We start from the raw sequence: 65,589 nt of genomic DNA, 5'->3' as shown, positions 1-65,589 counted from the left end.
AAGAAGTGAAACGTGAAGATAAGTAAAAACTTTTATTTCTCTTATTATTAATTTCTCTAAAAGACAACAGTTTGTTCAGAATAACAGTAGCAAGTGCTCACTTTGGCTGCACATATACAAAATAACAACAGCAATAATGTGTTCTATCACATATATTATGCATATATATATATACACACACACACATACTTATGTATACTTGTATACATATATGTATTATGGATATATATGTATATATTTATCCTTACATATAAATGAAATTAATAACAGGTACAAGGGATGAGAGGAAGGGATTAGAATTATTTTGTTAGTATAAGGTACTCCAATTACCCATGATGTGGCATAGTGTTATTTGAAAGTGGATATGGATTAATATTGTAAATGTATATTGCAAAATCTAGGATAATGATTTAAAAAAGTAAAAAAAAAAAAGAAATATAATGGATCTACTAAGAAAGGAGAAAAAAGTGGAATCACATGAAAAGCTCAATTAAGAATATAAAAGCCAGGCTCAGAGCCTGGAGCCTGCTTCAGGTTCTATGTCTCCTTCTCTCTCTGCCTCTCCCCTGCTGGCACTCTGTCTCTCAAAAATAAATAAATGTAAAAAAAAATTTTTTTTTAAAAAGAGCATAAAAGCCAGAAAAAGAATGGGAAACAAAAATAGGAACAAAGACCTAGGACAACAAATAGAAAACAGTAATGAATATGGTACATATTAATTCAACTATATCAATAGTCACTTTGAATGTCAGTGGTCTAAGTGCAACAAATAAAAGAGATTGTCATAGTGGATCAAAGTGGGGTGGCTCAGTCGGTTAAGCTTCTGACTTCAGCTCAGGTCATGATCTCATGCTTAGTGAGTTTGATCCTTGCATCTGGTTCTGCACTGGCAGCATGGAGCCCTCTTTGGATCCTCTGTCCCTTTCTCTCTGCCCCTCCCACCCTCAAAAATAAATAAAACATTAAAAAAACCCCACAAGAATCAATTATATGTTGTCTACAAGAAACCAACTTCAAATATAAAGACACACATAGATAGAAAGTAAATGGATAGAGAAAAAAATACCATGCTAGCACTAATCAAAAGAAAGCAGGCATCACTATGTTAATTTCAGACAGACTAGACTTCAAGTAAGGAAAGTTATCAGGGGAAAAAAAAGAGCATTACATAACGATAAAGGAGTCAACTCTCCAAGGAGATATAACAATTCTTTGTATTTGTTAAAATGTTTATTTATTTTGAGAGAGAGAGAGAGAGAGAGAGAGAGAAAGAGCATGCACGAGTGGGGGAGGGGCAGAGAGAGAGGGAGAGAGAGAGAATCCTGGGCAGTGGGGCTCAAACCCACAAACCATGAGATCATGACCTGAACTGAAATCAAGAGTCAAGGCACTTAACCTACTGAGCCACCTAGGCACCTGGAAGATGTAACAATTCTTAATGTGTATGCATATAACAACAGAGCATGAAATTCCAAGAGGCAAAATCTGATAAAAGAGAAGAAACAGATGAGTCCAGTATCATAGTTGGAGATGTGAATATCTTGTTCTCAGAAGCAGACAGATCTGGTAGGCAGAAAATCACTAAGAACAGTTAAACTGTCCATCAATCAACATTGAATATCATTGACATCCATAAACTATTTCATCCAATATTCATATTCATATGGGTCATTCACCAAGATAGACCACATTCTGGCCCACAAAATACTCTTTAACAAATTCAGAAGAATAGAATCCTACAATGTCTGCTCTCAAAAGATAACAAAAGATAACTGGAAAACCCTAAAATACATGGACATTAAATAACACACTTCTAAATAACACGAGTCAAGAAAAAAAAATCTCAAGACAAAATTTAAAATATTTTGAACTAAATGAAAATGACAATACAACTTACCAGAATTTGTGAGATGCAGTGCTTAGAGGAAAAATTATAGCATTTAATGCATATATTAGAAAAGGAGAGAGATCTAAAATAAATCATCTAAGTTTCCACCTTAGGAAACTAGAAAAAGAAGAGAAAATTAAGTAAAACATAAGTAGAAGAAAATAAATAATAAGAATTAGAGCAGAAATCAATTAAATTGAAAATAGGAAACCAATAGAGAAAATCAATGAAACTAAAAGTTCTTTGAAAAGATCAAAAAAGTTGATACGCCTCTAGCTGGGCTAACCAAGAAAAAAGGAAAGGACACAAATTATTAATATCAAAATGAAAGAAGAACAACACCACAGATTCTATGGAAATTAAAAGGATAATAAAGGAATACTATGAACAACTCTATGCTCATAAATTCGATAACCTAGATGAAATGAATGACTTCCTTGAAAGACATAAGAAATAATAGATGATGTGAATAGGCCTATATCTATTAAAGAAGTAATAATATTAATAACCTTCCACAAGAGAAAGGACCAGGTCCAGATGGGTTTCCTGGTGAATTTTTTTAAATAGGTAAGGAAGAAATTTAACCAATTTTCTACAATCTCTTTCAGAGGAAAGAAAAAGAGGGAATGCTTCCTAAGTAATTCTATGAGGTCAGCATTATGCTGATACTAAAACCAGACAAAGACATTACAAGAAAAGAAAACTACAGACCAATATATCTCATGAACATAGATGTAAAAATCCTCAAAAAAAAATTAGTAAATAGAATCCAAAAAAAAAGTATAAAAAGAATTATATAAATCTTGTGATTTATACTTGTGGCCAAGTAGAATTTATTCCAGGTATCCAAGGCTGGTTCAACATTCAAAAATCAATTAATATAATCTAGCACATCGACAGACTAAAAAAGAGAAATCACATGATCATATTAATAGGTGCAAAAAAAGCATTTGACAAAATCCAATGCCCACTCATAATAAAAGCTCACAGTAAACTAGGAAAAAGAGGAAACTTTCTCAACTTGATTTAAAAAATATACAAAAAACTTACAGCTAACATCACACTTAATACTGAGAAACTTGAAAGTTTCCCACTAAAATCAGGTACAAGGCAAAAATGTCCCCTCTCACTACCCTTTTTTCAACACAATACTCTTTTTAATGCAATATGGCAAGAAAAGGAAGTAAAAGGTATGCTTATTGGGAAAAGAAGACATAAAACTATCTTTATTCACAGATGACATGATCATCTATGTAGAAAGTCTGAAAGACTCAACAAAAAACCTCTTGGAATTAATAAGTGCTTATAGCAAGGTTAAAGGATACAAGGTTAATATATAAAAGTAAGTTGGTTTCCTATATACCAGCAATGAATAAGTAGAATTTGAAATGAAAAACAAAATACCATTTACATTAGCACCCCCCAAAATGAAATAAGTATAAACCTGACAAAATATAAGATCTTTATGAAGAAACTTAAAACATTTTGATGAATAAGATGTAAAAATAAGTAAAGGGATAGATATTCCATGTTCAGATAGGAAGATTCAATATTGTCAAGATGTCAATTCTTCCCAACTTGATCTATAGATTCAATGGAATCCCAATCAAAATCCCAGCAAATTATTTTATAGGTATTGACAAATCAATTCTAAACTTTATATGGAGGGGCAAAAGACACAGAAGAGCCAACACAATATTGGAAGCGAAGAACAAAGTTGAAGGACTATGCTACCCGACTTCAAGCCTTACTATACAGCTACAGTAATCAAGACAGTGTGGTGTTTGGTGAAAGAAAAGACAAGTAGTTCGATGGAACAGAATAGGGAGCCCAGAAATAGCCTCGCATAAATATTGCCAATGGTTTTTACAAAGGAGCCAAGGTAATAGAATGGAGTTAAGATATTTTCAACAAGATTCTGGAACAACCAGACATCTACATGTAAAAAACATCAGTCTAAACAAAGGTCTCATACCCTTCACCAAAGTTAACTCTAAATGGATCATAGATCTAAATGTAAAACACAAAACCATAAAACTCCTAGAAGATAACATACGAGAAAACCTAGATGGCTTTGGGTATGGTGATGCCTTTTTAGATACAATACCAAAGACATGATTCATGAAAGACAAGTTGATAAGCTATACTTCATTAAAATTAAAAACGTCTGCTCTGTGAAAAACAGTAGCAAGAGCATTGGTGGAGAAGTTACAGACTAGGAAAAAATATTTGCAAGATACACATCTGATAATAGACTGTTATCTAAAATATACAAAGAGGGGCGCCTGGGTGGCTCAGTCGGTTAAGCGGCCAACTTCGGCTCAGGTCACGATCTCGCGGTCCGTGAGTTCGAGCCCTGCGTCGGGCTCTATGCTGACAGCTCGGAACCTGGAGCCTGTTTCAGATTCTGTGTCTCCCTCTCTCTGACCCTCCCCCATTCGTGCTCTGTCTCTCTCTGTCTCAAAAATAAATAAACGTTAAAAAAAAAAAACAACTAAAAAAAAAATATACAAAGAACTCTTAAAACTCAACAATAAGAAAACAACTCAATTAAAAAATGGGACCATAACAAACACCGCCCCAAAGAAGATATACAGATGGCAAATAAGCATATGAAAAGATGCTCCACATCAAATGTCATCAGGGAAACGCAGATTAAAACAACATGACACCACTATAGACCTATTCGATGGCCAAAATCTGGAACACTGACAACACCAAACGCTGGTACTGATGTGAAGCAACAGGAACTCTCACTCATTACTGGTGGGAACACAAAATGGACAGTTACATTGGAAGACAGTCTGGCAATTTCTCGCAAAACGAAACATACTCTTACCATATGATCCAGCAATTATTCTTCTTGGTATCTACCCAAAGGATCTGAAAACTTATGTCCACACAATAACATGCATGTGAATGTTTATAGCAGCTGCATTCATAATTACCAAAACTTGGAAGCAAACAGGATGCTCTTCAGTAGGTGAATGGATAAACTGTGGTCCATCCAGGCAATAGAATATTATTCAGCGCTAGAAAGAAATGAGTTATCAAGCCATGAAAAAACATGGAGGAACCTAAAATTCATTATACTGAGTGAAAACAAGCCAATATGAGCAGGCTACATCTGTATGATTCCAAGTATATGACATTCTGGAAAAAGGAAAACTATGGAGACAATAAAAAAGATCAGTCGTTCCCAGAGTTGCAGGTAGTGGGGAGGGATGAATAGACATATAACAGAGGATTTTTAGGACAGTGAAAATATTCCGTATGATACAATGATGGATGTATTGTTGTTATAAATTTTTCCAAACCCACTGTGCAGTACTAAGAGTGAACCTTTAGTTAAACTAAAGTTAGACTCTGGGTCTTAGTTAAACTAAGTTAAGACTCTGGGTGCCTGTGATGTGTCAATGTTAAGTTCATCTTTGGTAAAAAATTGCACTATTCTGATGACTGATATTGATAATGAGAGAGGCTAGGTATGTGTGGGCAGGAGGTATATGGGAAATTTCGGTACCTTCCTCTCAGCTTATTGGAACCCTAAAGCTTCTATTAAAAAAAATAAAGTCTAAAAACAAAGATTGGAAGGAGCATTGCACATAGATTATGGGGTCCGGTAAATGGAGACTGGTGATCCCTAGCTCTTGTAACCAGCCCCCTTGACCACATCCACAAGGAACGCTTTTGGATGTAGCTTCTGTGGTTGTGGGAGTTGACCAAAGTGAGGGAGGAGGGGGAGATAAAGAGAGATAAAAAGAGAGTTCTTACCTGTAAACAGATGATGTAAGTCACAGATGCTAGGAAAATGCCAGGTATGAAGGAATACCTCAGGCAAGTTAAAATTCAGATGGATGAAACAGGGCCTCATCTTGTCCTTCCTCAGGGGAGCTAACAGTCAAATGAACAAGACAGTGAGTCAGTAGAACACGGTGGTCATAGGTGCTGGCTCTGAAGTCAGAATGGCCAGGTACCTCACCAAACCCTGTCATTTGCTGGCTGTCTAGGCAAATTTCTTAATTATTCAGATCAGTTTCCTCACTGGTATGATGGGGATAATATTACCATCACGTTGTGAGGTAAAAAGTATAATACGCTTATTACTTACGATAATGCTTACCTGTCTCGCTTATTACACAGATTTCATTTTTCATGAAGAGAGGTAGCTCATGTTCCCTGTGATTAACCTTAACGTTCATCTACTGGTGCCTAGTACTCATCCTCCTTACAGACCTCTTCAGAGGTATTCCAGGCAGTCAAGTGGGAGACAGAGTCAGAAATGTAGGAGTGATCACATCCCAGGGTCTGGATCTTAGCTTTGCTAAGGAGGGAGGGGCAGGAATTAATATTTAAGATCTCAAGCTGTCCCAGACTGTGCTAGGTTGGGTTTTTACATACATTTTGCTCAGTCTATTAGTTATTTCTATCTTTACCATTTTAATTTTACCTGGGCAACTAAGGCTTAGGTTAAGCCACATTCTCAGTAGGTAGCAGAACAGGGTTACAAAATTTAACCCTTTTCCTCTGGCTAGAGTGAGCTTGGATTTCTAGCAGTATTGACTCATTTATGTGTTTGTCATTCTTTCAAAGAATACTTACGAAGGCCTATGATAGAGATTACTAATTTCCCTTCAATATCTGTTCTCCTCTTGTTTTTCCTGAATTTTTAGATGAGCAACATGACTTCCAAGAGTAAAAACTTCTCTTGCAGCCAGGAGTGGCCATGTGTCTAAGTCCTGGCCAGTAGCATGGAAAAAGGAGTGTTCTTAAAGGCCACTATTCCCACTCTGCCCCTTCCTGCTGTCTGGATTGCAGATACGACGGCTGGAGCTTAAGCATCCATCTTGAGCCACCAGGGAAGCCATATGCTGAAGATGATGGAGCCATAAGGTCGAAGGTGCCTGGGTCTGACACTGAAATTATCACACCTATGGAGAAATAGGTTCTACTTACATAAATGGGTTAGGAAAAAGCTTAGGGCAAAAGCACGCGAGGCTAGGTAGCGAGATACTGTAATGGGATCATGAGTAAAATTCCTTTCCATCTGACACCAATGTACCTGATCACAAACTCCACTTGCCCCCAGGCCCTTTGCTTCTTACATGAGTTAATGATTGCTATCTGATAGTTTTCTTCACATTCACCATGTATGTAAGATCTTGAGAGCTCAATAAATATGGAGATGAAACCTCTGTGGGGGGCTCTTGTCTCCTCCCAGACATTAGCCTCTTTCATAGTCAATTCTGCATCCACTCTCTTGCTGGACAAGAGAGAACTCCAGACTCAAAGTCTGTGACAAATACCAACCCTGGATTGCTCATATTCAGTCTTATTTTATTTGAGAGAGAAATATTCTCTCATGTTTAAGCTACTCTTATACTGGGTTTTATCTCACATGCAGTTAAACCCCATACATAAATTGTTTTATTTATTTTTAAGAGAGAGAGAGAGCACACAAGGGACAGAGCAAGGGAGAGAATCTCAAGCAGGCTCCACACTGTCAGCGCAGAGCCCGATGTGGGGTTCTACTTCATGAACTGTGAGATCATGACCTGAGCTGAAATCAAGAGTTGGACGCTTAACCAACTGAGCTACCCAGGAGCCTCTAGTATTCCTTTTCTTAAGATTCGTATTAACTTTCAGAGTGTTTCCTTATTTAGCTATTTTGAAGATGTCAATAATTTTTTCAGACATTAACACCATTGACAAAATTAACACCATTCACAATCATTAATTGCAGCATTTTACTCTTGCAATAATAAACATTTATATATACTTCCACTATTAGAAATTCAACATATAGAACACATAGAGACACCTTTTTGAAAGTGACTATTCAGATATTAACAATAAGTGCAACTGAGATGACTGGGGTTTGTTTTCCCTAAAAAGAAATTAATTAATGGGGCATAAAAGCATAATTTACCAACCTTGTTGAAAACTATTTGAAGACATGTCAACAGAAGTGGGGAAGTCTGCACTCTAGAAAAGAACTTACAATGGCCAATGTTTGGGCTCACAAGAGAGAAGGCGGTCATTACAGGCATAGCTGTTTTTGGTAGAACAATGTGAGCCTCAGAATTAGGTAGCAAAAGCCCTCAAGACCATTTGATTTAACTCCTTTCACTTTGCTTCTGTACTCACTAAGAAATTGTCTATTATGTGACTTGAGAGGAAGAAAAATAGGAGGCAGGATTCACCCAAAGGTCTATGAGGTTTTACTAAAGGAGCCAGCAGCCCCCATCCCTCTCATCTCAGTTGACTCTGGTAGAATTCATTTAAAAAAATAGATTGCTTTTGTTAAGAACATCCATAAATCAATATCTGTTTTAAAATGATTTATTATAATTAAAAACACAAAACCAAAAGGATCATTTCATTAGTAAATATGTTGATGATACACTCGATGATTTGACTATTATGATGTGAAAATACAAAGATACTATATAAATATACAGTTGGAAAGATGAGCTAATGATCTGCCCTTGTAAGAGAGGACCCCAGGGTGGGTTTTCATTGATGATTATCTGGATTAGTGGCTCCCAGTCTTAAATGAACAATTGTATCCTGTGCTTTAAAAAATCAGGATTCTCTGGCTGCACTAATTAAATCGGAATCTCTGGGGACAAAATCTAGAAATAAGATTTTTTTTTTAAACGCTCCATAGATGATTTCAAAGTTCAGTCAAGCCTGAGAGCCACTGAACTGGATTTTGAGGCTAATGTCTGAGATCACTGAGTTGTTTCGAACTGACAGGTTTCTTTGCTTCCGTTTGTTTTCATGGACTTTTGAAATTATTTTTGTCTTACAATTTTAGAGTTGTCCTGAAAATGAAAGAAAGCTCACTCATACAGGAAGCAGACGCAAGAAATGTTAAAAGGTTCACATTCTTTCTTCTTTGTAAGCCAGGGCACTCCAAAGAGAAACCTTAGTACCGACACACGACCAAGAAAGACTCAGAGTCAGATACACTTAGAAAAGCAGAGTTTACTCGCAAAGGTGAAGAGAGGCAGACTGAAGAATTGGTTTGTCAAATACAAGTACTTACAGGAAGCAAAACAAAACAACCTTGCACATTTGTCAGAGTTACAAGATTTCACAGTCTGTTCAGATAGAGAAACAGTAACTTTCTCAGATGATTATCGTACTTACAAAGGTCGTGACCTATAGACACCCGCAGGGCAAATATTCAGGATGAAATCATCTTGAGGGGAGTCCAAGGAAATAGTCAAGGAGTTATTATTTTGGCAATCGGAACAAGTCAGGGTGACTCTGCAGTTTGGGGGTTATCTCCCGTGAAGTTTAGTTATATTGGAAGCAGGCAAGGCGTCTGATTCGGCTTTAACGCACCTGTCAATTCTCTAATTGTACCCTGAGAAGAACCGGGCACTGTATCTGACCTTCTGCGCATGCTCCGCCCGGACGCCAGGGGGCGGGGCGACGGCACGCGAGGTCTTGTGGGAAAGCTCAGGAAGGCGGGGCTCGGCGTGAGTTGCTGCGAGCCTGGGATGCCGGCCTTGCGGGCAGTAACGGCCTGGTGAGGTGAGCTGGCCTTGTCGTTATCGCCGGCTTTGGCAGCCGACGGGGCTTTTGGGGTCGCGTGGCTCGAAGGAGGCGCGCGGCCGTGGTCCCGGGTGAGGCGGAGGGCGTGAGGGCGTGAGGGTGGGCGGCGAGGGCGCGGCGGTGTCCAGGGTAGCGGCGTCCCGGGTGAGCGTTCCGGAAGGGGCTTGCTCGGCGCGCCCGGGTCTGGACGACCTGCCCTGCTGACCGTCCCTCCACCCCGGCTGCCCGGGGTACTGGGTGGGTTTGCGGTGGTCGGACCGCAGACCCACTCTCCCGAGAGAACTGCGGTGGGGCACGCCCCCTGTCGGCGTCGGTGTGCAGTGTTCGCTCGGATATTGAGTGTAAAAGCGATACGCCCCGCGCTGGAAGTTTCTGGGTGCTTGCTCCGACTCGAGCCTCGTCGCAGGTACCGTTGGGAGCCATTGCGCCTGAGGGAGCAGCAGAGGTGATGAATGAAATGGAAAAGGGTTTCGACGCTTTGCAGCATCACAGTGGCTTGCTGCGGCTTTATTCCTATTTTTGAGCCCCCAGCAAAGCACTATACTGGTTTCGCTTTATTTTTTTAAATGAGATCTACATATGTGATCAAACATGGGCACTGCCTGAAAAGAATCTTAAACTTAGTTTAGGTTCTAGGGCCAGGCTAGGGGTCAGAAGACCTATCTGCATTTGCAACCGTTAGAAAACTAATTTTTCTAATTTCTCTCTCTCCCTTTCTACTCCCCCACTCCTCTTAAGCTTTGAGTCCCCTCCCACCTTTTTGGGAACTTTGTCCCATCACTCACCCTTTTTCCTAGATCTTATCTTGTTTCTCTTCGCCAGACTATACTCCTGAGCAATTTTAGATTATTACAGAATCAGGATAATCCCAATATAATCTCATTTACTCAGCATCTCATTTTATTTCCACTTTTTCTTTAAATCTCAATAAAATTCTTAATAAATCTTTACATGACCAAATATAATGCACTTTCATTACTCTTAGATGATCTTTGTGTCATTTGGCACTGCTAACCTCTCTCACCTGGAACTCTTAAGAATTCTATTCGGTGAAATTACTCGCCCAAGTTTTCCTACCAACTCTCTAGTTGTTGCTGCCTAGTTTTTCCTGTGTGTGTTGGCATCTCTTCCTCTGCTTGTTCCCCAAATGATAGTGTTTTCCAGGTTCCAGTCCCTCCCCACCCAAACCTGTAGTCACAGTGATTAAGCATGTCCAAATCCATGATTGCAATTTCCACCTTTATGCTAGCGACACTCAAATTTGTATCTCTAGCCCTGTGTGACTACCTATAACTACCTACTGGTTATATCCTGATCTTCCATAAGCACCCAGTTCAGCATATCTCAAACTGAGATATTTGCCTTTCCTCTTGTCCTCCAATCCTGAAACTTTTTCCTTTTCTTTCTTTCTTTTTTTTTTTTTAAAGGTCTAAAGAAAAATTTTTTAAGTAATCTCTACACCCAATGTGGGGCTTGAACTCATAACCCCAAAATCAAGAGTCACATGCTCCACCAACTGAGCCAGCCAGGTGCCCCCTTTTTTTCCTTTTAAAATTGTGATCCAGACTCAAAATGGCACTACTAATTTAACCAGGCTCCCAAGCCAGAAATCTAAGACACTGGTTAAGTCCTCTGCCTCCCCACTCCTTATGTGAATCAGTCATCATGTATCTTTTATTTTCCCACTATAATACTTTTCACATAGCTTTCAGACCTCATGGCATGGCATTTCAAGATCTGTCCCATAGCCACCTCGGCCTTCTCTCTCATCATTCTCTTTCTTAGTCCTTCAGTCTGCCTGCCCACTTCCCCATGGTTAATCACTTGGCTGGCCTGTTTGAAGCTTGGCTAGTTACAGCAACTTTGGGGACTCTTTCCTTGAACCCACCACCCTACCCACCATCTGATTTATGCCTGTCCTTTGTTGTCAGTCCCACAGCATCTCTGTGTACCTCTATTTAGCACAGTTGCTCTCAACCAGGAGTTAATTATGCCTCCCAGGTGACATTTAACAATGTCTGGAGCACTTTGTCACAGTCTGGAGGGGAGGGGGAATACCGCTACCTAGTTGGAAGAGGCCAGAGATGTTGCCAACCATCTTACAATGCGTAGGACAGATCTCCTACCACAAAGAATAATCTGTCCCAAAATATTGATAGCCCTAAGGTTAAGAAACCCTGCCTAGCCTAATATTTTGTTGCTCAGCACTTGATTATTTTGCTTCCTTCTCCACTAGATGTAAGACCTTGTCTTGTTTTTACAGGGCCTGTCACATAGCAGAAGTTCAATAAATTTTGAAAAGGAGTAAAGGAGATAATTAGGATTAATTTATTTTTTTATTTTTTTAACGTTTTATTTATTTTTGAGACAGGGAGAGACAGAGCATGAACAGGAGAGGGTCAGAGAGAGGGAGACACAGAATCTGAAACAGGCTCCAGGCTCTGAGCTGTCAGCACAGAGCCCGACGCGGGGCTCGAACTCACGGACCGCGAGATCGTGACCTGAGCCGAAGTCGGCCGCTTAACCGACTGAGCCACCCAGGCGCCCTTAGGATTACTTTATAAGCTAGAGATGGGCAGACAGTCTGCTACCATGGGCTACTTGCTAATTTCAGCGATTTCCTCATTGCCTTTCATTTACATTGATTGCAGCGACTCCCGGACTTGTCTGTTTTTCATTTGTTCATTCAGCAAACATTGATTCATCTAAAAAATGATACACTGATGTTTTCTTTCTTCAGCATCACTTTAGGCTCTCCTCTATCTATGTTTTTTGACCATTTATGAAGTGGTAAAAAGTAATTAGCTAAGCTTCAAAAAAATAAACCAAATATTTTTGTTTAATTCTTGTCAGAGATTGGTTGGTCAAAACTCTGCAGGCCATAATGACTTCGACAAATAAAGCAATTGAATTACAACTACAAGTGAAACAAAATGCAGAAGAATTACAAGACTTTATGAGAGATTTAGAAAACTGGGAAAAGGATATTAAGCAGAAGGATATGGAACTAAGAAGACAGAATGGTGTTCCTGAAGAGGTAAATTTCTTAATTAAATCCTACTTTAGCATCCAGCATAACTAATTTAAAGTGAAGCAGAACCATTAAAAATTTTTTTTTAATGTTTGTTTATTCTTGAGAGAGAGAGAGAGAGAGAGAGCACAAGCAGAGGAGGGACAGATAGAGCGGGAGACACAGAATCCAAAGCAGGCTCCAGGCTCTGAGCTGTCAGCACAGAGCCTGACACGAGGCTTGAACCCATGAAGCATGAGATCATGACCTGAGACGAAGTCTGACGCTGAACTGACTGAGCCACCTAGGTGCCCCAAAGCACAACCTTTTAAAATGTTTTGTGAAAAGACTGAATTTGAAGTGATTTGCTGCCTGTTGGCATTCTGAAAAATTCTGCTTTTTAAAGTCTTTGTAATTATTTATATTAACTACATGAAGACATTTTAAGACTTAGCGAATAGTTCCTGAAAGGAAGGCCATGTGAAAATTCTTAAGGTAAATGAGTAACATCATATAATATTTAGTGTGTATATATATTATACAGATCATATATAATTATATATTTCATGATATATTAACATACAGTATTAGCATATAATGTAGATGGTACAACCAAACCTTTTTCTTAAGAGTGTGCATTTAAATATGGATAGCTTTTTCATACTAATGATGTGGAGGCAGTTCAGTTTGCTGTTGTACTACTGCTAATTCATTATAGTAAGGCCGAAGAGCAGGCAGGTTTGGAAGTGTGCATTTAGGATTGCAAATTAAATGTATAATGAAACTTTCTAGATACTAACTTTTCTTGTGACTAAACAATGTTCAACATTTGTCAGAGAATGAATTTAACATTTCAGGCATGAATTGTCATAAGTGAAGATGGTAAATTGATATTTTTACATACTTAAAAAATAAAAAGTACTTCCTACTTGAAGGTATAATTTAGTGAGAATTTTAAACGTTGCTAGTTACACAAAAATGTAATTAATAGAGCAGGGCTTAAAACATTATGTGTTTTTTTTTCCCCTGTCCCTAGAATTTACCTCCTATTCGAAATGGGAATTTTAGGAAAAAGAAGAAAGGCAAACCTAAAGAGTCCTCTAAAAAAACCAAAGATGAAAACACAAAAAACAGGATAAAATCTTATGATTATGAAGCATGGGCAAAACTTGATGTGGTAAGTTAATCTACTCCTGTGCTTCTTAGTATTTGAATAAAATTATCTTAGAGTTAGCTAAGAGTCATGGGTTAAATGAAAAATAAAGTTCTTATGCCTGTTTTTGCCATTTGGATTGTTTTATGTGGATACAAATTCATTCATAGTGCTCTTCAATTTGCTACATTATTTTTTCTCCTGCAGCCCTCTTTCAGTGTATAGTGGCTAAAACAGCCAGTGTTCTTTTCTTTTTTTCCTATTTTTTTCTTCCTTTTTTCTCTTTTTGCAAAAATAATATGTAGAGGTCCAGTGTACTCTTCTTCCAGTTTACCCCAGTGGTTATATCATCCTTAACTACAGTGCAGTATCAAAACCAGGAAATCGATATGGTACAATGTATGTATAGTTCTGTGCCATTTTATCCCATGAACACTTGGGTAACCACCATGGCATTTAGAACTCAAAAATATTGCATTGCCACAAAGATCTCTCGTGCTGTCCGTTAATACTTGCCCACATCCCTCCTCCCCACCGTCTCTAATCCCTAGACAGCCAGAATTCTAAGATAGTAATAACTCCCAGAAAAGAAGGACTCTGCTATATGTTTTTATAGACTGAAGGACCTAATACTGGCTGAAAGGGAATGCCTTAGTGTCTAGTCTTGGGGCTGTGGCTATGGGACAATAAAAGTAGGCCTCTCTTGATCCCCAGAGAATGGGCTTCACCCTTCTAGATGAGGGTAAATCTGTTTGCCTCCCATCTCCCACACGTAACACATGGTATAACTGGAAAATTACCACCAGTACTCTGCCTCCGAACCCTCTATGTAGTGCTTCAAGCAGCCATCATTAGGTCAGCCTGTGAAAGGCAATCTGTTGGTCAGCCTTATTCTAGACTCTCACCCACCTTAAGGGTTGATTTGGTTTGATTGATCTGAAATATATATTCCTTTTTAGTCTTTCTGCAAGTGTTAATGTAATAGTCAATTTATACAAAAGAGTAAGCGAAGATATATGGTCTAAAGCATAATAATAAAATGAATATGTGAGCCCACCATGTAACTTACAGAGAATTTTTCAGTCCTGTTGAAGCTACCAGTGTGCTCCTTTCCTACCCCATCTTCTTTTCTCCCCCTCTACTTCCATAGATAACCACTCTTGTGATTTTTGTGTTTGTTATTTTATTTGCACTTTACTGTTTAACATTTTTATTTGAGGTTATACATACAGTAAAGTGCAAAAATCTGAATTTTTGCTCATATGTATACTTGAGAAACCACCATCCACATCAAGATATAAGACATTTCCAGCATCTCAGAAACCTCCCTTTTCAGTTGATTGCCCCCCAAAGGTAGCTGCTGTTGTGATCTCTAATATTTTAGATGAGTTTTGCCAGTTAATGGAATTTCATATAAATGTATCATATAGTATACACTCTTTTTTTTTAGCTTCGGTTACTAGCATTATCTGACATTGATCCGTATTGTCAATAGCAGTAATTTGTTTTTTTCATTGCTGATCAGAATTCCATTGTGAGAGTATATCACAATTTGTGTATCCACTCTTCTGTTGACATACATTTGGGTTGCTATTATAAACAAACCTGTTATGAACATTCTTGTATGTGTCTTTTGATGGATATAAGCACCCGGGGGGAATTTGCCAGGTCATACTTTATATACACATTTAGTTTTAGAAGATACCGCTTAGTGGTTTTCCAAATTAGTTGTATTTTTCTTAATGAAACCAAGGCTAATTGACTCAAGATGGAGCTGGCACTATTAATTAAATAGTTTGCTATCTGTTTCAGTATTGTCCTGATGTAAGAGAAGTATGGTTTTAGGTCTTGAATTTATTACTGTGGGAAATGATACTTTCTGAACATGAGTTTTACTCTGCTGAGTATTATATAGTCCACTTTGCATTTTTCGTGACCTTACCCCTCATTATGTAGCCTTTTCCTTTTCATAAGGTGGTATCTTACAGTGCTTTTTCTTGAAAGGCATCATCTCAGATCATTACCTAGAGAGGTGCTTTCTACACAAACGTTTGTTCATTCAGCAGATACTGATTGAACTGCTTTGTGTGGTCAATGCTGTCATGATGTACTGCATTGCTTGATGTCATTTTAGTGTATCTATGCAAGATAATAGGTGTTTACTTACCATCCGCTCTAGTTCAGATCTGAGCATCCTGCTTTAGTGTCCTGCTGCTGGTGGTATTATACACATATAAACATAGCAGGAATGGATAATCTTGTCTCGTTAATGTTGGTAGGGTGGTGGTATTTCTGGAATCTTCATGCTAACACACAGCTAAGCTTCAGTCTATCTCTTAATGTTCATTCAGTGTAACTAAGCATAGATTTTATTTTTTAATTTGTCAATACTTTTTTTTTTTTTTTTTACATAAAATAGTATGCTGTTTGTTAAATGCAAAAACGATTTTGTTTACATAATTGAAGTTTTTGTTTAAATGAGCTTTAGTGGGGGTTCTTGGGTGGCTAAGTTGGTTAAGCATCTGACTTCGGCTCAGGTCATGATCTCACCATTCATGAGTTGGAGCCCTGCGTCGGGCTCTGCGCTGACAGCTCAGAGGCTGGAGCCTGCTTTGGATTCTCCCTCTCTCTCTCTCTGCCCTCCCCCACTCACACTCTGCCTCTCTCCCCCCAAAATAAATAAAAACATTAAAAAATATTTAAATGAGCTTTAGTGAACTCTTTAATGCTTACTAGTTTAAAATGTCTTTGTAAAAACCATTCTTTTATCATATATATTTAAAATATACTGATGGGGTTCATGAGATGATTTATTACCATGAAAGGAAAGTGTGATCCCAAAGAGATTGGGAATTGCGGGACTAGCATAATACATATTTTCTTTGATAGTCTGCTATATTTTTGGAATTTGCTGAGAAACAATACAACAGCCGCGGACAGAGGAGTCAGATTTGCCTGGGTTCAAATCCTGACTTGACCACTTATTAGCTGAGTGATGTTGAGTTAACAAACTTCTGTGTTTCGGTTCCTTGCAGTGAAAAATGGGTAACTACACTTACCTCATAGGTTTTTTGAAGATTAGGAGTTATTGTGTTCTACAAGCAGTTTTTAATGTTTTAAGATTAAGGAAGGAAAAAGCGTTTTAGTAAAAAACACTCTCTTGGCTATTGGTTGTTTATTATATTAATTTGGGGTTATTTGCAAACTTTGGTTATGTCAAGCTAATACCTCACTACTAATAGTTTGTGACTTAGGGGTGTTTTGTGGACCCTATTGACTTAGCTTACTTTATGTGTTCAAAGGTAGATTCTTTAAGTGGTTTGGATCTTGGTTTTCTAAGGGTACATTTTTCTCTGGATATAATCCTAACCATGAGGGGTTATTTGGGTTGAAAGCAACCTTAGACCTTTACGTCTTTAGGTGATAACAACCTAAGTTCTATTGAGTGTCCTTTTTTTTTTTTTTTTTTTTCTTTTTTATGTCTTCTTTATTTTAATGGTCATGTAGTTATGAACACTAAGTTTTCCTACTTACAATTTCAGGACAGCATCCTTGATGAGCTTGATAAAGAAGAGAGTACCCATGATTCTGTGTCTCAAGAATCAGAGTCAGAAGAAGATGGGATTCATGTAGATTCACAAAAGGCTCTTACTCTAAAAGAAAAGGTATTCTTTAGGTTAGCATTAGTTTCCTTCATGTAAGCAGGATATGTAGAAAATCACATGGCTCCCATTATTTCTTCAACATAGTGTGGGGGGTATTCAAATTTTAAGTTTTTATTGGCTGTACCCATATCAAGAGAGAGTAGAGCTTGTTGATTAGGAACGTATGCTCTGAGACCAGATTACATGGGTTCAGATCCTGTGACAAGTTCTTTAAATTGCTTGTACCTCAGTTTTCTTAACTGTAAATATCAGATTAATATTATTAGTAAATTTCAATGGGTTATTATGAATATTAAGGGAATTACTATATGTAAAGTGCATGGACTGTACAGAGAGTCGTTTTAAGATTTTTTGTAGTAGACAAAAGTAACTTAAAATCAGCATGACATGAGTATTAAATTCCACTCCTCCATATCACAGGCCATCTTTGGTTACTTTTTGGAATGTTAAACATCCCTCTTTGGAAAAGCCTTGTTATAAAACTAGGCTTTTCAAAAAGCCTTTTGCTTTTCAAAAAGATGGAACTCTTTTCAGATTAAACTTCATCTTGATGCCTTTCTTTTGTTACATTTCTGTGGGTTATTGTCAGTAAAAGGTATATAATGCTAGGTGTGTTACTCATTTTTCTACCAGGGCTTTTGGATTGTGCCCATACAATGACTATATAGTGAATTATCAGCATTTGTTGAAAGACCGTTTTGCTTAATTCTGTTTTCTTTACTGTTAACCTTGATTACAGAGCTAATGAGTTAGAAAGCTATGCATAATATTGAAAGCAAATGTCTCTGGAATTCTGTGCCAGTATGTATCTGACTCATATGCTTTTTCAGGGCAATAAATACTTCAAACAAGGAAAATATGATGAAGCAATTGAATGCTACACCAAAGGCATGGATGCTGATCCGTATAATCCTGTGTTGCCAACAAACAGAGCGTCAGCGTACTTTAGGTTGAAAAAGTAAGGGATTTCCATAATGTGTGTGAATATTTTATGTGTGTATCAACACTGATTGAAGAAAAGAATCTTTCATACACCCAGGCAATAACATAATATTCAGAAATAAAAAGGCATGGGTTACTAAGCCTTGAAAAGTCGTAGAGAAACTCCAGACACATATTTCTTCTTTTTTTTTTTAATAGTGTTACTGACTTTTTATTCTCATTACTAAGCATAGTAAAACAAACCTACAATCATTTGCTTTCATTATAATTTCTTGGACAAAAGAGCATTTGGCAGTATTAAGGACATAATCTTAGAGCAGTCTTTTAAATGAAATCAATTTGGCTTTATAAAAATTTCCCACATGGCCTTTCTTTTCCAGATTTTCAACATAAAGTGGTAAAAACTTGTCCCAAATTTTGGCATTTACATGCAGAGTAGCATTTGGGAACCATACATCATAAAAAGATAACTGTCATCTTCCCTTGAAAATGGGGGTGGGGTCTTCATTTTTTTTTTTCTTCCAAGTTTTTATTGAAATTCCAGTTAACATACAGTGTAATGTTAGTTTCAGGTATAGAATGTAGTGATTCGTCTCTTAATACAACACCTGATGCTCATTACAAGTGCACTCCTTAATATCCATCATCTGCTTAACCTATCCCCCACCCCAGCGTAACCCACCTCCCGTCCAGCAGCCCTCAGTTTGTTCACGAAAGTTAAGAGTCTGTTTCTTGCTTTGTCTCTCTCCCTCCCACCCCAGTTCATTTGATTTGTTTTCTAAATTCCACATATGAGTGAAATTATATGGTATTTGTCTTTCTCTGACTGACTTCATTTAGCATAATACTCTCTGGCTGCATCTGTGTTGACACAAATGGCAAGCTTTCATTCTTTTTGATGGCTAAGTAATATTCTGTTGTGTATAGATACCGTATCTTCTTTATCCATTTATCAGTTGATGGACATTTGGGCTCTTTCCATAATTTGGCTATTGATAATGTTGATATAAACATCAGGGTGCATGTATTTAGTATTTTTTAATGCTTTGGGTAAATTTCTAGTAGTGTAATTGCTGGAATTTAGGGTAGTCCTCTTTTTAACTTTTTGAAGACCCTCCATACTGTTTTCCACAGTGGCTGTACCAGTGTGCCTTCCCATCAACAGGGTAAAAGGGTTCCCTGTTCTCCACATCCTTACCAACATCTGTTGTTTCCTGCGTTGTTAATTGTAGCCATTCTGACAGGTGCGAGGTGATACCTCATTGCAGTTTTGATTTGTATTTACCTGATGATGAGTGATGTTGAGCATCTTTTCATGCATCTGTTAGCCGTCTGTACGTCTTTGGAGAAATCACTATGCATGTCTTGTGCCCACTTCTTCGCTGGATTATTTGTTGTTTTGGGTGTTTTTGATCAGTTCTGTATAGATTTTGGTAACTAAACCTTTATCAGATATGCCATTTACAGATATCTTCTCCCATTCTGAAGATTGCCTTTTAGTTTTATTGATTTCCTTTGCTGTGAAGAAGCTATTTTTTTAAATGTTTATATATTTATTTTGAGAGAGAGCACAAGTGGAGGAGGGGCAGAGAGAGAAGGAGAGAGAGAATCCCAAGCAGACTCTGCCCTATCAGTGCAGAGCTCATCACAGGGCTCAATCCCATGACCACCAGATCACGACCTGAGCCAAAATCAATAGCCAGATGCTTAACTAACTGAGCTACCTAGGGGCCCCCAGAAACTTTTTATCTTGATGAAGTCCCAGTAGTTCATTTTTGCTTTTGCTTCTCTTGCCTCAGGAGACATGCGTAGTAAGAAGTTGCTATGGTTTAGGTCAGAGAGGTTGCTACCTGTGTTCTCTTCTAGAATTTTAATGGTTTCCTGTCTCACATTTAGGTCTTTCATCCATTTTGAATTTGTTTATTTTTGTGTATAGTGTAAGAAAGTAGTCCAGTTTCATTCCGCATGTTGCTATCCAGTTTTCCCAACACCATTTGTTAAAGAGGCTTAAAAAAAAATTTTTTTTTTTTTAATGTTTATTTTTGAGACATGGGAGAGAGACAGAGGATGAGCTTGGGAGGATGAGCATGGGAGAGAGAGGGGACACAGAATCCAAAGCAGACTCCAGGCTCTGAGCTGTCAGCATGGAGCACAGTTGGGGCTCGAACCCACGATACATGAGATCATGACTTGAGCTGAAGTCAGATGCTTAACCAACTGAGCCACCCAGGTGCCCAGAAGAGGCTGTCTTTTTTCCATTGGATATTCTTTCCTACTGTTACTGTATTATTATCAATGAGTTTCTTTAGGTTTGATATTAATTGTTTTACATATCTGGTGCTCTCATATGGGGGCATAAATATTTATAATTGTTAAGATCATCTTGTTGGATAGTCCCCTTATTATGATATGGTGCCCTTCTTCCTCTCTTGTCTTTGGTTTAAAATCTAGTTTGTCTGGGGGCGCCTGTGTGGCTCAGTCAGTTAAGTGTCCCAATTCTTGATTTGGGTTCAGGTTATGATCTCATGGTTTGTGAGTTCTGGCTACACAAAGCCTGCTTGGGATCCTGGGAATCCTCTCTGTCTCTGTCCCTTGCCCGGTTGCACACACGCGTGCACTTTCTCTTTCGAATAAATAAACTTAAAAAAAATAAGCAAAATCTAGTTTGTCTGATATTGCTACTCTGGCTTTCTTTTGGCTTCCATTTGCATGATAGATGGTTTTCCATCCCCTCATTTTCAGTCTGCAGCTGAGTCTCTTATAGATAGCATATACATGGGTCTTATTTTTTTTATCCATTCTGACACGTCTTTTGATTGGAGCATTTGGTCCATTTACATTTAGAGTAATTCTTGATAGATATGAGTTTAGTGTTATTTTATTGTTGTTTCTGGAGATTTTCTCTATCCATTTCTAGTCTTTGTTGTTTTTGGTCTTTTCCCACTCAAAGAGTCCCCCTTAATATTTCTTGCGGGGCTGGTTTAGTGGTCACAAACTCCTTTAGGTTTTGTTTGTCTGGGAAACTCTTTATCTCTCCTATTCTGAATGACAGCCTTGCTGGATAGAGTATTCTTGGCTGCATATTTTTCCTATTTAGCGTGTTGAATGTATCATGCTACTCCCTTCTGGCTTGCCAAGTTTTTGTGGAGAGATCTGCAGCTTGGCCTTATGGGTCTTCCTTTGTAAGTTAGGGACTTCTTTTGTCTTGCTGCTTTTAGGATTTTTTTTTTTTTTTATCACAGTATTTTGCAAGTTTAATTACAATATGTCTGATGTTGGTCTGCTTCTGTTGATTTTGATTGGAGTTCTCTGTGCCTCCTGGATTTGGATGTTTATTTCCTTTCCCAGATTAGGGAAGTTTTCAATTATTATTTCCTCAAATAAACCTTCTGCACCCTTTTCTGTCTTTCTTTCTGGGACTCCTATGATACAAATATTACTACATTTGATGGAATCACTGAGTTCCCTAGTATTCTCGTGATCCATAATTCTTCTCTTTTGTTCAGCTTTATTATTTTCCATTATTCTATCTTCTGTATCACTTATTTGTTCCTCTGCTTCTTCCATCGTTGTGGTCATTACATGCAGTCTGTTTCAAATCTCAGTTATTGCATTTCTCATTTCTGACTGTTTTTTAGCTCTTTTTTCTCTGTGGTACGGCTGTCCCTGATGTCTTTCATGCTTTTCTCAAGACCACCAAGTATCCTTTTAAGTGTTGCTTTAAATTTTCCATCAGGCATATTACTTATGCTTTTTTTCCATTAGATCTCTGTTCAGGATCTTTTCTTGTTCTTTCTTTTGGGATGAATTCCTCCATGTCGGCACTTTGTCTGAGTCTCTGTCTTCTTCTCTGTGTTACAAAAGCCTGTTATGTTTCCTGCTCCTGAGAGTCATGGCTTTGTGAAGAAGAGGTCATATAAGTGTCCAAGGCATGGAGCTTCAGGAAGTGTCTCTGGTGTGTGCTGCATGCACTCTGCTGCTGGGTTTTGGCTGCTCTGTCTTTCAGGTCAGTCATCTGCAGAGGCTCTCCTTGCCTGCAGTGGGCAGTGTTTGGATTAGCCAGAGTATGGGGAGTTTTAACTAGGTGTGCTTTGGTCCACTTATTAAATGAGACCTAAGTCTACTTCCACTAGAACCAGAGCTTTGCAGAACTCTATGGCCAGTAGCTGTGGTGCATGAAGAGGTTTCTGCTGGCTTTCTGAGGAAGGGCCTGCTGCTGTGTGACTTAGGCACTCTTGCCTGAGAAAAGCAGTGCCAGTGGAGCACAGGTGGGTGTGACTTGGTGTGAGCAGGTAGGGCAGCCAGTGTTGGCACCGTGTTGTTTACTGAAGTTGGTTTATGCTGGGTGGTAGGGGAGGGAACTGGTGTCAGCCAGCTCCTTTGTCCTCGGAGAGGGGTCTCTGTGCTCTCAGGGAAGCATTCCAGAAGAGCAAATAATTTTCCCTTGTGCATCCCAGGTGGTTTTCAGATTGCTGGTTTCATGCTCTTTCCATGTTGCCTGCCTGGAACAGTGCAGTGCACTTTGGGCTCTGTTGTAGCCAAGGCTGCTGACTTTTAAAACTCCAGACTTTAGGGACCTGGTCTGGTGGGGACCCTTGCTGGTCTTCTGGAGGAGGGTCTCACTGTGCTGGGATGGATGCAGTTTTGACCAAGAAGGGCGATCGCTGTAGCTCAGGGTCATGGGATTTGGAGCAAAGCAGGTTAAATAGCCAGTGTCTGGGTTAGCTGCCCTCAGTCAGTGTCTCTGTGCCTACGCTGAGAGGTGTGGGGGGATGGAAATGGTTCTTTCATCCCCGGAGAGGCCCCTTTTTGAAAGCCACCTCTCATAGATGTGCTCCAAGAAAAGGGAACAATTTTAGGGGATCCTCAGATCACTGTACTGTCTGCCCCAGGGTTGTTTGCCTGCCTGCCCTCCAGGAGTAGGGCGGTGCCCTTCAGGGCTCTATCCTAGCCCTGCCCTATGACCTCTAAAACTCCTGTCTTTGAGCCCTGCTGGTTGCAGAAACTAGAAAATTAGTCCCTTGTTTTCCAAACCAGTGGCTTTGGGGAAGTGTTCTCCCCTTGCGTTTCCCGGTGTGCTCTCCTCTCTCTTATCTTTCTTCACCACCAGGGCTTCCTCCCTGTATCCATTTTCCTGGTGCTGGATTGTTGGTTGCCTCCTTTCTTTCACTCTTTCCTTTTCTTCTCCCTCTTTCCCCCCCTCTCTCCCTCCCTACCACCCTTTTCTCCCTTCCTTAAAGCAGTGATAATGTTGACAGTTTTGTAGGTTTCTTGGGGTTGGGTCACAGGATGTATATATACGTTCTACTTACATGGTGATGACCAGTTGTACAAGTAATGCAAAGGTAGTTGTAGAAGTTTATGTTCTCATTAGGAGTGTGTGTGGATGCTTGCTCCGTGTCTTTACCAACACTGGTAGAATCGGGCTTCTTAATTGTTTTCAGTCAAGTGGGTGCAAAATGGTAATTCACCTTGGTCTTAATTTGCATTTCCACAACTGCTAATGAGGTTGAACATCTTATGTATTTATTTGTCACCTGTATTCCTTTGTTTCCCTGTGAAATGCCTGTTTTGTCTTTTGGGCATTTTTCTGTAAGTCTGTTTTTCTATTGATTTTTAAGAATTCTTTCGGGATACTAATCCTTCAGTGTTTATAATAATTATTTCCCCCCAATCTGCAGCTTTGCTTTTTTTCTTTCTCTGTGAAGTCTCAATGAGCAGAAATTCTTAATTTTAATATATTTCAATTTATTGGTTTTTTTTTTAGAGGTTAGCACTTTAAAAAATATAATTTGTTACAACAGTAGTTTCCCATGCTAAGCTCATAATAGTCTTCTATATTTTCTTCTAAAAGTTTTTAAGTTTTAATTTTCATGTTTAAGTCTTTATGTATGCTGAAGGTAGAAGTCTAATTTCGTATCTTTTCTATGACTATTTCAGTCATGTCAGTCTTATTTATTGAACATCCACACTTTCCCCATGGATCTGCAATGCCACCTTGTCATATGCTTAGTTTGCATGGATCTCTTTTTCTTTCTTTTTTTTTTTTTTATGTTTATTTACTTATTTTGATAGCGAGAGAGGGCAAGGGAGGGGCAGGGAGAGAGAGAATGCCAAGCAGACTCCGCACTGTCAGCACAGAGCTTGATGTGGAGTTCAGTCTCATAAACCATGAGACCATGAACTGAAATCCACTGAGCTCAACCCACTGAGCCACCTAGGTGTTCCACATGGATCTCTTTTTCATCATTCTGTTCTCCAGTTGATCTGTTGCCTATCCGTATAACTCATTCCATACTACATTTAATTGCTATAGCATTATAATAAGTCTCCATATTTGGCATAGGACATGTATTCTTACCTTATTATTTTTTGGGAATGTCTTGGGTATTCTTGGACTTTTGCTTATCAGTGTAAATACCGGAATCATCTTGTCAAACTCCTTGAAAAATTCTGTAGGTATTTTGATTCTAATTGCTTTGGATTTATAGATCAGTTTGGAGAGAATTATATTGCTATGGTTTTGTGACTTAGTATAAATCATGAATATGATATATCTCCACTTAAGTCTTTAATGTTTTTGAAGACAGTCTTCAAATGTTCTGCATATGGGTCTTACATATCTTTTGTTAGATTTATTTCTGTTTTTTTTGTTGTTGTTGCTTATCTTTAGTAAAGCAGTCACCTTGCAAACTTTCATTATTACTAACAGTGTCTCCAGATTGTTTTGAGTTTTTTAGGTAGACCATCACATCATCTGAGTTTTGTTCCTCTCCAGTCTTTTAGCTGTATATTTCTTTCTTGTGAAACTGCATTAGCCAGGACCTCTAATATAATACTGACAGAAAGCAGTGGTAGTGGGCATTCTTTTTCGTTTAGAGGGAATGTTACTTACATCTCACCATCATGAATTAATGCTTTTCAGTAGCCTTAAGTAAATAAAAGAAGATGGGATTTCAGAAACAAATTTTGAAGTTTTGGTTTGACAAATGAATATTATTAACTTCAACTTTTTTAAATTGCAGATTTGCTGTTGCTGAGTCTGATTGTAATTTAGCGATTGCCTTGAATAGAAGTTACACCAAGGCTTATACAAGACGAGGTGCTGCTCGATTTGCTTTGCAAAAGTTAGAGGATGCCAAAAAAGGTATTAATATTTTCATCTTATTATTATCTAAAACACTCTTTAATAGTTTAATTTAACAGATGCTATACAAAGAATACTAGGTAATCACAGTTACTACCCTCAGAGAGATTTCTATATTTGAAGAAATCTCATTTTTGCTACTTTGGGAAGGAATGCATTATTTGCCACCAATCAGACTTTGGTTCAAATTCTTACTCCACTGTGTATTAGCTATGTGACCAAGGGGAAGGTTGTGGGTCCCCTATGATTTTCAGTTTTCCCGCCGTAAAATAGGGATTAAAGCATCTTGTTGGATATCGTGAGGCAGAGAGGCACGGCACATAGAGTCCGTGACATGTTTTTCTTCATTTGTAAAGTCTAAGCCTTTTGTTACTCCATAAAATAAGTTTGTGTACTATAAATCATAAAATCTGAATAAAGTTGATAATCTAATAGGATTCTGTGTTTCTGGTTTTAAGATGTACAACTTAATGATAGTAAGTGTCCTTCCTGGGGCTGATGGAAGAGGGTGATTTGTCAAGGGATTCTGTTAGGATTTTGTTTGTCTTGGTGGAGAATGAAGATAGTCCAGTAACCGTCCTGTTGGTTAGTATTTCTTGGTTCCTCGTAATTTTGCTGTAGGATGCATGCCTGTTTGTCACATGTAGCAGATGATTGTTCTATGGAATTTTTTAATATCTTGTCTTTCACATATTCTTTATCTTCAAATTTACTTAGATTATGAAAAAGTATTAGAACTAGAACCAAATAACTTTGAAGCAACGAATGAACTCAGGAAAATTAATCAGGTAAAACATAGTTATTTAAGTGCATTACTTAACGTTTATTTGATGAAGTAAAGGTTTTTGCATAGTCTTTGTACCATAGATTACTTAATATAGGCTTTTTCTAATTTTAATTCTTTGTACTGTACAGTTTTACTAAACAAATTTGCAAGCTAGAGGAAGTAGAATAGTATTTCAGGATCCCTAGGAATCATCATTTAAAAAAGTCATCTGAGAGACACCTGACTGGCCCACTTGGTATAGAGTATAAGACTCTTGATTTTGGGGTTGTGAGTTTGAGCCTCACTGTTGGTGTAGAGATTACTTAAAATCTTCAAAAAAAATCACTGGAGGTTTTTCAACTCCTGCTGCTTTATTTTTTCCCAGATGACAATTATTTTTCTTTATCCCCATAATTTTTCTTTTTGGCTTGTGCTTTTATTTCTGTACTAAGTTTTTGCATATTTCTTTGATTTTGTTAGTTTTAAGTTGTTCTGTCTTTATAGTTTATATCTTAGCAAAAATAATACTAATTTTTTAACAGTAAGAAAATACTTAAAAAGTTTTTTGTCAAATTATACTGTACAGTTACATATTCCTTTCACTTTGCTGTTGAATCAGAGTCATAATTATTGTGCCATGTATTGAAACTTTGAGAAAAAAGTGACAATGATTGGGGAAAATCTGCTTTTAAATATTGCCATTACTTATAGCACATAAAATCTGTTGATAAATATATCAACTGTCTTATAATTGTTAACTGTGTTATATATTTTTGTATTTTGTCTGAGGTCAAGTAATGACTATGAATATGAAGTTTGAGAAATTTGGTGATGTCTTGATTATCCGTTTGTTTTTGAAAATAGTTTCTAGGATGGTGCCTGGCCTGTGTAGAATTTCAGTAAATATTTGTTGGATAAATAAATGAACAACTACCATTAGTGATTTTAATTGGAATAAGATGTGTATTAAATTTATTATGTATCTGTTTTGTTTTGTAATTTGAATTAGATTTTGAATTAGAGTGAAAGATATTATTTCAGTATTAATTTGAAGTATGGTAGAAATTCTAATATATTTGAGTAATTTAGTATTTCACAGTGAAATATGTATGCATCTTGTATTACTTGTTTTATTTTAGTGGACTACTGTGTCTCCTAGGCTTTAGCATCCAAAGAAAATTCATGCCCAAAGGGAGCTGATACGATGATTAAGACAACCGAAGAAGAGAAAAAGCAAATTGAACAGCAACAGAATAAGCAGCAGGCCATTTCACAGAAAGATCTGGTAATCCAGAGGGATTTCAACATACATATGTTTTGTTGAATTTGCTCTTTGTTTCTTGTTCATCTGTTTCTGTCTTCTCTAATATTTAGATTCTTCAGTAGGAGTTGCAAATTACACTAAAAACCTCTGGAGCTTATAATTCAAAACTTGAGTAATTGATGACTTGGTACATAATTAAAAAAAAAACATAGTTTAGGGAGCAAATTACTCTGATTATTTTAACATACTTACATATAGATGTAAATTTAGCGTAGAAATAAGTTACAGTTCATTCTTATATATAATTTTTTTTCCGCTAATTCACACTAGACTGTTTCTAATAAATTCGTTTAGAAATCGTTGACATTTAATTTAATATATCTGTAGTTTTTCATGGACCCACAGAAGATTTTTAATAAATACTTATGGAATGATTATTGATTGTGATAAGCCTATAAATCAATGTTACAGGGTAATCTGGTATGCACATTCTAATATGGTTTAATTTATCCTGTGTTTAGACATGTTAATGTTACCAAAGAATGAACTGTACAATTTTGGTACTCTGTCCTTTCACAAAAATTACTTGGGTTATGAAATTCTATTGTGCAACCTTTGGTGTAACTAGAGTATAATATTTAAGCCTATATTACAATGTGTTTTTAAATTAAGCTTTAACATTTAGTTAGTAGAATAATGGTTAATGCTGCAAAGTAGGATAGTAGTGTATGTTTCTTTTTAGTTCTGAAAAGAGAAGAATGCCATTACAAAAAACCACCTAAACTAATATTCTAAAGCATATATCGTGGACTAGATTTTTAACATTAAAATATACTTTAATTACTGGTATAATATTGTTGAGTATTCTCATAGTGTTTACTTAAGATTTGAATTCAACTAACTTTTTGGCATTTTTTTTCGTTCTTCTTTATATTTCTCTCCAAAATGATAGGGGAATGGATTTTTCAAAGAGGGGAAATACGAAAGGGCAATTGAATGCTACACTCGGGGGATAGCAGCAGATGGCACTAATGCCCTTCTTCCGGCTAACAGAGCAATGGCCTATCTGAAGATTCAGAAGTAAGTGTTGGATGTACTTAATGCTTTTCAGGGTGAAAATGAAATTTACCATAAATTGGCTTATTAGATAGACAATTAAATAAAATATAATTTATTTACTCCTGAGCATTAAATTTATTTTTTATTTAAAAAAAAATTTTTTTTAATGTTTATTTTTCACAGAGAGAGCGTGCGCGTGCGTGCATGAGTGGGGGAGGGGCAGAGAGAGAGGGAGACACAGAATCAGAAGCAGCTGAGCATTAAATTTAAATGAGAGAGAGAGAGAGACTGAATATCAGTATGTATTCAGTAAATATTAGCTCTTGTTATTATTTTCCCACTATTTTTGTTTTTTTTAATGTTTGTTTATTTTTGAGAGAAACAGAGACAGAATGCGAGTGGGTTAGGGGCAGAGAGAGAGGGAGACACAGAATCCCAAGCAGGCTTCAGGCTCTGAGCTCTCAGCACAGAGCCTGACGCGGGGCTCGAACTCATGAGCTGTGAGATCATGACCTGAGCCAAAGTCGGATGCTCAACCAACTGAGCCACCCAGGCGCCCCTATTGTCCCACTTTTAATAGTCTGCCATTACACAATTTAACATTAATTGTTTCATGCGTGTTATTCTGAATTAATGATTTAAAAATTATTAAAAAAAATCTTTTTAATGTTTATTGAGAGAGAGACAGCTTGAGTGGGGAGGGACAGGGAGAGAGGGAGACACAGGCTTCAGGTTCTGAGCTGTCAGTAACAGAGCCCGATGTAGGGCTCAAACTCATAAGCTGTGAGATCGTGACCTGAGCCGAAGTCGGACGCTTAACTGACTGAGCCACCCAGGTGTCCCTAAAAATTATTTTAACCTCAGAACCTTTTGGGCACATTTTTATCTGGAAGTGTTTTATATATGCATATCCATACATCACAAAAGAGAATTGTTGCCATTGAGATAAGCTGATTGATTATATATATACAGCTAAAACTTGGTCCTATGGTACTAAACAACTGTTCGGGATGTACTCAGGGGTTCCAAGTTGGACAATCAGGATAATATCTGACGGCAGAAACTGTGTCTCATGGTTCTTTATATCTGTTGTGATAATATTTTATACACTAGTGACAGAATTTAAGAAAAAACCATGTAAATACTTAAAATAGGGATTCGTAGTTACCTTGGTGCCATGGACCCCTTTGGCTGCATGGGGCACCTTCTTCAGAATAGTATTTTTCCATGTATAATTATACATTTGAGAGTACAAAGGAAATCAATTTTATTGAAACAGTTTTTAAAAATTTGTGATACAGTGATATACATACCACAACAAAATGAGAAACTACATTTAAAACATAGGCGAATTCGGGGTGCTGGGGTGGCTCAGTTGGTGAAGCGTCTGACTTCTTGATCTCAGCTCAGGTCTTGATCTCAGGTCTGTGAGTTCAGGTTCTATACTGGGCATGGAGCCTACTTTAAAAAAAATACAGGTAAATTTGGGGCGCCTGGGTGGCTCAGTCGGTTAAGCGTCCGACTTCAGCTCAGGTCGCGATCTCGCGATCTCACGGTCCGTGAGTTCGAGCCCCGCGTCGGGCTCTGGGCTGATGGCTCAGAGCCTGGAGCCTGCTTCCGATTCTGTGTCTCTCTCTCTGCTCCTCCCCCGTTCATGCTCTCTCTCTCTGTCTCAAAAATAAATAAACGTTAAAAAAAAAAAATTAAAAAAAAAATACAGGTAAATTTAAAGCTAAAAATGTTTTTGAAAGATGTAATGTGAAACTTTAGGTTTGGGGTGATCTGTGACATCTTCTTCCACATACTGATGAACTGATAAGTGTGGATAGGAAATACCCAAAAAGGTGCACAGATGATTGTGTTCCCAGTGTGATAACACGTGACCTTGCTCTTTGGCATCTGAATGACTGCTAGGGACAGAGTTGCCCGATAGTTGGCCAGTTAGGTCATAGGAGCATTTATAAACAGGGATTCTGTGATCACATACAAACAAACAGCAGGTTAAATTACTACTGTAAATCTGAAATAGTGGTGAGCATAAATAGTATTTTGAGATGTTTGTAACAGTTGTAATGTGATATGAAAATATCAGTGGTACTTATTAGTGTAAAATCACCTACTGCTTTTGCTACCGTGGTTTATTGTCTGCAGTTATAATGGAAAGAAAAGCTAAATCCCATTTAAAGTAAGTAACTGAAAATAAGCATGTAGTATTTTTTCCATTCAGCTTTTCACATCTCTCAAAGGACCTCAGGTTAGGAACTCCTGTCATATAAGTAAATTTTGTTTATATATATCCTCATTTAAACTAACAGACAAACATGGGGTGCCTAGGTGGCTCAGTCGATTAAGCATCTGACTTTGGTTCAGGTCATGATCTCGTGGTTTGTGGGTTCGAGTCCTGTGTTGGGCTCTGTGCTGACAGCTCGGAGCCTGGAGCCTGCTTCGGATTCTGTGTCTCCCTCTCTCTCTGCCCCTTGCTCTCGCTCTCTCTCTCTCTCAAGACTGAATAGATACTAAAAATTAAAAAAATAGACACAATTAGAGATACATTATTTTGATCAGTGAGAGTGAATAATAGGTTGAGAGGTGAAAAATAGGTTGAGTGTCCCAGTTCAGAGTGGAAAAGTTCATGTAACTTCTGAAAGGGCAAGTGGTTCATATTATGACTGTTATGCAGGGTCCAGTGATAGAGATAAGGCTGGAGAGCCAGACAAGCCCTTGGCTTTGTGCTCTTTAAAGTACTGTACCCTGAAAAGTGTGGGGGCCGTGTTCATGTCTTGAATGGGAGAATGACCTAATCAGCAAAGTAGAAAATATATTGGTAGAGGCATAGGGCCTCTATATTTGCACATATACAGACATACTCTTTCTTTCATTGAAAAGCGAATTAAAGGATTAAGGGATGTTTAAGTTCATTAGAAATTTTATTTTGTTCTTAGGAGGTCTTGTTTCAAGGGTAGGATAGCAGTCATGTAGGCCTTAGGGAAAATGTAATCACAGGAGATTCTCCTGTTTTAGAATATTTTTATTATGAAATGTTTGCAGCTTTCATGAAAGTAATATAATAAACTTCATGTACCAAATCATCTAGTTTTAACAAGCCGTACTTTTTTTGTTACATTTAGCTTTTTTCCCTCTGAATTATTGTAAAGCAAATCATAGGTATTATGACATCTAATCCCTAAAGGATTTTTTGTACATAACCATAATACCATTATCATGCCAAATAAATTTACAGTAATTCATTAATGTCATTTTGAAATATAGGAGGGTCTTAAGTTTTTGGTTTTTTTTTAAGGTCTCCTTAGCTTTTTGTTTTTATAGAGCACTACCCAGTCTGACTGAATTGATAGCTGGTTGCATGGTTGAGTAGAATTTATGAAAAGCGTTAGATGATATGCCATCACACATATAAGGAGTCCTAAGTCCCATGGTCTTGTTTTCCTTAGGTGGTGTCTATTGTGGGTAAATATTATTGAAGTTGTATTTGAAAATTAGTGCCAGTTCTGTTAGTGTAGTACTTACGTGTACTACACGTAAAGTTAGAGGGGAGGTAGGCTGCCAGCAGTGGGATTCTTTTGTCTGCTCTGCTTGTGCTTTACCATCATTCGATTGCATCCTTCCAGCACACTTTTTTCTGGCTTTCTTTTAATCTGGTACCTTTTCCCTCCTTACCAGATGATCCCAAGTTTTGGTGAGAATGAAGAATAAAAAAGAAATGGTCTTCCTTCAAAGACAGATTTGGGAGTTTTTAGTTGAAATAATATGCCTGCTTTTTACATTAGAAACTCAAGTTTATGTGAAGTTTTTCTATAAGCTGCATTTTCCAGTTGGTAATTTTGTCGTGTTTAACAGATATGAAGAAGCTGAAAAAGACTGCACACAAGCTATTTTATTAGATGGCTCATACTCTAAAGCTTTTGCCAGGAGAGGAACGGCGAGAACATTTTTGGGAAAGTTAAATGATGCCAAACAAGGTACGACTGTTTTATGACAACTGTCACTCACTTGTCCTGATGAGACTGCCAAGTTACAGAAGCAGAGATTCATGTAGCTTTTCCAGGGTTCAAGAATACAGAACTTAGAGAAGTAAATTTTCTTTCACAGTTTAGATCATTCATAGTTGGCATATTTGGAGGAATATGGCTTCCGTAGTGGACCGGATTATCTTTTACTTTAATAGCATATAGTCTAATCTGGCTAACTGCCAGTGGAAATTAATGAGTAATTTGAATTATCAGTGAAAAGGAAAAGGCAGAAAGAAAAGGGAAGGGGATCAGCTGTTCAGGGTTAGAGGATAATGTGGAATCTGGAGTGATGCGCCTTTTTATTCTTGGTACTAATTATTTTATTTTTCCAGGATCTGTCAGATTTTAAGTATTCATTCTGTTAGTTTCTTTAAAGAACCAACTTGGTTTTATTGTGTGTGTTTTCTGTTTCATTTTATTTCTGCTCTTTCTTCAGCTTTGTTTAGGTTTAATTTGCATGTTTTCTAATACTTTGACATCAGTACTTGGATTTTCAGCCGCCTTTTCTCATATGTGCATTTAAATATGACAGTTTCTCTCTAAGCCTGGCTTTAGCTGTAGCTCATGCATTTAAAAAATGGTAGTAAAATATACATAACGTGAACAAAATTTACCATCTTAATCCTTTTTAAGTGTACAGTTCAGTAGCATTAAGTATGTTCACACTGTTGTGCAAGCATCACTACCAAACATCTTTAGAACTTTTTCATCATCTAATCCTGAAAATCTCCCCATTAAATAAGAACTTCTTGTCCCCCCCCCCACTTCCAGCCCTTGGTAACCACCATTCTACTTTCTATCTATGAATTTGACTATTCTACATACGTTATATAAGTTGAATCATGCAATATTTGTCATTTTGTGTCTGGCTTATTTTATTTTTTTAACGTTTATTTATTTTTGAGACAGAGACAGAGCATGAACGGGGGAGGGTCAGAGAGAGAGGGAGTGTGTCTGGCTTATTTCACTTAGCATAATGTCTTCAAGGTTTAAGGCTGAACAATATCCCATTATATGGTCTCTTAGATTCTATCTTACATTTGCTGAGTGACCCTGTCATTCTTTAGTAGTGTGTGTGAGAGCTTTGGTGAGTTAGATGACCTCTAGGTCTTATTTGTATCATCTGTAAAGTGGCGTTGTGATGAGGGTTACAAGAGAATTCACATAAAGTAACTAGAATAGAACTTAGTAAATGCTTAGCTCTTACTGTTGCTCCCTGTTTCTAGCATCCTGAGCAAAACTTCTTGAGATAAACATGGGTTATTAACTAAATGTATCATGTCTTGAACTCCATAAAGTATTTCACTAATTTATTGTAGTTCTTAAAAATTCACTTTAGATTTTGAAACTGTTTTACTTCTGGAACCTGGGAATAAGCAAGCAGTAACTGAACTTTCCAAAATTAAAAAGGTAATGTGTTCTTTTCACCAAAATACGGTCTTATTTTCTGAAACAGAAACATATTATCTGTTAACATAAATAACTTGAGGATATTTTGATAGTCATGCTTACAAATTTATTTTCAAGGACTTAATTGAGAAAGGACACTGGGATGATGTTTTTCTCGATTCTGCACAAAGGCAAAATGTGATAAAACCTGTTGATAATCCATCTCATCTTGGGTCAACTGTAAGTGAAAAGCACTTTTCTTTCGGTTTTTTCCATTTTAAGTATCAGTGTTGTATTAATAAGAGTTGGAAACAAACTGTTGAATTAATAAACTCTGAAAAGAAATGTTGAAAGTTCTTAGGACCATTTGTAGAATCTTTAAAAAACACTTCTTAGGATTATTGACGTAATAAAACTGGAGAAAATTCAGCTATTTAGAATTCTGGTATAACTTTTTCAGTGACTTAATTTAGCGGTATAAATTTAAATATTTCCATATGTTTTCTGATATTAAAGATATTTGAAGTCGTTTTACATTTTATAATAATTAAATATTTTTAATTGCTAGTACCATTCTTGTTCGAGATTATGATTTTATTATAAGAGCTTTGCATCTTGTGTGGGGTTTGATCTAAAATCAGCACCTGAGTTCAACCACAACAGAAATAAGGTGAATGTGCTTTGCATGTCAACTCCTACTGTTCACATCCTCTGCAGGTGGAGGTGGTAGGTGCACTCCCCAGGGCCACCAAGATGTGGGAGGTAGAGGTGGCTTGTAGCGCATGAATGGTGATGAGGGGGGGGCATGGAGTAGGACGTGCAGGATGGTCCTGGTAAGGGAGGAAGTTCTCTTGCATCCATATTGACCTGCAGAACAGAAGTGAAAGCTATGTTGATATGACAGAAGAACCAATACCAGCAGCAGCTGAAACCCAAAAAAGCAGGTGTTAGCACCTGCCACCTTTCCTACCACCGGGTTGCAAGAGAGCAGCATCAGTGCCAGAAAACGCTACCCTTCCCACTGGGTGTCACCTACAGCTTGGGGGAATAGATGCCAGGAGGTTAAACGACTGTCACCACCCGTCACTGCCCATGTTTGCGAATGTAGAACAGCAAGGGGTCGCATCCTAGAGGACGAACACAAGTAATTACAGACTAATAAAGTAGCATTTCAGACAGGCATTCGCATCCCTCCCTCTCCGTGGCCACAGAAGGTTGTTATTTGTATATTGAGAAGAGAACGAATGGGAATAAAAAGCCCATACTCTGCACGTGGAATTATAGCCACTCCCATGGAAAAGTTCTGCCTGTCAGCCCTGACCTCCCTCTGTGTCCCTCCCAGACAAAGAAGTCTTCTCTGGGAGTTCTGTCAATGGCCTCAGATCTCTGGTTGGATAGGGATGTCTGGAGTCTTGCAGGGGAACTGAGAACGTGTTTTCTGAGAGGAGCATGTTACTTATAAATGTCAACTAAGCTCAGCTATGTTTATGTTACTTTGTTAATTCTGATTTTTAAGTACACTGTCAGACACAGTGATTATATTCTATGGAAAAAGACAAAAATTCTAAATGATAGGATCAACACAGATGTGTTTCAGCTTCTAGTATAAAACTCCCATGATGTATCATGAGGGGTGGTATCCATTCTAACAGTGACTCAGGACACAACAGAACGTGCTCATGTGAACGCAACTGAAGGACTTTGTGGGGAACTGGCCCTGCAGTTTTAACTGATTTTCTTTCTTCATAACTTCCATTTCCAGTGTACGTTTTCTAGCACAAATACGTGACTTCTGATAATTAAGCATATTTTTACCCAGGGTACAACTGGAGGGATTCCGTGTAGCGCATCTGCCACCAGAGAAGGAGCAGTGATGAGTTAGGAAATTTACCTAAGACCATTCAAAATGGCACAAAGCACACAGTGTAAAGTTGGAGGGATGAGGTTTCACATTTTCCAGTTGTGAGGATTACCGCAGACATTCTGAACAGGTTAATTGTCTCACTGGAGACAGGAGAGGAGGAAACAACAACCATCCCACATAGAGGAGTTCTTGGGAGTCAGCCAGGCCATGAGACTTCAGTATGGAGTGTGGTGCCATCCTCCTCGTGTTATTCCCAGAAATGCGCGGTAAAAGCCCTAAGGTCCTCAGCCTTTAAGTGCTTTTGGCTTCTGGAGGCACAACCAAGACAACAAGCTGAAAATCGAGAAGCCTGGAGGCTCCTGAGCTAAGAGTTTGGACTTTGAAAATAAGTAACGCAGCAGACACACCACACAACACACAAAACAGAGGTAAGGCCAGGAGAGGGTGCTGTCCAGAAAGATGAAGGTTTCCCGGAAGAGTCACAACTGAAAATGACCGCAGCGTCTCCCTTGTCCTCTGTACCCTTGGTAGAGACAGAGCTGCTGTTCCTCACGGGAGCAGCACCAGCTTCTGGATCTGATAAAGGCCCTAGGAGGACTGGAGGCCTGTTGTGATTTGCATAGATTGTGCAGAATTAAAAGAAACCCCCATTTATTCCTTCACCATCTTAAACTCTCTACTCTCAGGTCCCTGCTCAGAAGCAGAGAGTTTTTCACATGTTCAGGTGACCCCCAAGGATAAGGGGGAGACCTGTCCCTTTTACTTAGTGAAGACACCACAGGGCCCTGGTTCGGGTGTTTTCATAACTCATCAAACAACTGTGGACAGCCTGGGGCTCAGTCAGTTGGAAATAAAGTTAGAGGTGTGCCTCGTGGCTCGAAGAATCCAGCACATGGTCTTTGTACAATGCACATTTGCACAAGTGGTATGTCCACCTTGCTGTAAACAGCCTCATTCTCTCTGAGAGACACCTGCTCCCAGCTCTGTGTGGGGAAATGACACAGCCCATCGCATGTATGTCCGGAGAAACCTGAGGATCGTTAAAATGTCCTCAGTCAGGTTTATTACCCTAACATTGCAAAGCCCTCAGTACTATATCTACACCTTAAAAAAAAAAAAAAAAAATCAGCACCTACGGCAAAACTGTAGTATATGCAAATCGTCCTTAAAAATATACCATTGCACATTGTTTTTGGTATACTGTAGTATTTTTCATTAAGCCCAACAAAGCCAGTTTTTTCCCCCTGCAATATTAGAAGGAATAGCTGGTGTGAATTTAGCAATTTGTTCTGTGCTGGATCTTTAAAGTTATTCATTTAGGGCAAATATATATATATATAAATATATCTATATATGATATGACTCTATGGTAATTTCTAACATTCACATATACAGAAGAGTACACAAGACAAATTAAGATTTAAAAAATAATTATAAAGTGAACACCCATGAAATCAGCTAGGTCAAAACTTGAAAGGTGTCAGCCCCCAAAATCTCCCCGTGTGCCCCTCACTGCTTGTGATTCTCTCCCTGCCTCCTGGAAGTAACTGTTATGCATGGCAGATATTTTGAGAGAAATAATTTTGTAAGGAAGTCAAAACAGATACTTTGTCTTCTTTTTACAAAGGAAGAAAGGCAAAGAAAGTTTGTCAAGTTCATATTTCAGGTTAGTAACAGAATTTCTTAGTTTAATGCTTTTCCAGTGTTGTTTTTAATTCCACACCCAACGTGGGACTTGAACTCAGGACCCTGAGATCAAGAGTTGCATGCTCTACTGACTGAGACAGCCAGGCGCCCCCTAGTGTTCTTACTGTGACTTTATTCTGAGACTGTACTTGTTCATATGCCAGGCATAAACCTAGTAGCTTTTATACATTGTATGCATTTTCATACATTATGTTAATGTGCTGCTATTCTGTTCTTTTCAGTAAAGGTGATCAGATGTTTAATTAAAAGTGGTTTAAACTTTTACATCTTTGTAAGATGTTTTCACAAAAATTAATTCACAAGGTTTAAAAAGCTTTTGTCAGACTTCGTTGTCCATAATTATAAAAACATTGACATGTAGTAAACCAAATATCTGTGTATGTGATGTACCATGGCCAGTGTGCCCTGAGGAGCTTTTATATATTTGTTAGGTTCTCTTCTCCCTCACTTTAAAAATCAGTTTATGTTAATAGTTTGAAAACGCAACATGTATTTAAATCTTTTGTGGGAAGACCTCAAAACAAAACAAAACACCTCTATGAAATGTAACATCTGAGGTAAACCATTCTGTAAATGATCCCAAACAAAATCAGTATCCTAGCGGGGAAGGGAAAATTGCTGTTTATTTTTATAATAGGTCTCTATAGTAAAAAAGTGGGTGTTATTTAAAAAATCAAAGATGCAGTTTGATGTAATGTTTTTAAGAGTTGATTTTAGTCCCCCTTCATAAACTTTGAAGTCTTGGGCCAGTTACCAAATCCCTGTGTGATCCTTACTTTTTCTCCTTGAGAATAACTCACAGGTTAGTTTAGATCAAAGGAAATAATACCGATTAACGCTAAGGCAGTTTTAGGTGAAATGAATATTAATTTCCTTTTCAGGAACCTGATCACGGGAAAAGTGGTCAGGAAAGAGAGGAAAGCCCAGGACGTGGAGAGAGTCCTAGGATGATTTTAGTCAAGTGAGAGCCTAGGCCAGGGAAGTCTCTGTTTCAAGGGCTGACAGCCTGAGAGCACTTCTGGCAAATCTCCGGAGAGAATGTAGAAGAGCAGTGATGTAGATTATCTGGGACCTGGGGCTCCCTAATGGGTGGTAGTAAATGAAGCGTTTCCTGATCTCATAGCCTCTGCTGAAATACTTTATTTTCATTTCTCTGTTTTCCTGTAGCAAAACTTCACCTTTCTACCTGGTACTTCCCATCTCTTTCTCCCTTTCTGTTTATTATTTTTCTCTTCCTTTTCTTGAAATGGCCATATTCATATAGAGCTAGGTAAAATGTCATGCATCTAAATTTAATTTAAAAAAAAATGGTTAATTGAAGCTTTCATATATTCTTACATCTTTCTGTAGTGATATCTTTTGTGTTTGACTCCTGTTAACCAGCATACTGTCATTCCCCCTGCCCCCCTAACCATCAGTAGCCCTCAGCAGCTCCCAGTGGGAGCTGCCTACACTTAATAGAGACCACCGATTAGGAAATTTTAAAATTGGGATCATGTTGACACATCTGTTGTCAGTGAAAGGATTTGGCTTTAAATGGGACTATATTGATTTAGTTCAATGATTATTGCCTGTCAGAAATGACAGTTTATTTTGCAGCACTAACACATGCCCATTCTTGGTTAATATCTTCATAGAAAACTGTTGCTGTTGATTTTTCTCAGCAAAGCGGCCTTAGCTTAACGTAATTGCACTTTAAATAGAACTGCTACTGTGATTCTGTTAACAAATTTGCTAATGGCTTTTAAAAGTTATGTTCATCCAGTAACATTTGGTTGTTAACTGTTAGTCTTAGCTGTGTTAATAGAATGTCTGCATTTAACATTGAGTTTGTATGTCATTGAGTTCAGTATATATGTCAAAAAAGTTTTTTTTTTTTTAATGTTTGTTTATTTTTGACAGAGAGACAGAGCATGAGCGGGGGAGGGGCAGAGAGAGAGGGAGACACCGAATCCAAAGCAGGCTCCAGGCTCTGAGCTGTCAGCCCAGAGCCTGACGCAGGGCTTGAACTCACAAACCATGAGATCATGACCTGAGCCAAAGTTGGATGCTCAACCAACCGACTGAGCCACCCAGGCGCCCCCAAAAAGTTTTTATATCTACAACGTTTTGATTTAAAGTTCAACCATACAGTTGGAATGAACACTTAGATTATATTGAAGAAAAATTTTTTATTACTAACAGAGTATTATATGTAAACTTAAGAAGAAATTGAACATGTTTGACACAGTGACTGAAAGAGTGAACCCTATTTATTTTATTAAATTAAAAACCATACGGTCAAGTCTTACCAACTTCGTGAATATCTTTGGCAGATCTTTAATCCTTCGCTGGTTTTATCCAGCTGCTACATATTAGAAAATCTACTTCGATTTTAATGTTAGTCTGTTTCATACAGAATACTAATTAACTGACCTTTTTCTGCGTGTCTTCAGTTAGCCCACTGTAGGTTTGGCTATCATTTTTCTTGGCTTTGTTGCCTGTAGGATGAAGTCCAAACTCCTTGACATGGCGCATAATTCCTTTATAACTGCCTTTAAGGAGCCTTTCAGGCTTTGTCCATACCACCACTCCTCCCCTTGCACCAGCCCCATTGGACTTCTCATATTTCCACTGACCATGCAGTGCCCTTCCACATTGCCGTTCATGTGTCCTTTTTCTGTGAAGCCTCCCTTGTTCTCTTAGCATTTTGTACTTCACCTTTTATAGCATGCATCCCATTGTCTTGTAATTATGTATAGGAGCATCTCTTCTTTCTCCCATTTAGACTTCCATATGGTAGGGACTGTGCATCTTTTTAGTCTTTATATTCTCAGAGTATGACTCCTGTGTGTCTAACCATCAAATTGAATTTACTTACAACTGTTAGTCTGGGAAATTAAAATCCAAGTACATTCTCAAAATACATAGCCGATATCAGCTGTAAGAACACTGCAACCTTTTAATTTGTGATCCTAAAATAGAAAACCCTAATACGTTGATTTAAAGAATTGATTTTAATTGTTTTAGAAACCACTCAAGAAGGTTATTATTGAAGAAACTGGTAATTTGATACAGACTATTGATGTGCCAGATACTGCTGCTAATAACATTACTCTGGCAAATGGGATAGCAAGTGCAGGCGCTACAAGTAAGAAAAATTCAAGCCAAGATGACCTTTTGCCCACAAGTGATATTCCAAAAGCAAAAGTACTGAAAATAGAAGAAATCAGTGATACTTCAGTCCGGCCGTGAGTAGAAGAAATACTCTTATTTTATACTCATCTGGAATGGTTGTAATTCACTAGAAAGTTGATATTACTGATGAGACTTCTGGTTTGTGCTCATCACCAAAATTCTTTGAACTGCCCAACTTCACATTCTAGTTTTTCTTTTTCATATGTACTTAACTGTAAGAGAGGGTTCGTTTAAGGTGTGATCACTATTCCTATACCATAGTGGGAGAGTTAGAAATAAGAAAGTATCTTGAGCAAATTGATTCTGTGCATTTTTGTTCTAGAACTTCAGTGTATGTATTTCACTTTTTAATTTAGAAAAATCTTTAGTTTCTTTTTTATGAAAATTTTTAATGTTTATTGTTGAGAGAGAGAGAGACTGAGAGTGCACACAAGTGGGGGAGGGGCAGAGAGAGAGGGAGACACAGAGTATGAAGCAGGTTCCAGGCTCTGAGCTGTCAGCACAGAGCCCGATGTGAGGCTCGAATTCACGAACTGTGAGATCATGACCTGAGCCGAAGTCGGACACTTAACTGACTCAGCCACCCGGGCACTCCTAAAAATCTTTAATTTTTTAAAAGGAAGCTTCATAAAAAGTGTAGAATTTAGTCATCGTTATTCTAGTCATTAATACATAAGATTATTTGTGGGCTCCTTAAATTATGCTTGGAATTTTAAAATAGTCATATGTATGCTTAATGGTAAGAACATAAAAGATATAGATTAATTCGGTTTATTTTGGGATGTTGAAGCTTTATTCATCCATTCTTGTATTGCCACTCAGCAATCCTATTAAAAGTTTTTTTTTAATGTTGAATTTCAGTGGTTTTATTTAAAGTGATAGTGATAAGTGATTTGAGGAAAACACTAAGTAGGCAGATATTGTTTTTAAAGGAGGAGGCACTTAGTGTCTTGGAGTATCTTTCTTGACACGTGCTAATTCAGATTTCGGAAAGGCTGAGTTGTGAGTGTATGTGATGTAGTAATGTTGTATATAGAAATGGTGCGCTTTAAAAGGTGACCAGGTTATATTAGCCCTATAGATGAGAATAGTTGTTATATAGCCAGTATGTGAAAATTTGGAAAAGTATAATCTGTCTTACCAAAAATACAGATATTGACAGCTAAAAGAATTTGCTATGTGCAGAATATAAATAGTTACAATAATATATTAGTAAAGTCAGAAATTAAAAAATCTCTGTTGATGTCTCCTTATATAAGCTTTGACGATTTGTGGTTCTTTTCTAATTGTTTGATGCCTCTGAAATATTTCAGACCCCAAGTCAACCTGAAACAGGATGTATGTCAGTCTTTCAGTGAGAAGACTTCTATACAGATAGACAGAGCACCTGCTCAGTTTATCACTACTGTTCTTCCTCCTGTTCCTGCAAACTCGTTTCAGCTTGAATCTGATTTCAGACAACTTAAAAATTCCCCAGATATGTTGTATCGGTATGTGAAGGTAAGAAAGAGGAAGCTAGCAGTTCTAGTTAAGTGAAAGGTCAGAGCTGCTTTTGTCACTATATAATAAGAGTACTGTATTTGCTCTTGTATAAGAGGGTTGTAGAGCACTTGCTGAATGCTTATATTACCCTGGCCAGACTATTTTAAATACTTGCAACCAGGAAGCCTTTGGAAATAGGTTCTGTGTTAAATTCTGTGGTCTAAAATAACTTAATCTAATTTGAAAAACCATAACCTAAACTTAATTCTTCATTCTTCTTTAACTTCTTTAAGAAGTTAAAATACATTGAGTGCCTTCCATGTGCCCCAAGCAACTGCTTGCAATATTTAGGCAATCATTCTCCTGAAAATGAGCTCTTATTTGCTCCCAGAAAAAGAACAAATCTTATGAAATTGACCAAATAATGGATTTTAGCATTGTCTTTCTCAAGTGTGATTACAGTAATAATCCCTTGCAATTTTCCAGAACGCAATTACTTCTAAATACATTGTCTCATGTAATTCTATTTTTTAAACTGTCCGGTTATTTTTATTGCTCCTTGAGAGCACTCTCAAGTTTCCTGTCTCTCCTAAGGGGGTGTACATCTCCCATCTCTCTGTTCATGAGATTTTTCTCTGCCTTGAGCAGAGTGATTATCTTACAGTTCCTCTTTTGTTCTATCACATTTACATTTCACTGTGACCTCATTATTACTCAGTAAGGACTAATGCATAATAGTTATTCTTTACCATATTCACCTAAGCAATTGTTATATACATAATTTGTGATATGTGAATGTTGCCATAATGTAGTTTTCTAACTCTTTATATCTCTTCCAAGAAAATTGAACCATCCATGTATCCTAAGTTGTTTCAGAAGAATCTAGATCCAGATGTATTCAACCAAATCATTAAAATTCTGCATGACTTTTACATTGAGTAAGTTGAATTTTTTTCCCTTATACCTGTGTGTTGTAATGTTACACTGTTTCTAGTGATTTGGGAAAGTCATTCTCTTGGATTTCATTATTACTACCTTCTGTATAACTAAATCAGCTTTCTAGTAAATTTCAGCATTACAGAAGTTGTAAAAAGATGACAAGTGCAAGCAATAAGAAGAGAAATGACTAGGTAGGAGGAAAAAGGACTTAAAAATTAAAAAAAAATTTTTTTTTTAACGTTTATTTATTATTGAGAGACAGAGACAGAGCATGAGCACGGGAGGGGCAGAGAGAGGAGACAGAATCTGAAGCATGCTCCAGGCTCTGAGCTGTCAGCACAGAGCCTGATGTGGGGCTCGAACTCACAAACTGTGAGATCATGACCTGAGTCGAAGTCGGACGCTTAACTGCCTGAGCCACCCAGGCGCCCCTTAAAAAAACATTTTTTAAAGAAAGGAAGGTGTAGAAGTGACAGATGTGATAGCAAGTTAATAAAGTCTGTGCTAAGCTTCACATTTAGGAATATTGTAATTTCTTCAGTTGACGATAAATCTCTTCATTTGGGCACTTAAAATATAGACTATATCCAGGGAGAAAGATAAATGGAGGTCTTATTTCTATATAATTAGAAATACTGTGTTAGAAAAAACCAGAATTAAATGAGCTACTTTTAATCATTTGTTTTATATTTGGATTATTTCAGGAAAGAAGAGCCATCACTCATCTTTGAAATCTTACAGAGACTTTCTGAACTAAAAAGGTTTGATATGGCAGTGATGTTTATGTCAGAACCTGAGAAAAAAAGTAAGTTCTGTGAAGAAAGCTTTTCCAGATCTCTTTATTCTGACATGTTCCTTTATGTTTTCAACAAACAGTAGGGAACATGTATTGAATATTTACTATGTATAAGGCACATACATTTAAATTTAATCACAAGTTAAATTGAATTAAGTGAAATAAAATCTTGTAATCCTGACAACAGCGTTATGAGTTGTAGGTGTGATTATCAGTTCCCTTTTACAAAGGTGGAAACTGAGGCATAGAGAGGTAAGGAACTTGACCAAGGTCACCTAGGTAGGAAGTCAGACCCAGGATTCAACCTTAGGCAGTCTGGCTTTATAGTCTGGACTCTTCTTGAAAATGCATCAGAGCATAACGGTGGAGAGCCTGCTGTCGTGGACCACGTAAAGGGTACCTGCCACAGGAGCAGGTAACTGGGCATGAGTGCAAGGAGGTGGGACTCATACTATGAGAGTAATTTTCTTGTGTTTGATTTCAGCTGAATCCTCAGAGAAGCACAGGAGTTGATTAATGAAGAGGGTGGGGAAGAGTTTTGACCCAGGGAGTGACGTATGCAGAAGTTCTGAGGCAGGAGAGAGCAGACTGAATTCAGAAACTAAGTACAGTGCAGCTGGATTATGGGGGGGAAATTGGCAGGTGATGAGCCTGCAGAATTGTATTCCTTATTTATTTCTACATCTTGGTCTTTACCATGAGGTGTCAGCTTAGGGAAACCTGACTAAAATCGACCTGTGCGGGAACTTCAATTACTTAGAGTTTGGGACTTTACTTAAGTTTTAGGAAAAAGAGAAAGGTATTAGAATACAAGAGTACCGGTTGTTTAGTTTTAAAAATAGCAAAAACTGTGTACCATTTTCATATACCTCCTGGACTAAACGTACTTTGGGCTCCTTTTCTTGTTTATGTTTCTCGCAGCAACGTTGAGTCTGAATCACTAAGAAAAATACATTTTACATTGTACTTAGAGAAGTGGACATGTAATTTTACATGAACTTTTTGGGTAGAGTTTAAAAAGTAAAAGACGTTTCTGTTTTAAGTCAAAAATAGCCCCTGAAATTCCCTAAAAAATATTGGCTTCTCTTAATTACTATTCTAATCTTTTGTACTACTTTTTTTCCTGCTCCACTATACTGACTTTATATCTTTAGATATATCAAGCTAGTAAACTTATTTTGGCCTTTGGCGCTCTGCGTTTGGCCGTTGCCTCAGCCTAGAATGTCTTCCCCTTGCCTACTTCTTCACTTCATTCAGTTTTCACCTGAGAGTTGCCACCTCAGAGGCACCTTTTCTCAGTAGACCTACTCAGAATAACTGCTCCTCTGCCCTCCCTCATCACCTCTGGCTTCTTACCCTGCTTCACTTTTCTTCATAGTATGTAACTAGCTGAAAATATTTCCTGTATTTGTTTATTATTTTTCTCTCCCTGTTAGAATGAAAGCTCCCTGAGAACAGGATCTTTGTGTACCTTGTTCTCTAGGCCTCAGGGCGTAGAACCGTGCTTAGTGCATAACAGCCTGTCAGTATAAATGCATTGAATAAAGGAGCTTCTTGCTACTGTCATGTGGGAAGTTCAAGTGTATTCAAAGAATGGGAGTTGTTTCCTTAGACTGGCCTACCAACAGTACTGTCTTGGTTGGGTCACCATTGCCAGCCAAGGGGAGCACCTGGGGAGCACCTGGAAGGGCTCCTGGCATGTAACTAAGCATTTAATTAATATTTAGCTGTTGTTATCTGTTGTATCATTAACAACCAGTAGCTGGTTTTAATGTTGAGAAATGTATGAACTATAACGGAGTTTTCCAAAGTGTTGAATGTGGGCCATTCAGTGGTATGAAAGGTGATTTTATATGATTTATAGGCAAATTCTGTTTTACTTTTTTAAGTTTATTTTTTTATTTTGAGAGCGAGAGAGCACACGAGCAGGGGAGGGGCAGAGAGAGAGAGAGAGAGAGGGAAAGAGAATCCCAAGCAGTCTCCATAGTGTCAGCACAGAGCCTGACTTGGGGCTAGAACCCACAAACCATGAGATCATGGCCTGAGCTGAGATCAAGAGTTAGACGCTTAACAGACTGAGCCACCCAATCGCCCTGTTTTAACTTTTAAGGGTTACATATTTTATTAGATATTATAAAAATGTATCACTAACATGATTTTGTGATGTTATTAGGAAGTTTTAATTTACAGTAGTGATACAGAATTTTCTTTTAAAATAAAATGGTTTCAGTTTAAAAAACAGTTAATTGAAATATTAAGTAACTAAAAGTATACTTGTTACACAGGCAAAAGTGTTTAAGGTAGTACAGAATCAGTTAAGTTTAATCTGCAAGTTTAATGTTATTGAGAAAGTAGGGGAATTTTTTTACAGAATATTCTGGTAAGAAATGTCATTAGTTTCCTGTGTTTTTTTCTCAGATAACCTTTTTAAATATCTGAATTAGAATTTATAAATAATCCTAATGATTATTGCTTTAAAATATGAAGAGTTTTACTTGGCAAATCAGGTTATTGCCTTTAGTTTTTGTTTCACTTAGTTTTTAAAAAATGGAGATTAAAATGATTCTTTTCTCTTTTTTTCAGTTGCACGTGTGTTGTTCAATCACATAGACAAATCAGGATTGAAGGATAAGTCTGTTGAAGAACTTAAGAAAAGATATGGTGGCTGATTTCCATTGTTTACTGAAATTATTGTCTTTGACTTTCATATGTAAATTTTTTTTTACTGAAAATAAAGTATTTTGCTTTTTAAGAAAATGAAATCATACAGGAAAGGAGTATCTGTAGACGTAAGTTAATTGTACAGTGAACTGTGACTTAAGTAATGAGAAATGTCCTCAAGTGAACTATTTATAAGTCATTTTCCAGAAATAAAAATATAATGTATACTTATGAAGATCAATATTTTACGTCATTTAAAATTTTAAATCTACATTCTTCAGTACCCCATAATTATAACAGTATTTTTATATTTTCATGTTTTTGTAGCCATGTGACAAGGTTGCTTCGTTAGCATATGAATAAAGTTATATTGGTATAGAGGTTAAGTAGATAAACAGTTTCTATAGTTTTAATATCATTATGCTAGTTAAGTAATATAAAATTATTTAATTGCAGGGTATATAATTTTAGTATTTATGTTGAAAGGACACTGTTAACTAGACTCTTTGAACAGGTTAATCAAAGAGTCACAGCATCCTTCAGTTTTCATGCTGCAGTTTTTTTTCCTCCTGATATCCACATTTATGTCTTCTAAAGGCAGACAATTATGTAAAGTGTAAGAATTTTAAAAACTAAGAATGTTTAAAGTTGTAATTAGCATGTAGCCTGCGTGTGTGTGTGTGTGTAAGTGTGGTGGTGTCTGTAAAGCTTCTGAAAGCAAGGCTGGTGTTCTACTCATCCTTGTTTTACATATTACCTGGCACAGTCCTTTGCACATAATAAAGCACTCAATTGGTATTTACACAATTTAATTCATTTTTACCATAGGAATCAACTTTAGTAAATGTTTAAAATAGCACCCTAGCAAATTTTGGGCATACTGTAAATGTTAAAACTAAGTTAATTTTAGAGGCCATCAGGTTGTTAAAATATTAGGTCACCATTCTGTAGCTGTTATCAGCATCAGTAAGACAAATTTAGGACTTTTATTTTATACTGTTGGTTATTTTGTTACATCGTACATATGCTTAAAATTGCTTGAGTAATAATCGTACTGTGTTTACAAAGATAATTTCCCAGTTCATGGTATGCATTATTAAAATGATCATAATTTGTGTAGCTTCCGTATTTTACAATACACTTAGGATAGAGCTCGTTAGTGTTATGCATTGCTAAGTGTATTCTATTTTGGCCTATGGAAAGGCAATGAAATCAAGCCTTTTATGTATAGCTTATACATAAGCTACAAGTATTGAATTTTGAATGACTTTAATGATTTTGATGTACAGAAGTGCATTCCAAAGGCAAAAATGTTCTTTATTTTCTTGAGTGATCCTTGGAAGGCTTACAAACTAGTTAGGGCAGGTAGTGTGATTGCCTTTTTTTTTAGGTTTTTAATTTTAATCCCAGTGTAGTTAACATACTGTTTAACATACTGTATGACATAGTATAGTGTTCTATTAGTTTCAGGTATATAACAGTGATTCACCACTTCCATACATCACCCTGTGCTCATCACAAGTGTCATCCTTAATCCCCATTCCCTATTTCACCCATCCCTCCATCCACTTTTCCTCTGGTAATCATCAATTTGTTATCTATAGTTAAGAGTCTGTTTCTTGGTTTGTCTCTCTCATTTTCCTTTGCTCATTTAGTTTAAGTTCCACATATGAGTAAGATTATATGGTACTTACCTTTCTCTGACCGACTTCACTTAGCATTATACTCCCTAGCGCCATCCATTTTGTTGCAAATGGCAAGATTTCATTCTTTTTTTATGGCTGAATAATACTCTATTTTATATATACACCACATCTTCTCTATCCATTCATCTATCGATAGGCGATTGCCATTTTTAACACAAGAAACGGAGATTTACAGGGTAAATGGTTCCATGATTTCAGAGCTAAAAAATAGCAGAATAGGTTCAGAATATAGTGTCTTCTATTCGTAACCTACAGCTATTTGAACTAGTCCAACCTGGAATATTTATTTTGCATTACTTCCGTACAGACTGTGGACTGACTGAAGTATGGATCCCAAAATTTACTTTAGAATTTGTATTAGTTTTAATGATAGCCTGTTTTCCCCCAGAGAAGATTTCATGTAGTGGTTAAGACAAAGGTTTGGAGTCAGACTTCTCATTTGTATTCTGGCTTCATTCTTCTGGCTTTAGGGCCTTGGACCAATCACTTTGCTTTGCTTTGGTTTCCTGAGCTGTGGACTGGACATACTAGTAGTTTCTACCTCATTGGGCGACCGTGAGGATTAAAGGAATGGACACATTTGTGTTTGGAACAGAGTCCAGATATATAGCAAGCACTTTAAGTTACTATTGTTGTTATTATTATAGTTACCCTCATATCCTGAAAGTTGTTGGAATATAGTCTTTAGGGAATGTCTTATTGTTGCCTTACTGCAAAATAGCACAGTGGTAAAGAGAGTCATTTTGTATTCCGAGTGTACATCCCATTTGCACTTAAATTGCTTGTGACTTCAGACACATTGCTCCACCTTCCTAAGCCTCAGTTTCTCCTCACATAAAATTAGAAAAATAGTAAGTGCCTCCTTCAAAGATTCTTGGAAAGATAAATGTGCTGATACATACAAGCATTTAATACAGTGCCTGTCATATAGTGCTTAGTTATTTTTGTTAATAATAGTAATATCACTAATTGACATAAAAACACAAAAGCAGAACTTCCCAAATGATTTCTTTCTAAAAATCTAGTTCTTCACTGTTAATAATATTTCCTTACTCGATAGCAACATTTAAATCATAATCTTGCATTATTGACAGAAAACCATGCCTACCATTTATTGACTTTCTCCCAGTCTTTTTATTTGCATTAATTTCAACAAATGGGTACAATGTACCCAAGTCCCTACCATTTCAGTAGTTTATGTTAATGCGTTTGAGAAAGATTTTACTCCCAACCTACAAATCTATTATTTGTGTCAAGAGAAAGCATTTCTGAACACAGTACCAAAGCTCAGTTTACCTTTTTATAATTTCTTAATGTTTGATATTTGTCAGAATTCTGTTTAACATTAAAACATTTAATGTTAATTAAACTATTGTTTGACTGATTCATTCATTCATTCATTCATTCAACAAGTATTTTTTGAGTACACATCTAATGCCAGGCGCTAGTAGGCACTGGAAATACAAAATGAACAAACTAAAAATGGATTTTGCCTTCACAAAGCTTAAAAGGGTGTGGGGGATAAAATAAACAGTATGACAGCTGTTATGACAGGTAATACGAGGAGGTCATGGGAAACAGGAACAGATGCAAAATACAAGCCCTGTTTGACAAACTTTAATTTGGAGCATGGAGTGGGAGCTAGACAGCGGTAAGAAATGAAGCGGGAGAAGAAAGCCGGGACAAGATCATAAGAGACGTGGACTTCCCCGTGAGCGAACTGGGAAACTAGGGAGGATTCATGTAGAGGAGAGGCCGTCAGGTTTGTATCTTACAAAGTTTCCTTTGGCTGCTGTGGGAAGCACAGTTGCATGGGAACTCTGGAGTCAGGGCAACTTGTTGGCAGACTTTTTGGGTGATTAAGGTAACAGATTATGGTGAGTACTAGCCATAAGGAGAGAGAGAAGTGGTAAGAATGGAGAAATATTTAGGAAGTAGAATAGATGAGACCTGGCTCTGGATCCAGGCCTCCACATTCAGCGCGTCACTCCAGCGAGCGCCCGTTTGCACCGACTGCCTAGGGAATGGCACCCCTGGACGTACTGTGAATGCTTCCTATCTGTGCAGCTTTCTGATCCTGTTGTGGAACGAGTATTGGGGTGAGAGGTTGAGAAGCAGAAGGAAGCATTGAGGACCATGCCCAGTTTTCCCCCCAGAGAGTGGTGGTTTCATTCGCAGAAATAGAGACCACAGAGGGTGACACAGGAATGTAGGGGACTAAGCACTGGGGAAAACCAGACACCGCTTCTACCCTCAGGTGACTCTCAGTGTAGCTAGGGAGTCCAAAAAACTGGCCGTTAACAGTACGGTGCTACGTCTCCTTTCTTCTGGGGCTGCGACTTGATGTGGCGTGGATGGCAGGTATTTGGTGACGGCTCGTTTTTACAGATGTAGTTAAATCTTGTTTTCATGCTTTTAAAAATCCGAAATGGCATGGAAAGTAGACTTTCAGGAGCGTCTGCTTTTGAAAAAGGTGTGAGAGATTCAGTTTTTTCTGAAGTGAGTTATGAAGCAGGTCACATTAAAAAATAAAGCAAAATTTTGGGGCACCCGGGTAGCTGTTGGTGAAGCATCTGACTTCGGCTCAGGTCATGATCTCATGGTTCGTGAGTTAGAGACCCGCATTGGGCTCTGTGCTGACAGCTCAGAGCCTGGAGCCTGCTTTGGATTCCGTATCTCCCTCTCTCTGCCCCTCCCTTGCTCACACTCGGTCTCTCCAAAATAAATGTTAAAAAGAAAATTAAAAAATAAAGCAAAATTTCTAATTCACTGGAGAATCACACTATTCACAACTTTTTCCAGAATAGTTACTTGAAAGGGAGAAGAGTGAAGCTGTACATGGTACAGGTTATTTCAAAATCACTTTGATTATGTTTTGTCAAATAATTTGGGGCAACAATAGGACTTGATTAGCAATTCTTTTTAACATGATTGTTTTGAATTATATATAGGTTTGAGAATTCAATTATTTCCCTCTCAAGTGAGGATGGAAAGCCTCCGTCTACATTAGCCCTAAGAGCAGCCTTTCTAACGAGATGGATCGATCATTTGTTTTATATAGCAGGCCATGTGCACTGCTGATTCTAACCTGTTCATGAGGAGCCGAATTCTACATCTTTCTTCTGAAAACAGCTGCTCCTAAAGTTGGAGCACCTCGAGTATCTGGAAATAATCCTTCATTGGCTGATGCTTACAATGGCATTTGAAATTAAGTAAAAAAGACCTCTGGGTAATTTTATCCAATAAATGTTCATCTATATTTCTCTTAGAATATCCATATCTAATAACAGAAAGGCAAGACATACACACACACCCTGCCATCAGCAGAAACACAGCTTGTGTGTGTACATAGCCCTTCCCTGGTGCCACACTGAACTTCCACTCTGTAGGGGACCACAGGTAGCAGTGCGGGGTGGTGGTGGTGTGGGGGGCTGGGGTGGGCTTGGTCTGTGTGCCTCTGGGCCCTCCCTGTCCCGGGACATGGGGCTGTGGGTAGCAGATCTAAGAAGATACTCTGAGTTTTTGTTGATCTCTCTGACTGCAACCAGCCAGTCCAACGTGGGAGGTAGGACACCGTCGATTTATGGAATCAGTACTGTGCCTTTACAGCGACTGGTGCTGTGTTGATGGCGGCAAAGCAAGCAGGACTGTGTGTCATGAAAGACCCAGCAGTGGAGGGACTTGACTGGTGATTCTGGAGCTGGAGATAACGGGGATAGGCAGGGAAGGCTGTGTGAGGAGGTCCGAGCGGCCTGGAAGGGCATAGAGGATCTGGTTCGCTAGGAGAGAGGTGACCCTAGCTGCCAGGGGTTACGGATAGACAACAAAGTGGCAGCATGGAAACCGCTGTGACAGTTTCTGAATGGGGCAGCAAAGCCCAGTCCTGTTCCCTCCGTGAGTAGTAGAGTTGTCCTCTGTTGCGACTCCTGGAGGCTCTTGTATTTTTACATGATGACATTGTAGCATTTAAACTTCACACTTTTCAAATACCAGCCGGAGGGGTCAGAGAAAAAAAAAAATCAAAGGAAACAGACAGTCATGCAATCCGCGCGGATGGAACTACAAATTTAGGCCTCATTAGGATCCTTCTTTTGGTTTATCATCTCTTCAGGGAATAGCATAAATGAGGAAGTCCTGTCTGAGTTCTGTTTCAATCTACTTTACTGCTTCCCTTGCCGACTGACATTTAAAATCACCAAAGCCAATGAACACATTGAAGATGACGCTGAGGCTGAGAGTCGGGAGAACAGTAGTTTCATAAAACTAGGGCATCCTTTGGGAGATGTGGGACCGAAGAACAGGATAAAATGAGATTAATAGAGATTGGGTAGAGACAGGAAGAAATATTGAAAAATATGTAAAGATGTCATCAATAATAGAAGATTCTCAGCTGCTAGTAAGTTACTGAAATCTATCAAATGCTTTTCTGACCTGGTCTGCCTCTCTTTTAGTAATGAGTCTCTCACCACACAAGCTTGCTTCCTCCCTCAGCATGGAGACTGACTTGCATAGAGCAGAGCAGAGTAGGCACTCGATTAACACTTCACTGATTGAAAGGTGAGTAAAGCTCAAGACAGTTGTCGCTGAGTCCTGTTCACCAACACCAGGCGGAAGCGATTGTAAATTAATTTGATCTTACAAAAGGAGAATTCTAAAAGCAGCCATTCTATAGCCAGAGTAGTGGAAACACACAAGGGTAGATGACTCATTCTATTGATCAGGTACCAGAATGGAATTTGCAGTACCATTCAGAATACATCTGGAACTCTGTCTCAAAGAATCAGGGCCATAGTAGAAAGTGGGTTATTTATTTATTTTATTTATTTGTTTTTTTAATGTATGTTAGAGAGAGTGCGAGCAGGGGAGGGGCAGAGAGAGGGAGACACAGAATCCAAAGCCGGCTCCAGGCTCTGCACTGTCAACATAGTGGGGCTCGAACTCATGCCCTGTGAGATCATGATGAGCTGAAGTCGGACACTTAACTGAGCCACCCAGGCGCCCTGAAGGTAGAGTTTGTATCATATGTGCTCTGGTGCTGCATGGCATTCAGTTGCTCCTTTGTGACCCTTGAAACTATCCAGTGAGATATATAGGGCAGCTGTTAGGTTAAATTACTTGCCCAAAGTCGTGTGAATTGCGACATAACTCAAAACTCTGTGGTGGTTCTAGAAACTTCAATTAGGTCCCCACTCATGGAATCCAGTAATGATCTTACGACTCAACTCGTAGCACCACAAACCATTGAGTGGTGGCTCAGTGGGAACTAGAGTTAGTCTGCATATCAGTGGGATTATAGACATGTAATGTGATTTCTTTCAAGGGATGGTTTCCAAAGCACATTACTTGGCACATAAAATGAAGTTAATATTGCTGAATAACTGAATGAATGATTTAAGCGCTATGGAATAAGATGAAGCCTCCAGGCGAATAGCCTTTTAATTGGCTCAAAGCACTTGCCTGAACATTAAAGACCTTTCATCATCAATGAGGCTTATTTTAATTCTGTTTTGCAGGATTGTGTTCAGAGAACTTCACCCCTCCCCCAATGTTCTTTGAATTTTAAATGAATGCAGAGAGGGAATAGGAATTTTGTTTCTCATGTGGAACTCTCTTATTGGTCATAACAATTCAAAAGGCTTAGTGATAATGTTAGCTGCCATTTATATGCATTCTGTTGTGTGTGCGGTAGGCACTGTACCCAGGGCTTTGCACATACGATCTCCGTCCTAGGAACAGGCTCAGAAAGAAGTTGTTCTGGGAAGCTGGGAGTTGAACAGAGGTTAGTCTGACTTAAGACACTCATACTCTTCCTTCCACACTTTAGTCACTGCCAAGCTCTCCCCAATAACACAGAAGTAGGGTGACTGGAGACACAGGCTGGCAGCTGGCATTTCTTTGGTATCACTGCCACCCACTGCATCTTCAGAAAATAGCGCATGCATGACAGACAGCATGCTGATAGGAATCCAAATGAGAGTGAATTTTAATTTCTCAGCAAGATGTTGGCTCTTCAGCGTCTGTAGAAATCTCCTAGCACTTTTAGCAAACGTGAAGGTCTAACCTTTGATGGTGTTGTTTCGTATTGAAACCTGGGAGGAGGATATGGGGAAGGGACAGAGTGTGGCCAAGAGTTTGTTACGTCTGGTCCTGCGTGAGTTCTTCAGTTCATCTTGTTGACTAACAGGTCCTGCAGACCTCCTCTGTGCCGGGCATCAGGGTGGTTGGCTTCGGGAGCTGGCACACAGGAAAGGGTATTGTTAGTGTTTGTTTGAGCCCCGTTATGAGCCATTGGATTCACTCTGTCTTGCCAAAGTCATCTGACATCCCTGGATGTGTTCACACTGGGAGGCTGTGAGGTCACTGGGCAAATGTCCACATCAAAGTCAGTGCCCAGCTGTGGCTACATCAGAGGCTCCATCTTTCCACGCCAAGCAGAATCCCTTTTTCTACAGCGTCACAAGATCTTTCTAGGGACTAGGAAGGTGTGCGTGGGGGTATTCTTCCTCCCTTCAGTACTTTAGTACCTGGGACCGGGATCTAAAATAAAAATAGACTGGACTTTGAAGAGGTCACAAAATGCAGTTAGAAATGAGTGTGTAGAAATGGTCTGTCCTTCTTTGGGACAGAGGAGAGAGGAGCGTGTGTGTGCGTGTGTATGTGCGGTGGGAAATGGCTAAGGGTCTGTATATGATATTCAGGTCTGTTTTAGCTACTGGCCATCTGTTTCTCTTCTCCTTTCTTTGCTTCCCATTTTCCATCATCAAGAAATTGTTTTGATTTTTGCTTTACGGAGTCCATTTAAGTAATAAAATATGGTGATTTGGGTATTTCTCACTGGGATAATTTCAATGTGCATGTTCCATAACATCAGAGCAAAAACTATGATAACTATGAAGTCAAGGCAGATCCAGGATTATGGTAAACTGGTGCATTTGTCATGGCAAAAAGCCAAGTTGGGAACAAGATGTTGTCATAGTTTTGTGGTCATTGGTTCGATATCCTGAAGATTATGCCATGTTCAATCCTCTTTTCTACTCTTTGAACCAAGCCTTTTGTGAGTGCTAAACATCCTTGAATTCTCTGTGATTGGTCACTGCTCATTGGGCAGAAATTAGCTTATTAGGATGGCAAAAGGACCAAAGGGAAGGACTCATCCATTTATTGCCTAGCAATAAAGTGATGTGCCAGGCTGTTTCTCCAGCTGAAGTTGCTACTGACCTGATTTTAGCCCTAAAAGCCTGTAATTTGAGGCCCAGGGCAGTATTATCTCTAGAGTCTAACAGTGGTAGAAACTCTGCTCGGTTATAGACTCAATCGTGTCCTCAGCCCTGGGCCTGGATTAGGCGGCCACCGAGAAGTGCCAGAGGGCCCCTTGCCAAGTACATCTCCCCACTGGCTTGCTGCAGTGCCTGAAAAACCTATTCTAGACCTCTTGGAGACAAACAATTTTACCTTGGCCCGGTCATTATAATTTGAAAGAGCTAATTGGCCCATTAACAGAGATGATTTTATCTCATAAAATCCATACCACCCTCAGGCCTTGGAGAGGATGATGCTAAAAGGATCCAAAGGCAGACTTGGGAGGCCAAAGCCAGGGTGAGATTCCAAGTAATCCATAAGTGTAGGGAGTGACCTAACTAGGGCAACTGGAGAAGGAGAACAGGAAGGCAAATGGACCCTGTCTACCTCCCACAGACTCAAAGTTTTGCCTGAGTGGGGCCTGGAGACACTGAGGTCCTAGGCTCACAGCCTTGATGTAAGTATCCATGGGTCTCCAGGGTGAGTGTTCTCCTGGGTCAGTTCAGTGTTAGGTACTCTGGTTATTGTTACCCCAGCAAACACTAGAGCAAGGTGGTGGGAGGGAAGTTTCAGTAGGATGCTGTAAGTGGCTCCCATCTACCTTCAGCCCTATTGCAAACCAAATAGCAAGGCCATCTGAAGCCCTCACACGGCAGAATCCAGATTCAAATAGATTTCTGTAACTCACCAGGAGAACTTCAAGGGCTCCAGCTCTAGTGGGTCATCCATTTCTTTGACTTTCCCCAGACATAGCCTGAGCCTCCTACTTGTGTCCCTGGAAGACATCATCTTCCGTCGGGTCCCAGAAACACCCACCCTGGAGTGTTTACATGTGCACAAATCCATCCTGACTGCTCCTTGTCAGCAGCTTCTATGGACAGCTGATGCAGGCTTTCTGGCCATGGCCACCCTGTGACGACTTCTTCTGGCTTCTGCACCTTCCAAAGCCTGCTCAACCCAAAGTGTGGGCACAGACCTCTCTGTTAGCCTCCCAAACACAGGGGATACTAGAAGGCGAAGCTTAACAATACTTCATCCAACATTTGAGGATGCCATCAGAACATTACAGGCCAGAAAGAGAACTTGAAACCAGGCATCCCCGTTCCTGGAGTCCACTGCTTCCTTGCATGGTGCCCCTCCTCAAGTCCAGAATTCTCTTCCAGCTGGCCCAAGCCAGATAAAGCAAAAACCAGGTGCCCTCCTCTAACAGTCTGTGCAGAGGGTTATTTTGTGAAGGTAGCTTTTACATTTGAAGGCTCGGCCTCTCATTCTGTAGCCTCTGCTCCTGGCCCTGGATTACTCCCATCTTCAGGACTTCTCAGAAAGATGAGTGGGTAGGCACTTAGCCTTAGATCTGCTTGACCAAAACACAACTTGTCTTTCTCAGAGCAATAGGAAAAACTTCCCAAGAGAAAAACAAAGTCCAGTTAATACAGAATGCGCAGAGAATGCTTGTGATTCCCCAAATGTTGGCTTTAATTAATTAATTAATTAATTAATTTATTTATTTTAGCTTTGTGTCTTACATTGGGTACCTGGGATTTGACTTAGCCCTTTTTACTCATCCTTTTCATCTTCTTTTCCACCCAAGAAAGCCTGATTTGGGTCATCAGAGTAAGTCAGAATGTTCAAACTGAGTGTATAGTCTGTCAAACTTTAGCCTTTGCCGTCTGAAATGTTTCTAAGTCAGGCTGCAGCGCCACACTTGATTTTGTCGTTGCTTTCGGTAGAGCAAAGCAGAACAAAGCTGTCACTAACTGAACGCACAACATCATTAACCGCCAGAGAACTGTGAATCCAGACCTGGTAGAGATTCAGAAAAAGAATAAAGCATCTAGGGGAATGAGGGTCCTTAGACGAACTTGGAAGCTCATGTTAATAGACCAAATTGACTGGCTTGTAAATGACCTGAATTCAGGATTAAGATTTTCATTACTATTGTGATCAATATTGATGTTAATGACATTGTCCTTAACATTTGTTAGAAGGAAAGCAGAGTCTCATTTGCATGTATAATTACTTTTTGTAGATCTGCTTTTCTTAACTGGAGCTGTATGATTATCATTTTTTAAAGGACTGCATTATTAACTTTGATCCAGGAGATGGCAGTGTGCTTTTTGTGTTGCGACTTGGATGTGAAATCTTCTACCTCCTTTTTTCCCATGAACTGAAATGGATAATAGGGCGGGGCATTGTGAAATCCACGATGTAATGTGTTCATTGGTTCACTACATTAAAACAATAATACAACATTGAGTCTGAGTTATAGGACTGGGATTATATTTTAAATTCATAAAATTAATGTGGTGAGTTTTTGGGGTTTTTTGTTTGTTTGTTTTGTTTTGTTTTGTTTTTTTATCAAGCAAATAGTCCATGCTTAATCCTGTGCCGGATTTTCAGCAGGTAGAGTAGAAATATAAAAAGCTATCATTGCACTAAGAGGCTTAAAACTTAGATGTGGAGTCACAAGGCTAATAATAATAAAACAGAAGATAGTATGTATTAAATGAATTAGGAGTTAAGAGGAAGGAGAGATTGCTGTGGCCTGACATCAGCAAGACTTTTCAGAGGTGGTAATTAAAGGGATAGGTAGGGACTTTTGGATAAAGATGGTGTCTCAAGCACATTTAGTTTTCTTCCTCTCTCTCCTCAGATCTTACAAAAATAGTAGTAAATAATTACAAATGAATAAATCATAAACAGCAAAAAGAAAAGCAATTGGGGGTTAGGAAATGAGAATCAACGAATTTTGGAAAGATGAAGGCGGAGGGTGTTAGAGAAAGAATTTGCATGAAGGAGCATATGGAAGGTATTGTGGCTGAATATGATGAAGTCCTAGCCCCCGGTACCTCCCAATGTGACTGTCTTTGGAGACAGGGTCTTTAAAGAGGTAACTAAGTTAAAATGTGGTCATTTTAATCCAGTGTGATTGTTGTCCTTATAAAGAAAAGATTAGGGCACACAGAGGGAAGAAGGACAACCACGTGGAGACACATGGAAGAAACAGCTCCCTACAAGCAAAGGAGAGAGTCCTTCGGAAGAAACCAACCCTACTGACACCTTGACCTTGGACCTCTAGCCTCCGGAATTGTGAGAAAATGAATTTCTGCTGTTTGAGCCACGTTATCTGTGGTACTTTGTTATGGCAGCCCTAGCAAACTAATTGGAATACATTTCAGAATGCTTGAGAGACTCTGAAACAGGGAAAGGGTAGGGTAGGTGTCTTTCATTAAATTTGGGAAATTCTTAGTCACCATTGCTTCAAATATTTCTTCTGCTTCTTTCTTGTCTTTCTGGTATTCCTGTTATGTGTATTTTACACCTTTTGTAATTGTCCCATGTTTCTTAAATATTCTATTTTGTCTTTTTCACTCTTTTTTCTCTTTGCATTTCAGTTTTAGAAGTTTTGTGTTGTACATTTAGGTCTATGATCCATCTTGGGTAAGTTTTTGTGAAAATTTCACTGGCTAATTGCACAGACCAGATCTTCCAGCATTATGCTATATAAGACTGGTAAGAGGGAACATTCTGCCTTGATCCTGATTTTAGAGGGGAAGCATTCAGCCTTTCATTATTAAGTATAATGCTAGATGCAGGTTTTTTTTTTTTTTAAATGTAAATACTCTATTAAGCTGAGGAAAGTCCCCTCTATCCTCTATTTGTATTTCTGTAAGTTTTTTAAAAAATCAACAAGGGGTGTTAAATTTTTTTGAATGCTTTTTCTCTATTGATTGATAAGATCAGTTTTTTTTTACATTAGCCTTTTTATATAGTGGATTGCATTGATTATTTTTTGAATATTGAACTGGTCTTGCATCCCTGGAATAAAGCCCATTCATGGTATAGAATTCTTTTTGTATCATGTTGAATTCCATTTGCTAGTATTGTGTTAAGGATTTTTTTTTTTTTTTACATCCATATTCATGAGGCTTATTGGTTTCTTTCTTTGTACTGTCTTTGTCTGGTTTTGGAACTAAGGTAATAGTAGTTTTATAAAACAAATAGAGAAATGTTTACTCCTCTTATATTTTTAGGAAGGGATTATGTAGAATTGGTGCTAATTCTTCCTCAAACATTAGATCAGATTCTCCAGTGAAACAATCTGGGCCTGGAGATTTGTTTTGGGGGGATTTTTAAATGACAAATTAAATTTCCTTAATACTATAAGTCTAAAGTATTTCATATTGAATGATAATGGTGGTTTGTGTTTTGATTCATTTCTTGTCAGTTGTCAGATTTGTATGTGTAGAGTTGTTTATAGTATTCTCTTATTATCCTTGAAGTAATTTCGATTATGTTAAATTTCTTAAGGTTTGTTTTATGGCCCAGGATATAGTATATGATTTGTGGGCACTTGAAAAAGCTATGGATTCTGCTGTTGTTGGGTGGAGTATTTTATAAACTCCCAACCTGTTGGTAGACGGTGTTGAGTTCTTCCATATCTTGCTGATTTTTTGTCTAGTCCTCAACAACTGTTGAGAGAGGAATGTTGAAATCTCCAACCATAATGGTGGATTTGTCTATTTCTTATTTCAATTCTATTAGTTCTTGCTTCACATACTTTGCAGCTGTCCTGTTTGGTACATACACATTTCAGATTGCTATGTCTTCTTTGTGGATTGATCCTTTTGTCATTAAGTAATCTCATTCCTTGTTTCTAGTGGTTTTCTTTGTTCTGAAGTCTTCTTTACTTAATATAGGCACTCCTTTGATTGCTTTCCTTTGATTAATGTTTACATGATATACCTTCTTCTGTCCTTTTACTTTCAAATTTCTTATATCATTATGAAGTGAGTTTCTTGCAATCAGAATTTGGTTAGGTCATGTTTTGTAATCCAATCTGCTGATCCCTATCTTTAAATTTGTCTGTTTAGGTCATTTATATTTAATGTAATTATTGATACATTAGGATATAAGTTTGGCATTTTATTTTTTGTTTTCCATTTATTCTTATTGTTTTTCATTTCTGTTCTCTTTTTCTTGCCTTCTTGTGTGTTATTGGAACATATTCTAAAATTCCATTTTGATTATTTCTGTACGTTTTTAAAGTTTATGTTTTAATAAAGCATTTTATTGGTTGCTTTAGGTACTGCATTATATATACACATAACTTATTGTAGTCTACTTGTATTGTCATGTTACCAATTTGAGTGAAGTATAGAAATCTTACCTCTCTTTATGTCTCTTCATACTCCCCTATTTATAGCATAACAGTCTTGTATATTTTTTCTACATATATTTAGAACCATAGCAGACAATGTTATAATTCCTGCTTCAACCCTCAAATATAATTCAGAAAGCTTATTGTAGGAAATAATGTTATATAGGAAAAATGTAAGAAAATAATGTAGGAAAGCCTGTTGTATTTGTTTAGTTTTTAATATTCCAGGGTTTCTTCTTTTATTGTTTTCTTTCTGTTTAGAGAATTTTATTTAATCAATCTTTTTGGACAGGTCTCCTGATAAGACCTTAGTTTTCCTTCATGTGAGAATTTTTTGATATCCACATCATTCTTGAAAGATGTCTTCACTGGAATCTGGTGAACCTATTAGATTCTTGGTTGATAGTTCTCTTCTTTCAGCACTGAAAAGTACTGTGCCTGTTCTTTTTGGTCTCTGTGGTTTATGATGAGAAATCCAATGTCATTGTAATTTTCCTATAGTTAAGTTGTCATTATTCTCTGGCTGCTTTCAATATTTCTAATCTATTAATTCATTTATTCTGTAATTTCTAATGTTCTATCTTTCAGTTCATTGTTTCTCTCCTATGTTTCCTCCTGCTGTTGAGCCCATCCACTGAGATTTTTATTCCAGTCATTGTATTTTTCAGTTCTCAAATTTCCACTTCGCTCTTTACATCCTCTGTTTCCCATTTTTTATTTGTTTTAAGCATGTTTGTAATTGTTTGTTGAAGTTTGTTGTCCTTTTCAGTTTGAGCACTTCCTATTTCTTTGTATAACCAGTGATTTTTAATTGAAACCTGGGCATATTCATATCATGTATGAGAATCTGGATCTTACTTAAACCTTCTTTTTTAAACTGATTTAATTTGACACTTCTCTGGCAGAGATGTGGGTGGGGGCACCACCACCCTGTTACTATCAGGTGGAAGTAGAATTCTGGGTTCCCCATTCAGCCTCTGTATTAAGATGGGGATTCTTCATACTGATGGGTGGATATGGCAGTGTCATTTCCTCATGTGGTCTCCACTGACACTGTGATGGGGCAGTCTCCTGATTGCTGAGTGGTGGTCAAAGTCCTGATACTCCATTAGGCCTCCTCTGACACCATCCCATCTGGGAAGGGGAGTGGGCACCTCCTTATTGCTGGGTGGGGGTTGAAGTCCAGTTGCCCAGTGGTCTCCATTTGATACCACGAGGGGTTGGCATGCTTGTTACTGGCCAGTGGGGATAAAATTCCTGGCCCCCTACTTGTCCTTCTCTCCTACTAGCCCTCTCGGGTGTTGGAGCTCCTCATTAGAGTCTGGTGAGGGTGTGAGCCTAGGCTCCCTACTTGGCTTTTCCTGGTATGGATGAGAGTGGAGCCACAGATTTTTCTGTGGTGTTTGTCTGGAGCAGAGCTCTGTTCTCTAAAAGTCGGTGCTTTGTTTGGCTGCTCCTTTCCTGGTCCTTGGCAAACTTTGGGGGCCTTATTTTGATCTGTGCCCGTTGGTGTTTCTGGATTGCTGATCTTTTCAGCAACATGTTTGGGATGTGTGAGGCAAAAAGAAAACTCAGGGTATTCACTACTGTTTTCTTTGGGTCCCAAAGTCCCTAGTTGATCTGTCTCATTCTACTTTTCAATCTTCTTATATTTGATTTATAAGTAATGGCTAGGGATTTTATTTGTATTTAGCAGGAGAACTAGGGAAAGGTACACCTATTACTAATAGTTTTAAAATATTTTTTGTACTTTTAGACTTAATCTCCTCCAGAAGCTTAAGTCTGAATCTCTGAATCATGTTTGGTTCCTCACTTTCCCTCATTTTCCAATGGTAAGTCCTCTTGGCTGTATCTCTGAAACATATTCAGATCCTCTTCTCTCCATGTTCACTTCCATTAGCCAAGGTCAAGTCAGGATCTCCTTCCTAGACCACTACAGATAGTAGTAGTCTGGTTTCCCTGCTTCCATTCTTGCCCCTACAACCTATTCTCTTACAATTATTACAGTAAACTTTAAAAAATATAAACCACTTCATGTCACTACCCTGATTCAGTACCTTTAAATGGTTTTTTTATTGCATTTTGAATAGCATGCGAACTCCTTATCCTACTTTGTTAAGTCTCCAAATGATCTACCCCTTGCCTACCTCTCTATCTGTATCTCTTCTACCCCTCCTTTAAGTCAAAATGATCCCATCTTACTTACCTCATTTTTCCTGCCCGGTACTTCTCTCTAGGACCTGCCTCAGGGCCTTTGCCTCAGGGCTATTACACAGCCCAGAATGCTCTTTTCCCAGATCTTCACAGGGTTCTTTTGCGTATGTGGATTCTGTCTAAAACATCATCTTCTGGGAGAAGCTTTCCTTACCCCCTCTCTTACCTAAGTAACTTTCTATATCAACGCCCTATTTCATTTCCTTCAAAACATCTATCCCTAATGTTTTCTGGTATATCTGTTTACTAGTCATCAGTTCTCTTCTCCCTATGAGATATAAACTCCAGGAGGTCAGGGTTATTGCCTATCTTGTTTTCTGAGATGCACTGGAGACACAGTATCTAAATAATTTTTACTAATTGGATGAATTCAATCAACTACTAGCGAGCTAGTTATGTACAGAGGTCTATGTTGGGTATAAGATAATTTTTCATATTGGACATATAGAATCTGACCACTGGCCTTTTGTTCTAGATATCTTGGTCATCTTTTATAAAGCTGGAAACTGAGGCTTGAGGAGACTCAGCACTTTTCCCAACATTAGTGAATTCAGTTCTACCGTCATTTACCGAGGGCCCACTATATGCCAGACACATACGTGGCTCCAGGAACACAAACATGAACAAAGCAGGGCTCTTACCCTCTAATTTCTCACAGTCTGGTGTGGGAGACAGAGCAGAAAGCACTAACAATACTACAATGCGATGTGTGAATAAACCGTGGTAAACCTTATTCTCAAGGTAGGAACAAAACACTAAGAGATAAAGAAATTGTGTGACTAATTCTGCTGGACGGTTGGATGAAGATTTTGAAACGCTTTACAGAGAACACGCCATTTGAGCTAGGCCTTCAAAGATGAATAGGATTTTGCCAGGTGCAGAAGGGGTGATAAGAGCTTTTCCAGACAGAAGAGGAGAGGAGATGTGAAAGCAGAGGGGCCAGTGAGCTGTTTGAGAGCAGGCTGGACTTTCACAACACTTATTAAAGTCAGCATTAAAGTGAATCTGGCCCAAGAACTGCATGAATAGACTTTAATTCTTTTCTGAGTTAATAAATATTTGATCTGTCTCCAAGAGTCAATGAACGTTTGCTTTGTCTAAGATTTTACTTCCGAAGTTGTTTGTGGTTTTCCCTCAATCAGCCTCTTCTGTTTGAATGAACTGTCGTTGCACCACGTGAAAGTGGGGATAGGATCATGGTAAATTCGCAAACGCCCTCGCTTGCTTTTTCCACAGGCTTGGCATGGTGTGGTGGACCGTAGTTAGGGAAGGCTTTCTTACCCTCTGCTGGTATGACCACATAGCATGAAATCCCCGAACTAGGAACTCTTGGCTGTGGATTCAGTCTTGCTGGGCGGGACGCAAATATCACTGGGAAGAGAAATACAGAAAACCGTTATGAACATTAACATCGTCCTGAGAGTGAACCGTGAGCCTCTTCCTTCCGTGCTAGCCAGTGTCCTTCGGGAACCGAGGGAATGGGCACTTGGTTGTAGAGGGAAGACGAGAAGGAGAATATGCCAAATATATGCCAGAAATACACAGAGCTGGGTGCTCTGGTGCTTTTGGCATTTTAAGTTCCTCAACGCTGTTCTAATTTTACAGATTGGGTCACTGGGGCACGTGGAAGTTGAGTAGCTCGACTGAGGTCATACTTCTAACAGTAACAAAACTGGAATTCAAAACCAGGTCTGTTTCCAAAGCAGGATTGCCTCTCGGCACCTGCCTTCTATAGTAGGTAGCGTGTGGTCACACGGCGGGGGTGGGTGGGTGGGGTGGGTGGTGGTGGTGACAGTGAGCATGGTGGGAAAAAAAATGGCCAAGACATAGAGCGGGAAGCCACAGGTCACTCTGTTCACAGTCACACTTTGGGCTGACCCTGAGGAAGGATAGCACCGTCTCTCCAGTCCAGGAGTTGTCTCTTTGACCCCACTAATGTGCCACCTGTCTAGAGAAGTTGGAGGGACAGAGCCATTATCTGGATAAGCCAATAAAATTCTTGGCAAAATAAAACTGTACCAGATAACTCTTGAAAGCGGCCCGCGTGCTTGCTCCCTACAGTGAATCTGCGGCTTGGAGATAATCAGAAAACCTTTTCCATCAGATGTCATATCACAGATGAGAAGAACAGTGTGAAGGAAGGCAACGTGTGAATCAGGCAAACAGTGTTAGGTACAGGCGGGCTTAAACCCGCTGTCCCTCGTCCTTGGGAAGGTGGGTGTGATTCTCTGCCAAGTTTCCTTGAACTTGCTCATCCCTTGAAAGCATGAAGCAGGACTCTTCAGGATCTGTCACCGGGAGGCGAGGACTGTAGTCCACAGGGAAATGGCCTCCTGGGGGTGTTACGCACATTCGTCGTCCGGAGATTAAAGGAGATTGTGCCGCGCCGCCACACAAAGAAGCCATTGTGCAGCTTGTGGGTAGGGGCGCCACACGCACATGCGTGCACACACATGCACACACATGTGCCCGCGCGCACACACACACCTCCAGGGTGCATGCCCATCTCCCCCTTCTTGTATTGTATACACACGAGTGAGCTGTGATGCTGCAGTGCCTCTGGGGAGTCTAGCCCGCCCCACCCAGCTGGGCTCTCCCAGCATGCAGCGGGGCTGGGAGGTAGAGGACTCTGCACCTTGGGTCAGTGTCAGCCATCAGTCCACTTCTGGATACACCGTGTTGTGAAGTCTTCCTAAGAACCGG

The 65,589-nt window shown here is 38.6% G+C and overlaps 1 protein-coding gene and 1 long non-coding RNA gene across 3 annotated transcripts; one reads left to right on the top strand and one right to left on the bottom strand.

Moving 5' to 3' along the window:
* Positions 1 to 4,881: 4,881 nt before the first annotated feature.
* LOC102966767 lies at positions 4,882 to 9,292 on the bottom strand. Its single transcript, XR_006219919.1, has 4 exons — positions 9,044 to 9,292; positions 6,012 to 6,212; positions 5,663 to 5,782; positions 4,882 to 4,920 (listed from the first exon to the last, which is right to left on the bottom strand). It is a non-coding gene; the product is annotated as an uncharacterized LOC102966767 (long non-coding RNA).
* A 47-nt stretch (positions 9,293 to 9,339) lies between these two features.
* RPAP3 (RNA polymerase II associated protein 3) lies at positions 9,340 to 47,308 on the top strand. 2 transcript variants are annotated; one of them, XM_007072934.3, is made up of 17 exons: positions 9,340 to 9,433; positions 12,308 to 12,491; positions 13,501 to 13,641; positions 17,160 to 17,282; positions 18,113 to 18,240; positions 25,250 to 25,371; positions 26,089 to 26,159; positions 27,297 to 27,422; positions 28,354 to 28,481; positions 32,319 to 32,440; positions 33,831 to 33,901; positions 34,019 to 34,120; positions 40,461 to 40,681; positions 41,942 to 42,128; positions 42,951 to 43,048; positions 43,754 to 43,854; positions 46,429 to 47,308. In XM_007072934.3, the coding sequence occupies exons 2-17, from the start codon at positions 12,339 to 12,341 to the stop codon at positions 46,512 to 46,514; spliced, it is 1,980 nt and encodes a 659-aa protein (XP_007072996.1). In that variant the 5' UTR covers positions 9,340 to 9,433; positions 12,308 to 12,338; the 3' UTR covers positions 46,515 to 47,308. The 2 variants fall into 2 exon arrangements, with proteins under 2 accessions (XP_007072996.1, XP_042848090.1); XM_042992156.1 differs by lacking the exon at positions 9,340 to 9,433 and adding an exon at positions 9,568 to 9,860.
* The last annotated feature ends 18,281 nt before the right edge of the window (positions 47,309 to 65,589 follow it).

Source organism: Panthera tigris, chromosome B4 (assembly GCF_018350195.1).
Source record: "Panthera tigris isolate Pti1 chromosome B4, P.tigris_Pti1_mat1.1, whole genome shotgun sequence".
NCBI lineage: Eukaryota > Metazoa > Chordata > Mammalia > Carnivora > Felidae > Panthera > Panthera tigris.
This window is presented reverse-complemented; position numbering and strand designations above follow the sequence as displayed.

Excerpts from the sequence above, each read along its gene's own strand:
- RPAP3 (XM_007072934.3), top strand. The coding sequence starts at position 12,339 with ATGACTTCGACAAATAAAGCAATTGAATTACAACTACAAGTGAAACAA. Across the intron at positions 18,241-25,249 it reads GCGTACTTTAGGTTGAAAAA|ATTTGCTGTTGCTGAGTCTG; the intron begins GTAAGGGATTTC and ends TTTAAATTGCAG. Across the intron at positions 32,441-33,830 it reads GTTAAATGATGCCAAACAAG|ATTTTGAAACTGTTTTACTT; the intron begins GTACGACTGTTT and ends AATTCACTTTAG.